Below are 72089 nucleotides of genomic sequence, written 5' to 3'. Positions count from 1 at the left end.
TCCTTGATGGGCCATGCTTTTTCAGACCAGATGGTATGCTATTGCTCCTTTTGGCCTTTGTATCCAGGTGCAGTTGGATGGATTGGGTCTGTTCTTGGATAACATTGCTGTATCCAATGGTCAGCCCATCCCACCATGGCTTCTTACAGTCCCCAATTGTCACCTATCTTTAAGTCATCTGAGAAACTTAGACACTCCTGATTGGAAATACTGTCTGCTATTTGCTGAACATTTTGCGAACCATCCTTCCATTGCTGTTTATACAGATGGTTTGAAATCAGGTGACTGTGTGGGCTCGGTGGTTGCGTGCAGAATCCCCTCTGCAGCTTCTGTGTTCACTGCTGAACTGTACGCCATTTCTTTTGCCCTGGATCACATAGAAGCTAAGCAGTACTCAAACTGCATAATTTATACTGACTCGCTTAGTTTTCTACTGGCCCTGGAATCGCTTCATGTTGGTTCATATCCTGTTCTCGCCATTATTCAAAACCGTCTGGCCCATTTCTCTTTAACATCTACTTCTATTCAGTTTTTCTGGATACTGGGCCATGTTGGTATTTACAGGAACAAGCTCACCGACACTGCAGATAAGTTTATCTGCTCTGGCACTATCACTGCTGTGCCTGTATTCAAGACTTGGCTCCATGCCAGCTGGCAGTTGACTTGGAGTAAGCAACGTGAAAACAAGCTTTTCCAAATAAAACCCTATATTGGACTTTGGCCATCTTGCTTCTGTAAGGATTGTAAAGAGGAATTTGTTCTAACTAGACTACACATTGGTCACAGTTTTTTAACTCATCGTTTTCTTTTATCTGGAAATGATGTACCAGTGTGTATTTTGTGTAAAACTCAGATCACAATAAACCACATTTTACTTCCTTGTCATTGTTACAATTCACAGTTTTTCTCTCAATGTTATAGACTAGAGGTAAACATTGGTTTTATGCTATTTATGTTTTTATTAAACTTTGTTTAAACTTAATTTCCTTTTATGAATTTTCCTGAATTTGCTTTTAACTTTTTACTGGATGTTTGGTGCAGATAGCCTAGCTGCTTTGTGCCATAAAACACTAAATCAACCAACCAACCAGTATATAAATTGTATGAAGAGGGTTTATTCCAAGCTTAAAGACATGAAGATAGGAATCTGGTATCATCAGCTGCTCTTGATTTATATCAAAAAGTATAAATATCATTAACATAAATGAGAATTAGAAATGGTCCAGGCACAAATTCCTGAGTCACAATTATTGTTATATTAATCCAATTAGACTGAAATCCTGTAAAAAACAAGTGTTTACTTCCTTTCACTCACTTAGCTAGTCACCAGTATAATTATTGTATTTATGTTGTACTTGGATTGAGGTGTTTTTTTTCACCAATCTTTTATGTGGCATATGATCAAAAGCTTTCTGAACATCCAACTAAATTAAATAACCTTGTTTATCCTCAGTAATATAAGTAGTAGTTTTCTCAAACAAGTGTGTATATTGGTAAGACACAGTTTTTCCCTTTGTAAAACTATGTTGGCCGTCTGTCAAGATTTTTTACTTCATCAGATGATCCAACAAAACATCAAACTCTGTGTCATGATTGAAGTAAGTATGAGAGTGGAAGCAAAGAAGAGCATGTTGTAATACAAGAACAGATTATTTGTATTAATAACATATAATTTATGAGATTACAAATAATTTTGGAATCTGTGACATTTAATAAGGTTTTGTAATATATCTTGAGTTGTAACTAAAAGTCCGTAATTTTAGAAATAATTTCACGATTTTTGTTTTATACTTACTTGATCTTCCATTTTCCATTGGATCACATCAATATCAATCCAGTTAAATCTCCATATAAATGATTGCAATCCAAGGTGTCTGTGTGTTTTCAAAGGGGTTTGAGTACCTTCAACTTCAACATATTTTGTAAATGTTTGGCAATCCATCAATCAGCCAGTTAAAATGAGCCTCACCATTTCAGTGTAGCGTAAATATCAAAACAAACAAGGCAGTCTCACTAAACATACATTATGTGAAAGTTCTCTATCTACTGAATTTAGATAATCCAATAATTGTAAAATGTCATTATAATGAATCATTATATCTGAGCCCACTAATATAAAAACACACCCAAGTCATAAACTAAAAGCATGGCAACTGTGAAAACTGACTCTAAACAACTAGTAACTTCATCTGAGAAGCATTCAACCAATTTGAATTGAAATAGAAAGTGCAGGAACAACAAAGGATTGAGAAATATGTCTGATGGGAAAATCCTGCAGTTGGACAAGTTTTTGGTTTTAATAGAGATATTCAGACAGTTGACATTACTAAGGCAGGCTTATTTAATTGAAATAGTCTAAAACTAAATCTTTAAACTAACAGGCATGTGAACACAAAATCATGACTATATGAGCATGTAAAGAAGAAAATGGTTTGAACCTGAAGAGCATACCATCTATATTTGAAATAAACTGGTAAGTATTGAAACTGAATGTCATTATTGTTAAGTGTCAGGTTCTGTATTTATTGTTCTTGCATTTAGTTGCCAAGATATTGTATATTTTTTTTGTGTCTTTAAAAATAATTCATTAACAGCTACTGTAAACACATTTCATTCAGATGTGCACTCCTATAACTAGAAGTTTAATGAATAAATATAATTTATCTTTTTCCTTCAATTAAACTCCTAAAATTACCACATTGGCCTGATGATAGGGTAATTTTGAATAGAAGGTGACCCCCTCCCTTCATTTTCAGAAACCATGGGAAAGAGAAACAAATTCAGTATCATTATGCCCTTTTATAAAGTTTCACAAAATGCTTTTCTTGTAGAATGTGTCCATTTTAGGAGTTTCAGTGTTTTGTTTCTGTCAGTGCCTCACATCATTTTCTAGATGCAGTACAGTTGTTTCTTTTTTTCCTGTCTTGCACCATCATAACTTTAAGATATAATAATTGAGCCACTGTGTTTTTCAGTACATGTTTAAAGCAAATGAGTTCAAGCATTAAAGAAATCAATATTTAATACATCAGTATAAAATTATAATTTTTTAAAACTGTAACCTATTTCCAACTCTAACACAGGTGTACTATGTATTTCTGTACAGGCTAACTAGACCCAGTTCTCATGTGACAAAATTTCAGCAGCATCATTTTAAAAAACAACAAGCAAACATGCTGAACTGAATAAAATGAGGAGGAAACATAACACTGATAAGTGTGGGATCAGCACTTCCAAATAAGCCTATCGTTTTTGTATTCAGTTGTTATTGATACAGGTTTATTTAGATCCAGTGTTATACAATATGAATAATTAGAAATTAATCACCAGGCTATTTTTTACCAGTATCACAGATATATTTCTGGATGATTAAGAGATATATCAAAAAATGATTTTGGTGCTACATATCCTTTTGATATCTTAGTAACAGAACAGCAAATGTCATTAAAATGTAATAAGCAACACAGATTGAGGTAATATGTTGTAATTTTTTTTTGACAAGCTGGCATTTACTATAAAACAAATACCTAAAATGAGAACTACAATTAAACTCTAGAAATGATTAAAATATGTAATGCATACAGTTCTTTTGCAACAAATATTTCTTAGATATCAAATATACTCATGATTATTGAGAAAGACAGACTTTGTGTTTGAAAAATGTTCAAATAGAATACAGAACACCTAAATTTAAATAATGCAATTGAAAGTTTTAGTTTAAATTTATAAAAACCATTTGATGATTTAGAGAAAACTATATGTTCACTATTTTGGATACATCTTGTCTTCTACCAAAGTAAGGCAATTGAAAACTTAAGAAGTTCCTTCTGAAATTTTGTCAGTTGGAATTATTACTAATTTTATTTCTCTCCTTCATCTGAAAATAATAATTTTGATCTAAGTAGCATCCTGATAACAGAAAGTTGTGAAAAATATGTGTATGTTTATGTATGTATACATTTACACATTTTAAATACAAGTCAAAATTGATTGATAGCCATTAAAGTGTATTAGTGAAATTGTAATCATGACGTTAGAAATTTGTTTACCTGTTTCATCCAACTAGAATTTCTAGGTAAGAGATGGGCACTGAAATAAATGTAATAAACCACAGCATATGATAGAAATAGTATTATACTTGCTGAAAAACACTGTGATATTAATGCAACATAGCTTTAACTAGTACTGTTATTTCCAGTTTGTTGTGGGTGTTAAAATTTTACCAGCAGTAAAAAACTAAAGGAAAAAAAGACTGTCGCAAGTTGTTTAGTGCATATAACTGAGCATAGAACAGTCCAATCAAACAGAAATTTAATTTCTTTGCTTACAACATGCTTCAAAGAAGCTAAAGTTCAATTTAAAAAAGACCATATCAGGAAGAGGAATTACTGTTTTAAAACATCAGCACCAAGATCAGAAACTTTAATGAAACTGTTACCACCAAAAGTGATACAGATGACAATGTTAGCACCAAGGCTAGAAGCATACTGAAACGTTTGGGCACTATTGTCAAAAAGGTTACCGATTGAAAAAAAAAAAAAAAGCATAATGAAAGGTATTTACTGATGAAAATGAAAGAAAAGATAGCAGTTTACTGATGAAAATTTTAAGAGAAAGAAAAATATTGATGAAAAATCAATTATCAAGGGATCAGTTAAATTTACCAAAGATTATGCTATCACAAATACTTTAATCTTGCTCATAAAAATTAATAACTCAAGAGTAAGAAACTTTATTTTCAAATTTATAAACAGAAACAGTAAAGGTATGGAAAATTTGTGTTTGAAGTTCCCAAACTTAATATCTTTAACAAAACCTATAAACAAAGATAATATAAATTTTATTCAGTGTTATACTGCTGTGAGTAATGTATCTACTTTTTATTTGCAAAAAACTTCTGAATAAATATAACAGCCTTAACTTCTTAAACCTGATCAAACACTGCCAGCATCCAGTCAAAAATTCTGATTTGGCCATAAGAAAGTGACAGCCTCCAGTAATGTTTGTCTCTTTTGCTAAAAATTAATCCAAACCATGTTATTATCCACCTTTTATAAATAGACCAGAAGGTTTACAAGATATGGTGATAACTATTAGGATGTTGTGAAAATATTTCTGGAAGAATTTAAAAAAAAAAATATGGGTTTACAGTAGTTTATCATTCAAAATATATTGTTTTTTCTTGTAAAGTAACTTACAGTCATGTTAATACTTAAATATTGGCATATGAAAAACATCTGAATTTCAGAAAGTGTCCAATGTTTATATCTTTTCAGTATAAACTAAGATTACAACTAACTCAGAGGAACACAAGGTAATGATAAAAATGTTGGGCCAGTGATATTAATATGTCATCTACTTCCATCTCTTACATTTTGAGGGCTTGCAACAAGATTATTCTCAATATCAATGTTTATCTTGACTACTTTTGTTTACTAGAAACAAAATACATATTTTAAAATGCGTTAATCTTTGTTCATATTAGTACTTTTGACATATTTCTTTAACAATACATTTCCCACACAGATATCTTGCAGGTACAAAATTGCAGCTTGCAAGGGATTGAATTTGGTAAATGAAAATTTGTAATATAATGATATTTTCTAACAATTTTAAGAGGGTTGGTACTTTGATATACAGGATTTTACACTGAAATTACCCACTACAGATGCACATGGAACTTGTATTTAACAGTACACAAAATCTGCTATCATTTTTTTACAGAAACAGGTCCAAAAAGACTAAAGTGAATAATTTTACTCTTATTTTTAAAGGGAAAGATTAAGATTGTCTAGGGAAATTTAGGTTAATTAGCATAAATGCACCTCGACCCTATTATATGAGTCATATCTTAGCTGGTCTGATGAACCATGGTATTAGGCAAATCTTCATCAGCATTGGATATGCCAAGTGTAGTGTGACTGACATATCATAATACAGATTTATAGACTTTATAATGTATTATATTCATTTTAAGACATGCATATGTAGTGTATATATATATATTTCTATGTCAAAATCTTAAATATCTAAAAACTATTTTATTTCAGTTGAGTTTTATTACATAGTATGATATCATTATATCAAGTGAAAGTCGAATATTCTTTTCAACAAGTTTCAGAAAAATAAAAAAATTACAACACACTTTTGTGTTTTATTGATTTTATTGTGTTAATTTGCCATTACATTAGTGTCAACTTATTAACAAAAATATGTTAAAAAGTAGTAGTCCATGGGCAGAGGCTCATGTATGAATGTACATAATTTTTAAAGTATTTGGAATATCATCTTAAAATTATGGATCAGCAATATCTCTAATGGAAACTGATTCTGATATAGTATGTACTTCTCTCACAAGATTAACTATTCTTGTTCAGTGCTGACATATGCAAACATTTTCTTTAAACATGACATAAGTGTTCTACTTCCAACTGTTGGAATTGTAAAATTCCATTGTATCTCGCATGCAAATTATCATGCATCACTTCTTAACCAATAGGAGTAGGCTGTGCTCACATGATGCATGTGATTCCATCTACACTCCTCAATTGAATTATCACATTTCATTTGGTGGCATTTGAGTTTGGATATGCTGTTTCATTTGCTTTAATGCTTCATATTCAACTTTGTTTTCCTCCCAAAGTGGTTATTTTTGACTTAGTTTGCTTTTCTTTAATCCAGTTTCTATAACAGTTAATTCTAGTTGCTTTAGTTCTTCACTTAACTTTGGGGAACTTTTTCTGTGCAATAAATCCCAGAATTTACATTACCACTTCAGACATTACAAAAGTGAAAAGCATTTTTTGTCAGACTTCAGGTGTGGGCATCCCAATGGTGGATTTATCTGCTTTTATACACTTAGAGATTGAATGTTGTGTGGAACCATCTTTATCCCTATACATCATCCAGGCCCTTTCTGAGATTGCTTTTTTTCTACCTCCAGAGTTTGCTGTTTCTTCCCAGTTCCACCTGAAGAGTCTCCTTGGCTTAACTTTGTTTTTATAGATTTTTTGTCTCAAGTTTGTGATATTTTATCCCTTTCACCTGTTTCTTGTTCATTTTGCCCTTCCTTATGGAATGAACAATCTTGCCAATCCTTTTTTGGTTCTCCTCTTCCCTGATATTTGAGTTCATGTTGATTTGTTTGTCTCACATTCACATGCTGCACCCCCAGAGAACTTCCGATCAGTGTGTCTTTTCTTACCAACATGCAGATTATCCATTTTTATATCAGTAGTTGTTGGGTTCCTTGCTATCTAGTTGAGGGGTGGCTCCCAAATCAAATATCAGTCTTTTCATACCCAATATTTTTGCCCTCTTATGGTATCTTTCTTTCCTTAGGGATTTTCTGTAGATACCTATGTCCATCTGCCCTCTATTTTAACCTGCATCTCATCTTTGGCTCTCACATTAAATACATGGTTTCTTTGTTGTTGGAAAGCTGTAAGTTGTTAAGCCATATAGGCTCATATCCAGTTACTCTCAACATATCTCGGGGGATTTATGCACCCCCATTTCTGAGATATTATGTCTTTGATACAGTCCTGGAAACTATTGAGCCTCAGGTAAAATCAGTTTACCAACAATCTAACTTATAAATATTGTAGCCTGTTTGTCTTAGTCAGAGTCTCATTTACCTCCAATTCCTGTTTTCCATCCTTCATTTTCCTAGCCCTTACCCATTACTTCTACTTGGGGTACTTCTTCTTACCACCTTCCTTGTTGCCAACAGAATTAGTGACTACTGAGTAAGTTGTAATCTGGTGGGGGATTGGCTATTCAAGTTTCTTCCTTATTACATCTCTTTGTCAATGGTCAGTGGGTGATTCAGGTTTTGTGAGAAGAATTTGTTGTTCAGTTTCTTTCCCACCTCCGGTTTCTTCTTTTCCCACTTTCTTCCCTCCTCCTCAAGATCCCATAACCAGCCAACCTCTGTCAGAAGCAGTTTGAGAAGTGCTCTTACAGTTGGCTGTCAAGACTGTTCCCTATTCTTTCAAGTATTTTTATTCCTACCTTTTTATTATCCCCAAGAAAAGTGGGGATTGACAGCCAGTAACCAATTTATCTTACTTCAACCACTTTATATTACTACCCAAATTTGTCTTGGAGCTTTTATCGCCCTGAGATGGGTGTTTTCTCTTGGAATGTGGATAACTTCAGGGTATGTCTCAAATGCTTACTTGCATTCACTGATCACCTCAGTCTTGTTCATATCTTTGGTTTGTCCATTCAGGGTGGTTTACAAATTTCAGATCCTCCCCTTTAGATTTGTCTCAACACTTTGTATTTGGTCAGATATTTCAGGCTCTTACAAATCCCCTCCATGCTCTGTGAGTGCAATTTCCTTGTTACATGGACAACTGGCTTCTGGCTAATTCTGGATAGGAAGTGGCCAATTGTACTTGGTAGCTCAGGTAGACTAGTTGATTAAATTGGAAAAGTCCTTCCTTTAACTCATTCAATATCTTATCTGTTTGGGGATTTTTTTTAGATGAATAACAATTGAGTACATCCTTTTTCCTTATGACTTGGTTCAATGGAACTTTTAGCTCACTATGCTCTCTCAAATCAGTTCTTCACTGCTCACTCACTAGGTTTTATCAGTTTTGGATATATAGTCTTTCTTGACATCATTGCCCCTTCTTGGTCATGCCCACATAAGAGCTCTTCAGTGGTTGCTTCTTGAGCAATGGGCCATTACTCAAGATCTTAATTTCACCCTAATTTCCCTTTCTTCTTCCCTGAGAGATGGTCTGCATTGGTGGGGGAATAAAGCTCATATGTTGGCAGGTGTACTGCTTCCTCCCATGTATCTGGATCTACATCTTTTCAAAGACACCTGCCTCCATTCATGGATGGGTCAATAACTAGAAAGCTTTTGGCCATTGGTCTGCAGACAAAAGTGCTTTGCATATCAGTGTTTTTGAACTTCAAGCTGTCCATCAGCTGTTGCATCATTTCTTTCTTCTCATCCAACATTCTTTAGTGATGGTCATTTGGACATTTCTACAGTAGTGACACACATTGCCCACCAAGGGGACAATCTAGAGTTCTATGTTTTCAAACATTTGATCTATTATACTGTGCACAAACACATCATATTTGCCTCATTTCATCTCATATGCTTGATGCTTTCAATCTGGTTGTGGATTGCCTATTGCACCTTTACTGGATATATTCCACAGACTGGGCATTAGATTCCCTCATTTTCAGGGAACTTTGCTGTCAGTGGGTTCTTCCCACAGGGATGCCTTTGCTACAGGCCCTAACACCAAGTTACATCTCTTTTGATCTCCAGTATCTCATCCACAGGCTCTGGTAGTAGATGCCTTTAGCCAGAATTGGTCAAAGAAGTATCTTTCTGTGTATTCACTCATCCAATTACTTCATTGGGTGATTTCTATTGTCCACTCCACTCCTCGTCAAATCCTCCTGATTGCTCCCTATTGGCCAGTTCAGTCTTTACTTCCAATGCTGCAATGACTGATCCTCTTCCCCTTTTGTTTCTATTTCATTTTCACCCTGCATCTTCACCCTTGGCTTTGTCCAGTCCTTGGTAAAACAGCTTGGTTTGACACAATGGGTCTCTTCCTTGTTTGCTAGTTCCATTCATCCATCTTTTATGGAGGTGTACCAGTGGATGTCCGTTCTCTGCAAAGAGGTTTTGGATTAGAGTGAACCAATCAGCATAGGTTCACATCGTTTATCTTCCTTCCTCAACACAGTTTTCCCCAACTGTGTTTTGAGTCACAGTAGTGATACATGGGATTGTTACAGTCTGTCCATGACTATCTCTTGTCCTCTCTATGTGCAAATGTTATTTCCATTTGGATTGTCCTGGCCTGTGCCACAGTTGGGGGAGTTGATTCTATGTGATAGACAACCTTTTGTTACTGGATGTCAAATTTCTTAATCAGTAGCTCAAAACTAATCAGAGTGGTTTGTAATCCCCAGATTTTGATTTTGGGGTGAAGATGGTATGATCCTCATTCTACACTTGCGTGGATATCATCCCCTGCAAGGAGGTTTTGGACATAATTGACTTACTGAATACAGTCCACCACACCCTAGCCATTCTACACCCAGGGGTGCATCTTTGTTCACCCACCTGTCTCACTGGGGCACTGAGTTAGGATATGTTTATCTGATTAGGATCACTATTCTTCCACTAAGATCTGCTTCTCTCATTTTCTGTTCTTATATCTTGTACATTTCACACATGGTCAAAAATATACTTGACTTGGAAGTGCATCAGTTCACTTCTTCTGATCTTTAGATCTGAATCTCTGAATTTCAGGGATATTCTTCAGATGCTTTTGGGGAGGTGCTTCTGCCATTCCATATCACCAGTTCCTCGTCCTTTTCAATGTGAAATTCTAGCAATCATTTCAAGAGAGAGCTAGGTATCATATTAAAAGCTATAATTTTCTTATACTTCAAATATATTGTCAGTAGGTACTTCCATTCCCACGTATCAGAATCTTGCAATTCTAATGGGGAGGGGATCAAAGGCTTGTGGCATGCAGAAATAAAAAGTGTGCATATAGAGGGTAACACTGAACAAAAATTACTAATCTTGTAAGATGAGGTAAGTACCTGTTGAAAATACATTTTCAGATTAGGAAAATTATAACTTTGAATAATTGTTGCTTCAATATTTCCTAAAATCACCAGTTTGTATGTAACTAATTTAATCATTACAATTATAAACATTGCTTTATAGTATGCACTAAAATATTTCCTGAACTGATAATTTAGTATATTAACTATTTTTTATTTTTAATCATTGAAGCAAAAGTTAGAGTGGCAAAGATCTAATGTTTACTGATCATCCAAGTAGTGAATAATGTAAATATTTATTATCCCAAAATGGTTTGGAATGCATCAGAAAGCACGTAGCCAGTCTCTCTGGCCTCCAAGCAACTGTGTTGTTCTGAGACCCTCTGGCCTGTGTGGGCTGGGACTGAGAACCAGCTAGAAGCTTCATGTGACATCTCATTCTTGATTTGTACTAACATATCACTTTTATGTTTTAACAAATCAAGTATTTATTTTTCTCTACTTATAGACTAGATAGGTACCACATGCATACACAAAAGCACATGTACTTCTTGAGTACAATTTTCATCAGCAGAATTCGTAAATGTATAGAAAAAAGTGTTGAAATTCTGTTTTGTCACATCCAGTGTTAATAGGTGTACATAACTCTCTAACTTGGTGGTATTATAAAAAGAGTAACATTTCTTACAACTGAAAGTTTATAACATTTCTTAATGTTGTCAAATTCTTTATATAAATTTCAGAAAGCAGAGGTGTCAACCTTTTTTATTTTGGTGGAATTTTTCTGATTTTTAACCATAGGTTATACCATCATTATTGTGGTCTAGATGTTCTAATTTAATATTTTTTCTTTGTTTTACATTTTGTGAGTTTGGTATCATACTAGCTGGAACATTTGTTATGCAGAAGTAAAATGAAACAGTGACACCATCAAGATCATATTCAAATAAGTGTTTGAACTTCATAACTGTCTTTAAATGTTTTCTTACTAAAAAAAAATAGTGGCTAGTCAGAAATCATGTTAATAGTTGGCCTACATAGAAGTTAGAACAGCCATGTTAGTTTGACAGGTAAAACATTGAAATGAAAGTCATCTAGTCATAAGCATATGTTCAGAAAAAAACATGAGGTGATGGGTATGCTTACTACCTAAACTATACTCATAAAGTATACTAAAGGTGAAAATAACAAATAAGAAACAATAACATATGGTACCCTAATGTGGAACTCTTGTCACTTGTAAGTGCTGCAGAAGGTTAAGTGTGAAAACACTGCTGACTGGATGTGAATCCAACCATCCAAAATAAAACTAAAATTATGCATTTTATCTCTTTTGCTCTGGAAATTTCAGCATCACTCGTGGTGTGAAGATAACTATAGAAATTAAGCCATTCCATTGTTCTGTTCAATTTCCAGTTTTTTTGGACTGTCATTCCTGTTTCACATCAGTTTATGACATTTCTGGAAAAATGCTTTTTGTAAACATGATGCATCAGGTTGATAACTAGACTTTTCATGAATTTTTATGAAACTTGCAGAGTTAAAATAAAAACACAAGTTTTTTTTCATAAATTAACAGTTTACAATGTTCATAGTAGTTATTGTGAAAAAAAACAACTTTGCCAGGTGTGTGCTATGTACATTTATGGTTTTTATTTATATAGTCAGCATGACATTTTTTTTTAGTTGTGGTGGAAAGAGCATTTTGTTAAGCACAAACTGCTCTTTTTATTGCTGACACCAAAAGAAATTAAACCAGTGCTGTACTTTTCTGTTTGTTGTTTGTAGCAATGTTGTGTCACTGCAAGTTTTAGAGGAGTCAGTTACTTAAGAGCTTTATAATAAAAATATGTCAGATTTATTTGTGTTTGTCATTTACTCATCTTCAGCAATTGGAAGTATTTTATCTTCATGGTTTAGAAAAGCCTGGGTTTGATAAACTGAAATAGTAAGGTCAAACATTAACTTTGGTTTGTGAAAATCGTCTTATTAACTGGTTTTGTGTGTTGGAAATGATTTTAATCATTAGTTTTGGAAAGTAACATTACTAACCTTCTGTTTTTAAAGGTGGTATTATTAATATTGTGTTTGTAGAAGTGATCTTATTGACTTTGTTTTAAAGATATCATTAACCTTTTGTTTGTGAAAAAAAAAGGTATTTGACCTTGTGTGTATTAATGTATTTGAGGAATTGATCTTGTTATTATACTTAGAAGATAAATGTAATGAAAGATGAACCCAGAAAACATACTGTGAGTACAGTGTCAGTTACTTGGAATCTACCACAATTATTTGTTAAATATCTAGACAATGGGGAGGACAAAAAGTTAATGTGAGGTAAATTATGTAATTGAAATTTAAAATATTTGTAATTTGCCATTAGTAGTAGGTAAATAATTTTGAAAGTTGCTAACTAAAAATAACTTTTCTAAAACGTTAAGAATTGTTGAACAAACAAATTTGTTTCTGATTAACTTGTTTGTAGTCATTTATTGAATCTTATCTGTTGTAAAATATTGACATAACCTAATAAAGAACTTGAGTGTTCTGTTACAAGAAAGTGGTGTTTGTGACTGCAGTGGTTGAACTTATACAGAATACCAGATATTTGATATAATAGAAAGCATAAAGAAAGTTTTAAAAGTTACACAGAGTTTCACCATTGAAGGTGTAAGTACTGCTTAATAGTGGGTGATTTGTATAATTGTCACATTGAATTTTATGAATGTTAACTGTGCTATTCTTAAATCAGCAGGAAGATGTGCATTTCCCAGATCCTCCTAGCCACTTTTCAGATCAGTGTTTGATGGAACGCCAAAGCTATTTTCTTCACAATAGAAGTAGGCGACAACATCGAGGCAATTATCGTGGACGATATTTTAAAAACACAGCAAGAAGAGAAATAAATAATGACCAGGTTTGTATTGTTTTTAATCTGAAATTCAAAATATAAATTTTCTGTTTTTTGCCTCTTTCAGTGACTCTGCAGTAAGCCTCTGGGCTTATAACACTAAAAACTGAATTTTGGTACATATGATGGTCCCAGCACAGATAGCCCATTGTGTAGCTCTTTGCTTACTGACAAAGAAATTGATATTGAAAAAACGCCTGGACCTGCTCATTTGTTGGAACAAATATATAGTTTTAAAAGAAATCCCTGAAACCATGAACAAAATATAGTAAAGAAAGCAAAGTAATGAATAAAAGCTTGTTTAAAAATACTTTTAAACTAAACAAAATACTGAATTATCTAAAATTTAAAATTCATTATTCTTGTTAAATATGAATGATAAGATAATGTGGTTAAGAAAATGTGTAACCTAGTTAGAAAATAAACAATACATTGACGCTTAATAAAGTTATATCCATTTCATGAATTATATCAGTTCAAGAAACACATTATGGCTTTGTAAAATACCATTTCAATCTATAGAATTGGAGTTCCTGGTTGAATTAAATAATTTTAGGCGCACCTTTACACATAATAATGGTTTTTATTTATAAATGCCGATGTTACTGTTTGAACTTTTCTAACAGCTTTCATGCATAATATAACAGAATTATGCTTTCTTTTAATATATTTTTGTAGGCTTAATTTCTTTATTATAAACTCTTTGACAGTTGATGAAAATTCTAAAAATATATCAAAGTTGATTATCTTTCAAATGTGGTTGGCTACCAAGCTTAACTTGTTTAGTTTGAGACTAAGCATATAATTGTAAATGTTCCGTATTTCTATAACTTGAAGCACATGATATAGTAATATATTACAAATTTCTTCATTTCTGTTGTATTGTTTTGAATTTCATACTTATTATTTGTTCTGAACATGAGCTAGTTTCACATAACTTATGGATAAGAGAATTATTAAATTGATGTTATTTCAAGTTTTCTTTTTTACTTGTTTGTTTTTTGAAAAAAATATCCATGGGTTCTGATAAGTAGCAGCTATGGAATATTGGTCTAAACATGTGACCATGTGAGAAGTCTGCAGTTTCCTTAGTTTTATGTTGTTATTATTGACTGTCTGAGATCAGCTCATTTAAGACTGTCTTACCTTTATTGGTTCATATGATACTGGACACACAACCTATGGCACTTTAATTTCAGTTTCTAGTACAGGAGGGTGTGCTACACAACCACTAACTAATGAATATGGATGATGATGAAAACTCATGAAAATGTATTTCATTGTGAGAATGAGGAGATAGTGGCTCAAAGCACTTTCTGGTTCATAATGAGTCAGATGAAGAAATGTCACATCCAGAGGCTATGCTCAGCACAAAGTGAACCTTTTCACTTCTGTAGCTTCAATACTTCAACATTTACACCCAATTTCTATGTATAGGTAGAAACAAGGTTTATTGTTCTGATTACTCATTCTTCCTTCAAGCTCCTTAAGGCACTTTCAGAGAAAGGAGAAACAAGGTTTATTGTTCTGATTACTCATTCTTCCTTCAAGCTCCTTAGGGCACTTTCAGAGAAAGGAGAAACAAGGTTTATTGTTCTGATTACTCATTCTTCCTTCAAGCTCCTTAGGGCACTTTCAGAGAAAGGAGAAACAAGGTTTATTGTTCTGATTACTCATTCTTCCTTCAAGCTCCTTAGGGCACTTTCAGAGAAAGGAGAAACAAGGTTTATTGTTCTGATTACTCATTCTTCCTTCAAGCTCCTTAGGGCACTTTCAGAGAAAGGAGAAACAAGGTTTATTGTTCTGATTACTCATTCTTCCTTCAAGCTCCTTAAGGCACTTTCAGAGAAAGGAGAAACAAGTTTATTGTTCTGATTACTCATTCTTCCTTCAAGCTCCTTAAGGCACTTTCAGAGAAAGGAGAAACAAGTTTTTCGAACTCTTAACAGAAGCCATGCTAACCTTGCACACGAATAGTCACAATTTCTCAGCCAGTTATATTTATTTGAGCTAGATGTTTATAAACAAGAATACATTTCAAAGTACAATTTTTCAACAGTTATTTTAAAATTGGTGAGATCAATTTCACAGACAATTAGTTAAACTGCTTTTAGTGTTTTCTTACTTAGAAACATATTAGTTAGATAGACAGTTGAATTGTATTTAGATTATACTTTTATATTTAAGTTAATTATGTGATATTTATGTTTTAAGATGAATATCTGAAAGGATTTACAATTTTTAAAAATATAAACCATTTTCTCCTCGGTTCACAAGGATTAGCATCTATGCCATGCTACTGATGGCTAGTTTCTCAGCCTATGATACTGTAATATTGGCCAGAAATGCCCATGGATGTGTGTTGCAGTGAAAATTAACAATGCCAAAAGACAGGAATGAAAAATATTAAATTGTATGTGAAAATGTAAAGACTTTCAGTTAACTAATATGAATAAAAGAAAATGCTTGAAGATTATTTGACAAAAATTGAAAGGTATGTCCATATTTTTTAAGCATTTTATTCCACTTTAAGCTGATGGTAAAAGACAGAATTAGGAATGTATTAGAGAGAATAGAAAATAAAATTTAAACAAATAAACAACTTTTGTTATTTATTTAAAAGATTCTAGAGGTTGTGTAAAAGAATACTATAAAACAGAAAAACATATTTTTATACTTAACATAAAAATTCACTTCATATTCTTATAATTCAAGAGTGAGTGTAAATAACTGGAATAAATAAAGAACAAATAGTGTTGGAAATACTTGATAAAAATAATCTCATTCTTGGTATACAAAATATTTGTACTTTTTTAACAAAATCTTACCAGATTTTATTAAGATATATCAAGAAAGCTTGGATTTATCAAATATGATGATACACTATGCATGAGCTATGCTCATTGGGTACTACACTATCTATATGGAGTTAACATACTCAGTATAGCTGATACTGATAGATATGCCTAGTGCATCGACAGTGCATGACTGAAGATGATAAGTGTTTCAAAACCCAATCAAATTGGCTTTCTAACTCTTGATATCTGAGCAAGTGAGTGATAATCTTTGAAACAAAAGTCAAACACTTCACAAGTCATTTAAGCTAAACAACTCTACAGAGAATAATTCAAGAGTCTTTATTAGACTTGTTTGAGTTTTAAAGATCTTTCTCATAAGCGTTGATGAAGTTGTAAGTATATGTTAATAAATACTATAGTGGCAGCATAAATAATTAATCCTAACTTACAAGAATTTTTAGCTTAAAATTTTGCATTCTGCAAAGCTAAGTCTGTAATTGTTTATTTTGTGAGAGCTTGAAATATAAAAAAAATGCTTGAGTTTGACAGTTTGCAATTAGAAGAACTTATGTCAGCCAAGTTAATGAAAGTAGCTTTGGAAAACAACTTGAGATAATTATGATGCAAGATGGGGTCTGTGACAATCCAATAGAGATAAAAGTATATGGTGATATAATATACATGTCAAAATAAATATGTATATAAATGTAAAATGAAGTTGTTCATGAATGTGGTATTACATAAATGAACCATTTACATGAGAAACACAATTATTAAGCTACGTGGCTGTCAGAATGATGAATTTAATCCCATTAACACTTTTCACATGTGATTGATCAAAGCAACTGACCTCTTAAGCATTAGAGTTACCATATTATAACTTTTAATACATTTTATGTATCTGCTCAAAATTTGGCAAGCCTTCAGTAAACATTACAAATCTCTTGTGCACAAAAAATCAGATTTTTAATGAAGTATTTTTAATGAAGATTTGTTTGTTAATGTTGAGTGCTCTAAGTGTAAAATGATTTTCATGTTAATATTAAAAATACTTCACCTGATAATTTTTGGATTTCATTTGTGTAGCCTTTACCACCTCTTAATAAATATCAAATGATTTTTTTGGTATATCTTGTGTTATTTTTCCACCTTAATTCTGTACATATTTGGTTGATTTGACCTACTTTGTAACCACCATAAGAAAATTAAATACATCTAAAATACCATTTTTCTTTCTCAGATGACTGCAGATTATAACAAGAACCTACACTTATTTATTCTAAATACCTGAAGACTCTTAACAGTATATATGTGTTTATGCTTAATTTTATTGTGCTATTATCATTTGAATCATGTTTAATTAATAATCTTGCCACATAAGTTATAAATCATTCAATTAATGCATAGCTTATGTTACCTTATTGAATTACATAATATACAAGTTGCTTGCAAACATACCTTGTGAAAAATGTTTTTTTATTTTCATTTTATTATTTAATCTAATAAGTTTTTAATTTTTACATTGTAGTTGTTTTTATAACAATAAATAAAAAAAACATGCATGAAAACAAGAAATATGTTATTGTCAGATAAGAAAGTGTGAATGTGAAAAAATTTTCTTGTGGTCATTCCTTGAATTTTCTACACTGTTTGGCATCATGTGATGTGAGTTAATAGTCTGTTTATCCTAAGCTTTTTTCTCTCCTTATGGGATATTTATTTTTACTGGAGTACTGAATAAGGTTTAAAATAAGTAGTAAAATTTAAAAGTAAACAGAATTACATAAAAAGGAAGCAGGTGATAAAAGGTTAGAAACTGAAGCTGTTAATATAAATTATTATACTTTTTTGTTAAAATCTGCAGTTCCAGAAAAAGCATTTTTGATTTTACCTCATATCTTTTCTTTCATTAAAGTTAGTGTTAGGGTAGAAAAAATGAAAGAATTTTAGATTTTACCAAAAAAACTTTTGTTATTTGTTTAGGAGGTTAAAGGGGTGATGCAAATTCAATATGAATATTGTAAAGTGAAAAGAAGTATTATTATTTCTAACATGAAAAATACCTTCAGCCTCAACTGACTCAGCAAAGGCTTTATAACTAGTAACACCATTACTAGTTGAGTGGTAGTAGGCATTGACACAGTGGTGGTCTGTAAATTAAGTTTGGCGCAGACATCCAAGAATGCATGTTTTCTGCATGTATTTTGCATGACGATATATGAATAACTATAAAAGTGTTGCTTGATCAAGGAAAATAGAGAATTGCTTTGTCTGTAAAGGTAAGTTTCTAATATGGTACATACATACCTCCTTTCACAAGATTAGCGGTTATCGTTCAGTGCTGCCATCTATAAGTTAACTTTTTATTTATGTTTTTGAGAAACATTTCATTCTTCCTCATTGAAATTTCATGATTCTAGCATGCCTCAAGCAAATTATCATGCATCATCTTTTCACTAATAGGAGCATAATATGCTCATAAACATGCAATCCTCTACACTCTGCTGAACTATCACTTTTTGTTTGGTAGTATTTGAGAATTCAGGAGTGCTTATATTTCTTTATTGCTGCAAGTGCAACTTTGTTTTCTTCTTGAAGTGCTTATAACCTTGATTTATTCAGTTTGATTATTATATTCACACTTATCATTTAATTCAAGTCACATTATTTCTGCACTTGAGTTCAGTGAAACCTTTCTGTACAGTGAATTTCAAAGTTAACTTTACAGCTTAGGGGGTTACACCAGCAGTTAGCATTTTCCCCAGGTTTCAGATGCAGGCAACCTGACAATGAATTTTTTTTTTTGTATATGTTGGGAGATTAAATATTACATGGTCCATCCTTTATCCTTATTCCCAACCTGAGGAGTTTCTTAGGGCTAATTTGGCCTTCATGGATTTTATGTCTCAGGTTTGTGATGTTTTACTTCTGTTACCTGTTTTTTATTCATCTCACTCTTCCTTCTTACATGAATTATTTTCCCAACATTTTTGGTTTTCCTCCCTACCCTGGTATTTGGGTATTTGCTGATCCAATGGCCTCACAGTAGTGCAAGGGAATTCATGTGTCATGCCCCTTGAGGATGTCTGATTATTTCACTCTTTCCTACTATAGTGCTATATATCCATTTTTAGATCAACAATTGTGAGGTTTCTTACATATTTTGTAGATGACTCCTGAATGTATGTTTGTCCTACATGTCAAATATCCTTGCTTACTTCTTACCCTTACCAAACTCTTATGGTATCCTTCTTCTAGACACCTTCCCTCTTAGACTCTCCACAGAAATCATGTGAAGCTTTATAGAGATACCCATGATCTTCTGTGTTTCATTTTAGCTCACATCTTGTCTTCAGTTTTCACATTACATACATAGTTTTTATGTTGTTGGGTCCATTCACTCTCAACTTTTCTTAGGGCTTATTTTTGGTTCCATATGTAAGACATTATTTAGTTGATATGATTCTGGATATTATCAAACTTTGGTTGACATTGGTCCACTAACATTTCCAGCCTTACAAATATTGTAGCCTGTTTGTCTCTGTTGTAACTTCGTATATCTCTAATTTTCTTTTTCCTCCCCAAGATTCCATGAACAACTAGCATTGGTAAGAAGTGGTTTAGCAATTGTTCATGCAGTATGCAATCAAACCTATTCCAAATTATTTCCAGGGATTTTGTTATTGCCTTTATGTTGTACCTGTTGACTTATAATCAATGTATCTTGCCTCAACTGCTTCATATCACTATCTACGTTTGTCATGGAGTCTTTTCTAACCCTGAAAAGGGTGTTTTCTCCAGATTTGTGAATGACATAAATCAATGTCTCTGGTGCCTACCTAAATATACTGATACCACCTCAGTTTCTTCCTTATCTTTAGTTTGTACATCTTGGGGTGATTCAACAATTTTGGGCCCTTCTCTCTTGGTTTTTCTTAGCACCTTGTATGTTTCATCTAATTGTCCAAACTTTTGCACATAATCTCCATGATCATGGACCATGATTTCATTATCACATGAAGCTAGCTTCTCCAAGCTCATTTAAAACAAGAACCCAATGCTTATACTCACCAGATACTTCTTTGGTGGCTCAGGTGGGCTTGTTGGTCAAATTGGAGTTCTCTTTCCTCAGACCCTCTAAATACCTTGTTCATTTGAGAGTCTTTTCTTGATGCAACTATCAGTCAACCACTGCCTTCTCATTCACAACTTAATTCAATGGAACTTTTGGTTCACCACTCCTTCTTACCTTGGTCACTTACTGTGCATGAGGTTCTATCACTTTTGGGAATGTAATCTTCCATGACATCACTGGCCCCTCTGTCATGCACTTATGAGATTCCTTTGGTGAGAGCTTAACAAATGATGGATCCTTGATTAGGATCCTTTTCCTTCACAATTCACTTTCTCCTTTCCTGCAAGATGTTCTGCATTGGTTATTGGACAAAGCCTATATGTTGGCAAGGGTACCTTTTCCTCCCCTGTGTCAGGATTTGCACCTTTTCACAGGTGTATTTTTTGGGATAGGAAGTATGGATCAATTATGAAGAAGCTTTGGGCCAATGGTCTGCAGACAAAAGTGCTTTCCATGTCACTGTTCTTGAAATTCACAGAACTTGTCACTAGATAATATTGGGTGTTATGTCATGTCCTTATTGCTCAACATTTTCTAGTGACAGTTTCTTTGGACATTTCTGTGATGGTGACACACATCTCTCACCAAGGAGGCACCCAGTCCAGATATCTAAGCTTTTGAATGTTAGATCTCTTATACTGGGGCCATGCCCATCACATTCACCTTGTTGGGTGTTTTCACTCATCTTTCATGCCTTGACATGATGTATCCTATGAATTGAGCATGATATCTGCTCATTTTCAGGGATCTTTGTCATCAGTTGAGTTGTCCCAACATGTAAGTCTAACTATGGGCCTCACCACAAACTTACCTCTCTTTTGGTAGCCTGTACCTCATCCACAGGCTCTGAAATTGGTCACACAAGTATATTTACATGTACCTATCCTTCTGATTACTTCATTAAGTGATTTCTCTTGTCCACTTCATTTCCTGTTGAGTCTTCCTGATTGCTTCTTTTTGGCTAGATCAGCTTTGGTTTCCAAGGTTACAGTAACTGCTTTTCTCCCTCCAATTTTCATCAACCTTGATCACCTGTTCTACATCCCAACCTTCACATTCTGCATCTTCATGACTGGCTTTTGTCCAGTTCTCATCAAGATGATCTGGTTTCACACATTGAATCACTTCCTTGTTAGCTAGTTCCATGTGACAAGCCTACCATTGCTCGTGTGGCATAAATACTCATCTGTGTCTTAGGTCTTCAAACATTTCAGATATTGAGTGGCCTTAATCCCATACCTTTCATTTTTACAATACCATAGGGTCTCTGCTTCCTCTGTTCTTACCATACTAATGTGTTCCTTCTGGATATGTCAAGATCCAAGGTTTTCTACCATTCCAGATTGGGACATTAGTGTGGTCTGATGTTCCATTACTTCACCTCTACTTAAATCACTTTCTTTGTATTCCATGTTTCATCTTTCCCTTAACACACATTTCCTTCTCTTAGCCTCTGGACATCAAAGGTGAAATTCATTTGCCATTGATGTCTCACATATTCTGTATTACTCCTACTTATCTTTATCTAGATCATTCCTTTTTCCTGAAAATTTTGTCAGCTCAGGAAAACTGTTCCTTCTTTTCCTTTCCATTTCCCATCCTTACCCTTGACTGTATCCTGATGGGTTTCTGTGTCCAGTTAGAGCTCTTTATTCTTATATAGCCTAAACTGCTATCTTCTTGAGTACATGTCTCTGACTGTTTGTCCTCTGGCAGTTCACCTTCTTTCATGATCTATCTTCACTAGATGAGTCTACCATTTGGTCAGATTAGCCTACTTTTCCTACCTTCTTCCTCCCAGGCTTTGTTTCAGCTGTTCCTCATCAGATCCAACACCTCAGTTTTCTCTTGCTTCTCTTTGTTGTTGTCCAGTATAGGAGGTTCTGCAATCTGGCATGTAGGCCATTTGAAGTATGTTCATCTCCCACACTCTCCATCATACTGCAGTTTTCTCTGTCAGGGTTTTGTCTACCATCTGTGGCTATTATGCAAACTTTGGTGCAACTCTAATTGATAAGTTGTTATACCTACTTTCTTTTTTTTCCACTTTTTATCACATGGATCCTGCTCCTTGGTAAATATTACCCATCAGGTATTATTTAAATCTGCACAGTTCGGCCATGTAGACTTGCGCTTTATCTCTCCATGGCTTTATGCACTCCCTGTGGAGATGGGATGTTCCACAAGATTGCTTTAAGGTGAATAACCTTGCAATATTTTATTTCATTAACATGCCCATTCAAATTGCACCACCCATGGACTACATGAGTAAACCAGAAGGGGATTACTGCCTGTCTCTGCCATGCTTAGAGTGAATAACTCAGTGTGGTCTGTCTGCTTTTCAAAATAAGGTTTCATGGTCTTCCATTGCACTGTCTCCAATGATGGCATTCCTTTTGACACTCCAATGCATTTTCACCCTCCTTCATACAGGTTTAGGGTTGCCAATATTACTCCCTCAATTTCCTTCATCTGTGTTGTGAGTCACAGCAGTGCTATGTGGGATTGTTCTAGTTTTATCCTTTGTGTAAAAATATGAGGCAATTGTGTAAATGGGTTAACCATGTGAAAGTAGGAAGCATAAGAGATTAACCTCTTTTATTTTGGATTCAGCTTGTGATGAGTATCTTTATTACATCATTAAAAATTATTTTTTTACAACTATTGTCCACCCATTACAAAAAGAAAAGCACTTTTATCTCTAATTTGTATGTAATATTTACCACTTGTCATGTTTTATGCTTGTTGATGCAGAATACAAAAAATAACTTGGATGTTTTGTTCACAGTGTTTATTATAATCACTGCTATATTCCACTGTTCTTATTTTATCCAAATTGAGAAAAACATTGTTACTAGATAACCATTTTGAGTATGATGTTTTGTGTATTTGTTTGTTTTTGAATTTCGTGCTAAGCTACAAGAGGGCTATCTGAGCTAGCTGTCCCTTATTTAGTAGTTTAAGACCAGAGGGAAGGCAGCTAGTCATCACCATTCACCACCAACTTTTGGTCTAATTTTTTACCAATGAATAATGGGATTGACCATCACATTATGACTGAAAGGGCAAGCATGTTTGGTGTGAAGGAGATTCGAGATTCGAATCCATGACCTTGGATTACAAGCCGAGTGCCTTAACCACTTGTTCATGGTGTTTTGTTTGATGTCCCACTGTAAAAGGTTTAGGTACTGTATAATTTGTGCACAGTATTTTTATTAGTTCTTAAAACACAGTTAATTCTTAATATAATTGGTATTTAAAGGTTTCTTTTTTTATTTGAATCTTGTAGGACCCTCTGTCAAATAGAGAAGAAACTAAAGTAGACCTCAACTTACAGATGATTGAAAAGAGAAAAAAGAATATAAATTTGGGAAAACTGCACATGAGCCAACTGACCAAAGGCTGGCTGGTCAGCTTAAAACTATGAGTGGTTATCATAGACGAGACGTGGAAACAAGTAGTCACAAGTAAGTTTTTAATCCGGATTGAAAGTTTTTTTTATGTTGCATCTCGATGTCTTTTCTTTGTAATTTTTTAATTGCTGATAAAATAAAAATATTAATTAATACCTAGGTTTATTATATGAAGTAAATAATGTTATATTACTATAAACTAAATCCAACAACTCATATTTTTCTAACATGACTGGGCAGCAAGAAGCTGAAGACAAATTATATGGTGTTTATTAAAAAATATCAATGAATGATAGTAAAGAATAGTGTATAATAATATGTAAACCACACTATATCTGCTATATCCAATGCTGACAAAGCATTTCATCCTATATGTGGGCTCTTCAGGTCAGCAGGGGTAAGACAGATATTGTAGTGGTTGAGATGCTATTCACATTAGAAAGTTACTTGACAACAACTGTTATAGTGTGAACTGGATTACAGTTCCTTGAAATTCATCAAGCAGAAGAAAAAGAAGTGTAGAATATCAGATACCTAATATTATTGAATATTTTGTAAGGAAATTAGGAAAAGGACTTTTTTTTAAAAAAACATTGTCTTAGAAGTCACTGAGTAGGCTCAATTGTAATTGAAATGAAATTACTTTTTGAGATAAGTAATTCATGAAGTAATCATAAATTTATGTTTCAGGTTAATGAATACTTCTAGTAGATCTTTAATTTTCACCATATAAAGGCTGTAAAATATAAAGGAAAATAGATTTCTGGTATCAGAAAGAAACGTAACAGTTCAAATAATAATTAGAACTTCCAACAAATTCTAGTGTAATAGCTTTATTACTCAGAATGTACCTAGAGTAATGAATGTGTTCATATAGATATCATTGTTTATGTACTGTAGGTTTACCAATGCAGAAAGAACAAGTAAATCAGATTCCCAAGAAAAAGGTTGGTCAACATACTGGTGTTCATTCAGAAATAAGTAATAATGGTGATGTAGTGGTTATAAAAATGATAATTTAAGTATTTAGTGTAATTTCTAAATTTTAGAAAAGATTAATTTCATTTTAACAATATAGCAAAAGTAAATAAATTATTGATTTGGTACATCAGAGCTCAAAGTATTTTTTAAGATAAATTGAAATAATATAAGAAATATCCCACTGTAGAAGACAGAAACACTGAAAAAAACAAAAAAGAGAGAGTTTGACACACACATGTATGTGAATGTTACATGATATTTATGTCCTTGCTAAAGGTAGCTTCTGAAAAAATATTGAATCTCTGAAAACTAAAGAAAGAAATATCTCCATTTGATATCTTACATGTTTTGTTGTAGGGAGTTTTTTTTTTTTTTTTACAAATGCAGATGTGTTCTTCAGAAACTGAAAGACATTTTGTTGTTTCATAATAAATGGTTATTTATAAATTAGCTTTATGGAGAAATTTTTGTTTATCCCAGAAAAAGTTTTTGTTTGATTTCATCTTTAATTTATGCATTTCATATTACATTTCCGAGTGAGATTGTCATTGATACAAAAACAGCTCTTTGTCTAATAGTATAAGATTGTAAATTGTTTGATCAACAGTAACACTTTATTTTTCTCATGCATAGTGACAATGTGATATGTGATTGGAAATTTTTAGAATATTCATTATCTTACCTGATTCATATTTGTGTACAGTCACAACCAAATTGTTCTTGTTTAGGAGAAAATTGGAGGTTACGGAGAAACAGAAGGTCTTGGCATGGAGGAACAGTAGTTGCAAATAGGAAAGAACAGAGGGGCACAGAAAGGGGTGAGTTTTTGTATGGTTCTTCTTTGTTATTCATAGAATGAATATTCTGAGGCTACATTAGTTCTGAACTTAAAAATCATTTTCAATATTAATTGAAAAACATTTTAAAAACCCATGATGTCTGCATGGTAGGTACTGGAAGCAGTATTAATTTATTAGCCCTGTTTATTCTTGTAGTGAAAATACTAAGACACTTAATCAACTTGCATAAAATTTGTTCAAAGTTTATAAATACTGTCTTGTATTTTAGGTTGTAAAGTGCTTAAAATTTGTTGTGAAACACTGTTTTCAGAAACAGTATGTGTGTGTGTGTACACACACACACAAATATAACTCATTAGACTTTTAGTTTTTATTCTTTAACTTGTTTGATATTCATTAATATATTTATTTTGATACTTTATTTTGCCAAGTGAGCAGTCAGTTTATGAAAAAGTATATAATGAACAAAATTCATATCTCTTTTGTTTCAGAGTAATAAAACACTTTGAATGTTTTCATGATGGTAAATCATAAAGATATTAAATTATTACTGGTTCATACAAATAAGTGAAAAATTTCTTTTCTTTACTTATACAGTGTAGAAATCCATAGCAAGAAGAAACTGAAATGTACATTAACTTGTATGTTATATGATATCTGTTTATAAATTTCTATATGTTACTGAATTTTACAAAAATTTACAGCCATACTTTATATAGGGTGATGGAATCCATACAGATCATACTTTCTAACCATTAGGTAGGCAACCAAGTTGGGGACCCAGAAGAGGAGGAAGAGGGTTCTTCAGACAAAGAGGATACTACTCTTCTTTTGGAAAATTCATGTTGGCCACAGATCCTGATATTGAAGACGAGAATGATGTGGCACCAACACGTAACAGGTCTGTAAGAGTAAATCAAGACATGACCATAACTGTGGAAGTGAAAAATGAACTAAGTACTACTGGTGTGAATGTTTCACAGATAACACCACCAAGAATTAGCTCAAAGTCTTCAGAACAGAGAATGCAAAAGAAACCTCCCAAAAAACCAGTCACCTATGTATCTACAAAACAAAAACCAGATTCTTCATTACATAATGAATCTAAGAAACCAGAAGGAGGCAAATGTTCTGTTGAAACAGAGTTATCAGATACGTTTAAAACGAAAATTAACTTAACAGAAAACCAGGACTCTAAGAGTTCTAGTTCATCTGCAACAGATCAAACAACTAATGGCAAGAATGCTGCTGTTAGTTCTAACCATAACTGTGTAAAATCAGAAAGCAATAATTTTATTTCACCAAAACAGAATGCCACAGATTTTAAAGATGACAGCACTACTGTGAAGTCAGGACTTGTAGAAACTGACAAAGCACCAGTAGAAGGTGAAAGCTGTAAAATCAAGATGAATATAAACTTATCTACCACAGAGAGTGAGGGGGATGACGAGGGGCATGATGACTCTTGGGAAGACATGACTAGTGGACCTGAGTCTCTGGAATTATCTGGTATAAGCTTCAATAAAGTAGAAGTAGATGATCATAGGCTCAAAAGCAAAGAAGAGCGGAGCTGTTGTACAAAAAAAGGCATTGAAGAAAATGTTAATACAATAGAAAAACCTTAGCTAGTTTGTTTTGTTATTAGTGGTACACACAGTTCTGTGAATAATGTTTTTTTTCATAAGGAATAATCACTTTCATTATTCTGTCAGCAAGAGTAATTTTAATTTTTTTGCAAAATGTAACAGTAACATTCTGTGATAAAAAAAAAGAAGTAATTTAACTAATCATCAATTATTCTACTATTTCAAAACTTGTCATTTTGGACAGGATTAATTTAGCAAACTAAATAGCTAGACATTATAATAAACCAGATAATGATGTTGCAACTTTTTTTTCATGATTTAATACAAAATTGGATCATTTACAAGTGTTTTTGTTGTTGTGTTTTTTTTTGTTTTGAATTATGGGCAAAGCTACTCAAGGGCTATATTTGCTAACTGCCCCTAATTTAGTAGAGTAAGACTAGAGGGAAGGCAGGTAGTCATCACCACCCACTACCAACTGTTGGGCTACTCTTTTACCAATGAATAGTGGGGTTGACCATCATTTTATAATGCCCCCTCAGCTGAAAGAGAGATCATGTTTGGTGCAATGAGGATTCGAACCTGTGGCTCTTAGATTACAAGTCGAACGCCTTAACCCACCTGACCATGCTGGGCCACTAATATTGTAACACCAGAGTTGTTTGAGATATCGACAGATTTAACAAGATAATCCTGTTTAGTTTCATCTCCATTGAAAATATGTTTAATTTTGCATTGTTGTAAATGACGTGGAATTGGTTTCTGAGTGTAACAATAGAAACTTCTTGTGATTAGTGAGCACTTATTTTTGCAGCTCTACTGTGTCAACTGTATAAAGCTACAAGAATGCATCTATTAATCACTATGATACCTTTGAAACAACAGGAGCCATGTTTGTTTTTCCACACACTAAAACAGCTCAATATTTTTAACACTGCATATTGCTGATTTTTGTCAGGAATTACACTGGTGCACTCCTTCCTTGGAGCACTGGATACACAATGTTTCCTGTACAAGATGAACTTTTTCTTTTCACTGTATCAGTAGTACTGCACAAATTTCAACTTCACTGTTTTAACAGTATAAATTGTACCACTAACTGTTACAAATTTGTCTAGCACAAAATATTTTCTATGATTCAGATGTTTGAAAAAAAAAAGGTATTTTTCTGTATTTCACCTATTGTATCCACTGAAGCCAGTGACACAAGTTAGGCGACTGAAGGTTTTATTAGATACTAATGATAAAACGGTTTCTCCTGCTTATCAAAACCGATTTATAAACAACTCTGACAGCTTTGCAGAAGTAAATTTGCATGCTTCCTAAAATGTTCCAAAGTAAGTTCAAACTCGTACAGTATTCTAATAAACAATCGTATATAATCCATATATTGTGCAAATTAAATCAAGACTTTCTTTCTCAATAATTTTACGAATTGGGTCAGTTGATCATAATGGGTGAGTTCTGTTTTATAATAGAAAAAAATTAAAAACGTTCCATGTATTGATTTTCAGTGGTTGATAAAAACAGTTTTCTAAAACTAAATCACTCTGACACTAAATAGACACAAAGAATGTAGCAATGATTCACTGATGTAAGATATTAATGACTGTGAATGCAAATTAAACAAAAGCTCAAATGCATCTTGCTGAAAACTACAATTAATAACATAAGCTTTAAACTAAAATTAGAAATGTTGCTATTGACAACTGCCTCTTTTATAACTAGAGAATAAGATATGTTTTCCCTGTGGCTTGCAGTAATTTTTGTCTCAGGGTCATGGGTTCAAATCCCTGTCCCACCAAACTTCCTTGCTGTTTTAGCTTATGGAGGCATTACAATGTTATGATCAATCCCACTATATATTGATGAAAGAGTAGCTCAAGAGCTGCCAGTGGCAGTGATAACTAACTGCCTTCTCTGTAGTCTTTCACTGCTAAATTATGTTTGGTTAACACAAATAATCAAAACAAACCAAACTAGTAATTGTTTATTTAGTTTGTTAATAAATGACCAGAGTATGAATGTGTCATTTTTAAAGAAAATTGACAATAGCAAAGATGTTTACTAAAAATGTGAGCTATTCTTGGATGTTAAGTTCAAATTTTAAAACCTAGACTTATAAAACTTGAACAGTATAGGGTTCAAGATTCATTAAAAGTTTGTGACATTGTGCTAAATGTGATTTAATATATGTAAAATTGATTGTTTTTTTTTTGCCATACAACAGAACACCTTTTAAAATGTTCATTCTGTTTACAGTCACAAATTGCAGTACAATAACAAGCATGATTTTGTTTGGGTTTTGCAGCTAATGGAGAACAGTGGCAGTAACCTCCTGCTTTAAATATATATTAGACACTGCTAGTATTTTATACTGAAGCTTATCAAAACTAAGAATATCAGTTTATTCTCTGTGGATAGTTGTTGTTTTTTGCATTTTTTTCTCACTAAAATCTAAGGTTTTATTAAATGTACAAGTTTCACATTATCCTTTTTACTTTATTTCATTTTACATTTGTTATTTTAACAGCAATATATTAGGTTATAATAACACTAGGTATGATACAGAATTGACACTGTTATAGCTTAAGGAATATTTTGTGTTTGGTTTAGTTGAAAACGAATATGTTGTTAAATACTGATACTCAATAGTTCAGTATTGTAGAAAATACAGTTTGTATTTATTTTTTTTTTTTTGTTATAGAAAATATGGTTTGTATTGTTTTATTTGTGAGCATTATAATATTTTAGTATAACAGATCACCACACATAATTAACCACTGCCTTTGTTATTGTCTGTGCACATAAGAAATGGCAGTATAAAACTTTTACATATGAATTTTGTTATATGTACTATGAATATAAGTTTAATTAATTAAATATATTTTTTAAAGATTTTTGTCTACCAACAGAAGAATTTAACATATGCCTATAAAGAAATTCTTTGAAACACATTACTTTATAAATTATAAAGTAATATAATTATACACGTAATTACACGTGTATGAATTATATCCATCATTGGTAAAATGGACAGTGTCCTGATTGGTCAAATTAATATATTTTGTGTTTTTCTTTAATTTTTCTTGTTGTTACTTTACTTACTTTATCAGAGTTGTGATTTTATCAATATACTAATATTTAAGTCAATACTAGGTATATTTTTATATATTTAAAGGAAAAGTGCTTCTTAGAAGATGACAAAACTATGCAAAGCTGTTGCACCACTTATTGCAAAGCAATCCTAAATTTTGTGGCAGAACCTCTCAAACTGCACTGACTGACTACTCTATTAGGGCCCCATCAACCTAGCATCATGACGTTTTGGCATAATCATAAGCAAGATTTGTTGTAACACAGGCTTCACAAGATAGCGAGAAGTATGGTGTTTGTAGTTTGATGAATGTCACACTCATGTTCATCACAGAAGTGCTCAACCATGTTGAAGTCTAGTGATTGTCTCGGTTAAGAATGATATCTGAATCTAACTGTATACCATTTGAATCAATTTTGGACAATGCTAGTGTTGTGGATTGTTTAATTGCAATCGGAGCTTTGCATGGTTGGCCTGAATTGCAACAACGCACGAGTACACACTGAATGTTGTTAAATCATATAAAGGAAACTAGAAAAGCTAAGCTTTCTCTCAAGAGGACTATTCCTACAGATATGCCAAGCCAAGTCTTTGAACAAGCAGTTAAAAAAGTATTTGATATACAGCACTTCTGCTGAATGAGAACCTGCTGTCATGACTTTAATAAAAAGTTAAAATGATTATTACATTTAGTCGCTGTCTTGCAGATCGAATATGAAGTAACCGCATTCCTGCATTTATTGGACTCGTAAATCTCTTAACACATCACATGATTAGTCTATTCTTTAATAGACTGTTTAAGCAGAATATTCATGAATAAGCTTGATTTAATAGACGGCAGCTGTCTGTTGTAGAAACACAAGCGTAAAGTACAACAGGCAGTTGCCGTCCATTTAACCAAGTTTCGTAACGTGATTAGGGTTTGCTATACGAAGACCTAATTTAGCTAGTTGTTGCAGAACTGTGTTCCAGATACCAAAGATTCAGTCGACAGTACGAAAGTTCTCCAAGCTTAAATACGTGGTGCCACAGTATTTCGTTCCAGTATTAACCTTTTAGTAAATATTTTTATAGATTTAGTAATTATAAATACTATAGAATATCTATAGAACATCACAGTATAAGATTTTACGATGTAAGTTTTAAATATTTGAGTTGTCTTGATTGCTTTTTTTTGTGATGTGATCACATAAATATGATGTACACCTAAAGCTGTAATGTATAAATTAAAAGTGACAGTTTGAGTATTTGATTGTAGGTGTTCACTATTCTTCTCAGACCGAAGCACTAGTTTTAAGTTCAGTCTTAACTTGTGCATGTTACATATTTCGCATAATTCATGTGCTATTGTATAAGATTTAAGATCTTTACGGTTGTTTTGGTTTGTTTTATGGCGCAAAGCAACTAGGCTATCTGCGGCAAGACCTTACGGAGACGCGAGTTAAAATTCCAGTTAACACTTTTACGTATCTAGCGAAACGATTTGATAGTTAAAGCACTTTAAAATTTGAAGTTTGATGAACGTCGAAATAGCTTTATAAATTGTTGAAAGATTTTATATAAAACAACCAATTCTGGAATTATGCTTTTCCAAATTTTTTTAAAAGGTGTATTGATGTTATAAAAAAGAAAAACGATAGTGTGTGTTTTTATTCGAAATAATACTAATACAATACAAATTTCTGAGTTAAGCCTAATACCATTAAATATATTAATAGTATATTTTTCTTAGTTGAAAGATCGTTTATTCCCACATCTGTATTTTTTTTAATATGCTGAAATGCGTAATTTGACATTATTATTTTTTTGTTTGTGAATAAGTAGAAATCTTTATGTTACGCGACATGCAAAAATTGCCATACCTTTACCACATTGATTTGAAATATGCTTCTAATTAATATTATCACAAATCACTGAAAACAGTCCATAGGGCGTACGTTGATGCTTAATATAGTTAGCGTTTCCGAAGTGTGAATTTCAAGGTTTATGGTTCGTGTTTTGTTGGTGCAAAAATATGCTCGTTACGTCAGAACCGTAAGTGTGTTATAAGAGTGACAATCTAATCCTACTATTAAGCCATGTAAGACGATGACGGTGTGTGCTGGTTATTGGCTTCTTTCCCTCTATACGCACCATTAGTTCAAAATTGGAGAGGGTAAGATGCATATAGCCTTTAGCGCGAAATTTCTAAAGTGTAAAAAAAGAACTGCTTTCAGCACGTAAATTTACTAATGCTTAGTGAGTGTATAACGTAGAAAAACGTGTGATAATAAGATATTGACTAGACTCTCTGCTTCATTATCAACCCTAGCATAAGAAAAGATACTGACTTTACTGTGTATTCAAACATTAACCTTAGATATGTATTTGAAAATCGTGCCTTTACAAAAACAAGAGGGAATCCTCAATACCCGCGGTACTTGAAATTCTTTTAGCCAGGATTAGAGTATATTAATCAATGAGGCTTTTTATATTATTATTAGCTATATTTTTGTGCGCCAACGTTATCAAGCGTGGGGCGTTTGAAATTTATTACTCATTAGAATCTCTAGAAGTCTACATTCAAATTCAAATTCTTTCAGGCATGATCAGAATAAATTAATGTTTGAGATCTTGGGCGTGGTCAAATACATAAATCAAAAGGGGTCTGACCTCTTGTAATTAGACCTCAAATCAGTTAAGAGATACCGAAGCTATGAGCTAAAGTTTGTACTTGAAAACTCGAAGCCACTTGATGAGCCGCTGCTGAAAATCAATTATTTGAAAATTAATATATTGCAACTTGATTTGTTCTGGGTGCAAAACAAATTAATAGACATAGATATTAATATAAAGCTAGGCGGTGTACTCCATAGTCGCTTCTTTTCGTTTATAGTGAAAGCAAGCGTTTTCTTGTATCACGAGTGTAGTAATTTTTACGTAAAATGTAAATCTTTAATATATGTTAAAGGTATTTTAATAGGTTGTGTAAAAGTTAGTTTGGCGCTATTTTGTCTTCTGATTTGGTGTGTTTTGAATTTCGCGCAAAACTACGCGAAGCTATCTGCGCTAGCTGTCCCTCATTTAGCAGTGTAAGACTAGAGGGAAGGCAGCTAGTCATCACCACCCACTGCCAACTCTTGAGCTACTCTTTACCAATGAATAGTGAGATTGACCGTAACATTATAACGCCCCCATGGCTAAAATGGCGAGCATGTTTGGTGTGACGGGGATTAGAACCCTCGACGTCTTCTTTCTGATGGGTAAATGTATTATCGGTTCATGTGATCCACATGGTTAAATAGTTAATTACATCTGAAAATTGGTGTTAATGTTTTTCGTGTTAATTTTGATTCAGATTTAATGTTATAAAGAAGTAAAAAAGTTAAGAACAAACAATTAATTGTTAAAAGTGTTCTTGCTGTTTATGTATATACAAGTTTCTCATAATTGATTTTTTTTGCTAGCAAATTTCAGGAAACCGATTTCCTTCGAACTAGTTTTTCTTCAATGGGCATCCGGGTTAAGGGTGGCCAGAGTGTGGATCTGAGATTTTGTAGTTCGTGTCCCTTTACCAGCAAAATAAACTTTGTACTTCATAACCATAGGTGTGTGATATGATGACAGTCAAGTCCAACTAGGTAATTAACGCATATAGCCTTCATTTAGCTTTGCGTGAAATTCAACGAACAAACAAGCAATCAACATCATCAATTGTTTTCAGTCTTATACCATACTACGACAATTGTTTTCGTAATAACTGATAGTGGGTTTGCTTATTAACTGGTTTTCGTCTTGTTTATCTGTTCAAAATTAGAGATGGTTAACGTAGTCGATCCATGTTTAATTTTGAGCAAACTTACAAAAACCTGCCCAAGCTAGATTGTTAGCAAACACAACATAAATAGTCTAAAGTGTTTAGGTTTTTTTTTTTTTTCTATTTCTGTTGCCTCGTGAACTTCAAGGAGGTTTCATTGGTGAATGTTTTATGTTTCCTCTGTGTAAATGATCCTTGTTACAAGATCAGCGCTCCGCTAGTACAGCGGTAATTCGATGGACCTACAACGCTAAAATAAGGGGTTCGATTCCCCTCGGTGGGCTCAGCAGATAGCCTGATGTGGCTTTACTATAAGAAAAACACATACAAGATCAGATACACGATTTAGAGATGATGGAGGAACCCCAACGTAAATATTCGTTTGAAACATAAAAGCTCTGTGCCACCTGAAAAATACCTATAAAATATATCAGAGACTAGGCTAAGAATTGGTAGTGGATTTGGTGACTAGCTGCTTGCTGTGTTACGTGCAACATTTATTGCAAGAGGATCGTTGGTTTATTATGACACGTGTATCAGCTGCTGGTGGGAAAGTTTATTATAAGAACAATGATGTTCTATTCTATCATGTCTGTATTAGCTATTGGGGGGGTAGATTTATTATAAGAACAATGATGTTCTACTCTATTATGTCTGTACTAACTATTGGGGTAGGTTTATTATAAGAACAATGATGTTCTATTCTGTCTGTATTAGCTATTGGGGGGTAGGTTTATTATAAGAACAATGATGTTCTATTCTGTCTGTATTAGCTATTGGGGGTAGGTTTATTATAAGAACAATGATGTTCTATTCTATTATGTCTGTATTAGCTATTGGGGGGTAGGTTTATTATAAGAAAAGTGATATTCTCTTCCGTCGCATCTGTATTAGAATTTATAGTAAGTTTTATTATAAAAGGAGTGATTTTCTCTCGCATCTTTATCGGCTATTGGTGGAATGGTTTATTGTAAGATGATTAGTGGTCTGTTTTGTCAGATCTGTATCAATTATTGGTGGCAAGTTTAATGAAAATAAATAAGTTTAGGCTGTAATGAACAACGAAGTTAAGTATTGCTTGTCACCTTATCAAAATAGGCCATACCATAGCAGCAAAACATATCATTCCGATTATTCACAATGTACGTTGTCCCAGTGATAAATTAACGGACTTTTAATGCTAAAATATGATGTTCGATTTCCCGCAGTTGACAGAGTGCAGATGTCCTGCGGTTTAACTTTGTACAGTGAAAACATGTTTTTTGTTAAGTAGAGTAAGTCTGTTGCAGTAGAGAAGTTATATATTTAACATAAAGCAGACACAAACTTCAAACATTAATTCTATTATTTATTTATGTTTAGACAGTGATAAATATTTTTGTTTATAGAAATAAATAGTTTTTTTTTGTTTTGTTTTTACAACGCATTATTAACATTTAATAATATACTGCCGGAAAACAGTCATTTGCTCCCGTGACTTGTTAATTGAAATCAAACATACAAACGCAATGGGATATTTTGCATTCTCTAATAAACCTTAACAATTTACATTCAGAAAACTTTACGTGTTGCATACACAGTCACTGAAACTAATTGAACCATGTGAAGTTTTTGGTAATTCACTCATCATCCTAGATCATATACAATATATGTACATATGTCTGCACCAAATATGCATGAGTGAAACAATTACAAAAATTATATCTTATGACAGTGAATATAATGACTAAAAGTGAAACATGAATGATTAATCCGCATTGGTTATATAACTTGGAATTAGACATTTCAGTTATTTAACGTTTACCAAAGTTCTATCATACTTCGAAAGAGCGTTGGCACTGATAGTCATTCTGGTTCAGTAATTTGGTCTTTTAAGATAATTTGAATTTTTGTATTACCTCGTATAATACGAATTTTGCTTAGACGAAGTCAATTAACGACTAGCAGTGAACAAGTATTGTATTTCAAACATTTGCCATCTGTGACTTGGAAGAAGGATCATCCAGACTTGATAGACCAAAGTTGAACACGTTTGACGGGAAACCCCTATCATTTTTTAAGCCTTTTCGAAACTCTCCAGCGGAATTTAGTGGTCTAGCACCAATGGATATCATGTGACTGCTCATTTCATCGGAAGATTCTGGACTGGTCCTGCCCTTTGGTGAAGACAGATCTTGATAAAGCAACAAAATATATAATTTATATTATATTAATATATTTATGAGATTCGGTTGTTGCTTTCCAAAAATAAAGAAAACTACCAAAATAAAAAGGAACAATATTCAATACGATAGGTAAAAGATAAGACTTTTAAAGCAACCGATGCTAAGTAGTAGATTACAGTTTATACAGAATTTCCTAACAGTTTATCTCTTTTAGAGATATATACTATTGTATTCAAATGTCATATTTCAGGGAACTTCAAAGGATTATGTCTGTACGAAAATGAATGTTCAACAACATATTGCCAAGCATATATTTTGGTACAATGCATTGTTGTGACTTCTTTCTACATGAATAAAAGCTGCTACAGTGCTGGACTCTTTACGCGTGTAGTGTTTGTTTTTGAATTTCGCGCAAAACTATACGAGGGCTATCTGTGCTACTCGTCCCTAATTTAGCAGTATAAGACTAGAGGGAAGGCAACCAGTCATTACCACCCATCGCCAACTCTTTTACCCAAGAATAGTGGGATTGACCGTAACTTTATAACGCCCCCATGGCTAAAAGGGTGAGCATATTTGGTATGACTGGGATTCTAACCCACAATCCTCAGGTTACGAGTCGAGTGCCTTAACCAACTGGCTGTGCTGGGTCCGTGTATAGTGACTTACAAATGAACAGCTATTAGCACTAAACATTCCTATTAAGAAAATAATGTTAATTGTAATAACCACTAGTAACTATCTGTTTTCTATGTCTATTTACCTTTAGAATACTGTTATAGCCTCAAGAGTTCTACATAGTAGAAAATTGCAAAAAAATATATACACTTCTGTTACCCAGCTTCTGCCCAAATAATGATAGTTCTTATTGAGAAGTTGGATTGCCTGCCGAAATAAAATAATATTTGAGCATTATTTAAAATATATTTTATTTATTTATAAATAATTGTTTGTTTGTTTTTTGAAGTTCGCACAAAGCTACTCGAGGGCTATCTGTGCTAGCCGTCCCTAATTTAGCAGTATAATACTAGAGAGGAGGCAGCTAGTCACTACCGCCCACCGCCAGCTCTTGGGCGACTCTTTTACCAACGACTAATGGGATTTACCATTACATTATAACGCCCCCACGGCTGAAAGGGCGAACATGTTTGGTGCGACCGGGATTCGAAATCGAACCCGCGACCCTCAGATTACGAGTCGAACGCCTTAACCCACCTGGCCATGCCGGGCCATTTATAAGTATTACATTGAATGGTATTGGGCAATTAAGATACAAAGAAAATACAATGTGATTGTGAGCATATACAAAGTACCGTCTTTTTTGGTGTATAAGTCGCACTGTTTTTTTTTAAAAAAAAGGTCTCACCCCCTACCCTCCTGCGTTCTGTACACCGAAGGTCAAAAATGGTATGCCTCCCTAGGCATACCGTGCCTTGTACAGCAAGGACTAGAAACTAGCGTGATCACCCTTTACACTTCCCTTGGTCTGTTTTCTTTCTCTCATAGGCTAAAGAAAATGGATTATTATGGGAATAGCAAGAGACATTGTTCCGTTAGGGGGACCTTTCTTTAACTTAAATTTGACATTGTACCAATAATACTAGAGTTATATCCATAAAGAACACAATACAAACATATAAGTTTGGAAAGCAATAGTAATTGTGAGCACAAAACTCTATATGAGCAGCTAACGCGAGCTCAAAATATGAAAAGAGTTTATATACCAAGATGGCTGCCAAGCGAAGCTCGCTGGCATCACCCGTCAACACTGAGTGAAATGGGGGCGCGCGCTCTAGTATATATCTCTGTGGCTTCAGGTCTGAGCGAACATAAACAAACTTACGCTGCCTCCTTTCTTACATCCTCTTTGGATGATGCCATCTTTTGGCTAATGATGTAATATGAAGCATTTAGAATACAAAGGGCAAACCATAGCAACCAGAAGGTGAGCGTGCTGATTGGCGGAAATTAGGGTGGGAGGCACATCACAACCTCTCATTGGCTCGGCGGGTTCATCCTTTGTATTGTGAAAAGCTGGGGACACACTAAGCCTGAGGTGACTAAAAATCATTGTTTTAGGGAATATAAAAAAAATATCAAGTGGAACACCATGTCAAAGTAAAATCGACATTGCTGCAATACACAATTTAAGCTAGATGTTATAAAATATGCAAAGAAACATGTTTATACAGCAGCTGAAAAAGGTTTTGGGCTACCACCAACTGATAAAAATGATTGGTACTTGGCTTAAACAAGATCATTTACAGTCAGCTTGGAGCAGTAAATACAAATTCAGAGGTAAGAAAGTGAAATGTCCAGACACTGAATAAGAATTGTATTCTTGGGTAACAGAATAGAGAAGTCAAGACACTGAAAAAAAAAGATAATTTTCAAAGGAGAACAGATAGTTCAGGAAAAAAATTATGATAATTTTGCTGGTCACACATCTTGGTGTTACAGATTCATGAAACGTAAATCCTAGTAATGCGAATAAGAACCAAAATAGCACAGAGGATGCCAGAAGAGTTTGAAAATAAGATGTCAGAATTTCATACATATGTAATCAACACATTTTAGCTGTCTCAAATTGGATAAGGTATCACTAACTGTTGATGTTCCAAGTATAAAAACAAGTGACCATGAGAAAACCCATTACACAGTAGTATTATCATGCCATGCCGATGGCTCAAAGCTTCCACCGATACTGATACTTAAAAGAAAGACCTTGCCAAAAGAAAAGTTGCGAAGTGGCATTCTTGTTCATGTCCATCCAAAGGAATGGATGAAGATGGGATGAAGTTGTAGCTAGAAAAAGTGTGGGCTGAATGTCCAGATGGATTACTGAAAGCCTTGGCTTTGCTTGTATGGGATTCTTTTAGAACACATAAGACTGATGCAGTTAAGAAAAAATTGCCCAAATGAATACCCAACTGGCTGTCATACCTGGTAGGCTAACAAGCCAATTACAGCCACTGGATGTATCTACCAGTAAGTGCTTCAACTGGCAGAAGGAAGAGACTAAGCATTTCAATTGTGTGTGAGCGGGTGAAAAGCTCATGGATCAGTTAGGACTGAAATTGTAATAAAGGCATTTAAGAAATGTGGCATAAGCAGTCCTCTTAATGGTAATGAAGATGGCATCCTGTTTGAGGAAAGTGATGACTCAGGTGAGAGTGAATTTTCAGAACTTGATTTCAGTGAATGCAGTGATGCACAAGATTTTAAAGGTTTTTATAATGAATGAATAATGTATATGCATTTAATATATGGAACAACCTTGTTTTATTTCCTTTTTAATACTGCTTTTAAAGACTTTGATGGGGTTTATGGCGAGTAAGCAGTTGTTTTTGTTTGTTGTTGTTTCCTTAGTGTTTAAAAGTACCAAACCTTTTTTCTTCCCCAAAGTGTGGAAACTATAATAAAGGTATTTAAAAAATGTGATGTGAACAATTGCCTTAATGGCACGAAAGATGATGTGGTTTGAGGACAAATGAGAGTGAACTTTCAGAACTTGTTTTCAGTGATGCAAAATGAAATTTTGAAAGTTTTCGTGATGAATAAACAATGTTTTAATGTACATGTATGAAACAACCATATTTTATTTTACCATGGACACTACTTTTGAAGTATTCTAAAAATAATAAAAGATTATTCTGATGTTGAATAAATAAATAAATGATAACTGTGAAAAATAGTTTTTGTCCTGAAGATAGCCTTGAAAATAGAGGTGCGTCTTACACACCGAAAAATACCGCAGATTATGTGACACGTACTTGGCCTAAAACTATTTACACGTGATTTTAAAAGTATTTGCGGAACAACAATGAGATATGAAGAAATATAGACCTAAAGATATATCATAATAAATATGTGAAACACAATTACGGGGCTTGTAGACCTGAAATATAATATCATAAATAATATTTGCAATTTGATTAAGTAAAAATTAATTCATCTCGTTTTCATATCAATATTCTTAACCCTTACTTTGTAAACAAGTATGTGGTTCCTCGCTGTTTTCCCTACGAAGAGTTGACATCTTCTGGGTTTCTCGAGAACGACGTTTTGTAAGACAAGAATTCTTACACATGCAACAAGCCATTAGGAATGATAGGATCAAGGAAACTCCTGCTGCACAGCCGATGATTAATTCCATTTTCGAACATCCTGTAAGAAAAATTTAAAAAATGAAGTTACTATAAGCAGCCTATAATAATTTTGTACCCTAAGGTTAAAAGAAAACGCCAACAGTAGAATAAAAAAAAGTTTGATAGTTTTACTACCGATTTCGAAATATTTTATTACATCATTAAAATAAAAACATAAAGATAACGACTACCGACTAATAATGATTATACATATGTTAATAAAAAGTATTCATTCTTTCGATTATTGTAAGCGTAAGTTTACACCATGAGCTCCATTTACTGTGCCTCCTGCAGAGACGGAATCTCAAATATAATACTGAAATAAACGAAAAGAATGTGCAGTGTGATTGGAAGTGTTAACAAAATTGTCTGACCTTTGTTTTGTTTTGGAATTTCGCACAAAGCTACTCGAGGGCTATCTGTGCTAGCCGTCCCTAATTTAGCAGTGTAAGACTAGAGGGAAGGCAGCTAGTCATCACCACCCACCGCCAACTCTTGGGCTACTCTTTTACCAACGAATAGTGGGATTGACCGTCACATTATACACCCCTACGGCTGGGAGGGCGAGCATGTTTAGCGCGACGCGGGCGCGAACCCACGACCCTCGGATTACGAGTCGCACGCCTTACGCGCTTGGCCATGCCAGGCCCTAAATGAAATACAAAAGGTCAAATTAAAATAAGAAATACTGAAATGTAATAATAGTTGCGTCATTTCACCTGACCGACCTGGATTTTTCTGTAAGTTCGTTTTTAGAGGTGGTATAACATCATGAGTGTCCACTATTATGTCTTTACTGACCGACTCTCCGTCTTTAGACTCACTGTAACACTTAACCTGCAATTAAATCAGTAATAAAATACTATGAAGAATGAAATTAAGTTTTGAATGTAGAAAGATGAAAAATAATTACTTATCATAAAGCACTTGTAAGCCAGAATCATTATTTGTATTAACTGTATAGTCCTATTGCACATTATTTGCAAATAATAGCCAAAAATTTAAAAATCTAAAATTATAATCCAGTTTACAACATGAGAATAACATTCAACTACTTTGACACTTTTTTACTTAAAAATATTTTATTTTCGGAAACGCTGTTTTTGTATGTTTGAATAAACCACTTAATTTACATTTAGTATTAATGAATGACTATACCGATCTTAATATTTGTAATGATTTCTTCAATCATTTTAACATATAACTAACCTGTACAGAATATAACGCCTCTGGCCACAGGGTTAGCTTGACAACGTTTTCGGCTGTGTACAAGTGTCCAGTAATCTCCACTGAACCATCTAGAACTTTCCATGTGACTTCGTACTTGGTAGCGCCTATTTGCCGAAGAGCTGGCCACGTGACGATAGCTTCAACACCAAGGAGGTTAGGATTGTAATCTATGGAAAGTAAGGTAGGGCTCCATGTATTGACGCCTTCTTCGTTTGCTTTTAAAATAGAGCGTGTTGACTTCAAAGTAGTATCTGCTTCGTCTCTAGCTTTAAGCTTCTTGTGGTTTGAAAAGTGTGGAATTAGTTGCTCTGAGAGAACCCCATTCGACGTAATGGCAATAATCTTAACTTCAGAAACTTGACTGAACCAGCCGGTTTTGATTTGTGTTGTCGTTTTTACAGTCTAGACGAAAGAAGAGTTTAATATATTTGAAATTACAGATGACCTAATACGTATTTTGAATATGTTATTCTCAATTTATGAAGTCCCATCTAATGCTGAACCAGCTCATTTTTGTTGAGAACTTAAAAACATCCGTATTACCCTGAGGGTTTTAAAGTAATGTTTTCTTGTGATGACGAGAAACCCACTTGTTAAGAAATTTATATGCAAAAACGGCTCGTTTGGGCTGAGAAAACACTTTACATAGAAGAGCGAACAACGTTTCGACCTTCTTCGGTCATCGTCAGGTTCACAAAGAAAGAATGTAGAAAAGAACAACTAACCCCTAATTTTGTAAAGGTAAAACTTTCAAAAAATTTTAATACATACACAAACATTATTCAAAATTTACAGAAAAAACTACTGAAAGCCATGTTGAACACAAAATATAAAGAACTACATGACTTACAAAAACAAAAAATGAATCTAGACCATCAACTGGCATGCTGCATTAAACCAGAGATTTACGGACTTATACAACGAAACATAAACCAAATCAATACTAAAAACGACAGAGACAAAAGATCTGCCACAACAAAAAACTAGAAAAACTAAGATGCAAACAACAGAAAAGACACCAAAACGACAAACCGTTGACTAACCTCATAATTAACAGATCCGACCGTCAATTAAACACAGACGAGATACATCTACTTAACAAAGGACTCAACTTCGCTATAGCACCTAGGCACATTCCAACCATAGAAATCAAAACATGTTTAGAAGACCTAGCCAGGAGACTTGTGATACTTTCTACAGAGAACAAAAACAAGGAAACAACCAAAACAACCAACAGAAGAAGACAACTTAGATAATTTTATTGACATCCAACAGCCAACCTTCCCAGGTAAAATTACAAATTTATATTTTCCAGAAACACCTAAAAACAACATCTTAAACGATTTTTTCAAAGAATTTTCTCACAAAACCATCAACATAATTTCACAAAACAGAAAACTGAAAAACAACCTTACAAAAATAGACATTAATTGCATAAAAACCTAAAACAAGACAAAAACATAAAATTCTAAAAGCAGATAAAGGTAACGCTATAGTCATAATGAACACGAATGAATACATCCAAAATGAATAACATCCTATCAGACACGAACAAATTTAAACCTATACACACAAATCCAACAAAGACACACGAGACGCAACTGAACAAATTACTACTACAAATGAAAAAAGCCAACACAATTTCACAAACACTTTATTCCTACCTACGTAAAACCGACTCACGCACACCACAAATATACGGCATCCCCAAACCTCATAAACCAGATTGTCCATTACGACCAATAATGTCCACATATGAATCGTTTAATTACAACCTTGGTAAATACATAGCATGGGCATTCTCCAAATATGTAACATCAGCCAGCTCATTTATCAAAGACTCTTTTAATTTCAAGTCTAATCTAAATCAACTTAATCATAAAGCCTTAATGGCCAGTTTCGATGTTATATCCCTCTTTACAGAAGTTCCAACCACTGAAGCCTGCAAGATAGCCTTAGAACTCTATATCCGAGACCCTAACCCAACTATAGAAATTCCCAGTAACCAGTTAGCAACCCTCATAGAATTCACCACGATAAAGACAAACTTCATGTTCAACAACCAAAACTATATACAAACAAACGGCCTAAGCATGGGCAACCCAGTATCACCAGTTCTAGCCAATATTTTTATGACACAAGTTGAAACACAAGCAATTAACACAGCATTACATCCACCACTATACTGGTATAGATATGTAGATGACACGGTTGCGGGATTCAAATCTACAGAACACATACTTAATTTTTCAATCACATTAACTCTATACATCCCAACATCAACTTCACATGTGAACAGGAAGAAAACAATCAAATATCATTTCTTAACCTCAAAATTACAAGAACTGATACACAATTTCAAACAGAAATCCACCGAAAAAAAATCACCCATACTGGACTATACATTCCTTGGGACTCAGCACATGAAACAAAACAAAAACTCAACATACTAAGAAACCAAATAAACACAGCCATAAAACTATGCTCACCAGATAAAATTAACGATGAATTAGACAAAATAAAACAATACTTCATCAACATCAATAAGTTTCCTCCACAAACCGTAGAAAACATTATACGCACACACCTAGACAGAAAGCAAAATCAACCAACTAAAGTAAATACAGCTCACGAATCAAAAACCACGAAACCATATACTGCTGTATACCATATATTCCCGACATCAGCAAACAAATAACCAACATTTGGCAAAAATTAGTAACAAAATATGACATTCCAATTAATACCAAATTTATTCAAAAACCCGGCACAAAACTGAGGTCTATACTATGTAAAAACTACACTGACAAACACCACACCAACATTATTTATAAAATACAATGTGATAACTGCCACGACTTCTATATTGGAGAAACAAGTAGAAAAATGGAAACCAGATTCAAAGAACATAAAAAGTCACCTTCACACGTTTTCGAACACTGCAAGTCAAATAAACACAACATAACCATAGAAAACACTCAAATACTAAATAAAGAAACAAACGTAAAATTAAAGAAGCCTTACTTATACAACAACTTAAACCCAAAATAAACCAATATAAAGGAACGCCTTTATACCTATATTAATATAATAAATAAAATTATATATTCAAACATCTAATACCGCCCTCTACATTTCGACACACAGTTACACAACCCCTTTCAAACATGTGGTCAGCTTCCGGTCAGTTACCTCTTTCTTTGTGAACCTGACGATGACCGAAGAAGGTCGAAACGTTGTTCGCTCTTCTATGTAAAGTGTTTTCTCAGCCCAAACGAGCCGTTTTTGCATATAATGTTTTCTTGTTTTTACATAGTACAAACCTACACTACACTCTTTCACCGTGAGAAATCGAACCCCAGATTTTAGCGTTGTAATTTAAAGTATTATTCAAAATATGAAAAGGTTCAATAATCCTTCCTGACGAAAAATCTTGTTAAAAACTTACTTTTTCGGAAAGATATTATGTATAAAACTGGAGTCAAACGTGTAAATTAGATACGGATTAAAACGAACGATTCATTCCTTTACTTTCTGTTTGTGTGACTTAAAAAAAAAAGATAAAGAACATAGGCAAGTTAGTTACAGCCCAGCTTATTTCTTTGTTATAAAAACATAATAAGTGTTGTTTAGTTTTATAAACATTTTCTTCCTGAATAAGAAATAACTAATCATTAATATATCCAAACAAATTAGACTACACATTTTAAATATTTGATAAATACACAGAAAAAAAACTTTATATAGATGTCGCCTTGCATACAATTACAAAGATTTCTTTCACACCTGATGCACCACTTCCCAGCTTTTTCTTAGATTTTCTCTCATCATCATAACATATATGATATGTCCTGGGTTGTACGGTTTCAAAGAAACTGGAGCAGACCAAGTGAAGTTTATATAGTCAGTTTTAGGTTCCATCTTAACGCGAACTGTATGCGGAAAGGACCATCTTTGGGCTGAGGGTGACACGAAGTTATCTGGGATAGGGACATAAACTTGTTATTACAGAAATTGCATGCAAATGTTTTTATCTTTATTGCTTTTTGTGAATCAAAAGTTGCAATATGTAAGCCTGTTTTTATATTACCTTTATCAAAGTGCATTTTGCCCATTATGAATATCTCTCCGAGTTCCGAAACAAAAACCAATCTACGTCAAGCTTGTAACCTTTTACTGAAATCAATACTATTGTTGAAATAGTGCACTTAACTCGAAAAGCGTTTTTCCAAGTGTTTCAGATTTTGAAACACCTCATAAAGTGCTTATATATAAATGCATATTTTAAAACTGCATTGTTATTTAATTTTATAAACAAACAACAGTTTTATCGTTATCTCTGATTCTAAAAATCGTTAATACAGAGAAACAAACAATAAAATGCTTACGGTTACTTCCTTCAAGATGAAATTCACAAGCTTTCTGACAGCCTAGAAACTAGAAAAAATAAGCACAATTCTATAAAAACGTCAAAAATGATAACTTACTTAATTTTAGGAAACTGCAGACTTACGATTCGTTTGTTTTTTGTTGTTGTTTTTTTCCTATAGCAAAGCCACCTCGAGCTATTTACTGTATCCATCAAAGGGAATCAAACCTGTGATTTTAGCGTTGTAAATCTGTAGACTCTGTCGTTCTAATGACAGACATCATTCATTTATCGTTGATTATTTGTTATATTCGTTTGTTTTTGTAGAGTAATATTTCGCACGTTTTTCTTTGAAGCAACATGAACTGTCGTTGTGCCGAACTAGATCCTCTTCGGGATCTGAGATGATCAGGTTTAATGCTTCCACCTTGTTGCAATAGTATTTTAGTAGAATTGTTCAAAGCTGAGCATTCTATAAATGATCATTTATTACAAAAACTCTATCAGGACCATGTCCATTTATGCGCAACGTTTAGCATTTGCACTGGTATACACTTTGCTTCATTTAGTGTATTATCAGTCTCACATATCACAAACAGTCCTATATAATCTGTTGTTTATTCATTTTGTAATGTATATGGTATATATTTACATAAATGCTCGTTTCAATGTATAACGGCCTGGTATGGCCAGGTGGTTAAGGCACTCGACTCGTAATCCGAGAGTCGTGGGTTCGAATCCCCATCACAATAAACATGCTCGCCCTTTCAGTCGTGGGGGCGTTATAATTTTACGGTTAATCCCACTATTCTTTGGTAAAAAGTATCCCAAGAGTTGGCGGTGGGTAGTGATGACTAGTCTTACACTGCTAAATTAAGGACGGCTAGCGCAACTAGCCCTCGTGTAGCTTTGCGCGAAATACAAACCAAACCAATACATAACATGTATACTACACAAATGATATGGTAAGTCTAGTAGAAGGTTGCTGACTCCTATACTTATAGTAAGTATTTAGGGGTGAGAGATATTTAGGCTCATGTCCATCATGGATTATATAGCAATCAAGTGAGCGTAATAATTCATTTTTATGCAATTTATCCGCGTAAGTGTATGATCCGTTTACAAGTCTGTCACCACCCAACACCAACTCTTGGACTACTCTTTACCAACAAATAGTGAGATCGACCTTTAAATCATAACGTCCCCAGGACAAACAAGTTCGATGACGTGATCTGAATGCACGCCCACAAATAGATTGAGAGTCAGCGCCCTGACCACCAGGTCTACCGCTCAAGAAGATTGATATTACTTTGTACCTTTCACCAACCACTAACACAGCTTTTAGTAATTTAATAACCTTTAATAACATTCCCTGTTTCTCATATAGTTTATTTTACTTAGACGAACATGTTTCTTAAATAAGTCTTTACAGGGTAAATCAAAACTGAGTCAGTATTCGGTTTTATAGCAATATTACTGCATGAAACGGGTTAAATATAAACTCAGATCTAAAATAATACATCTAAATTAGATATTCTCATATTGTTTCTTTTACTAGACTTTTAACACATATTTTCCTATAACTCAGAGCACATTTTAAACAGGAAGGCTATGGTGTTTAGAATAGCGTCGACTCAACATGGCCGTTCGAACAACGAATTATCTGTAATTACGTTTAGAACTTTCAAGTAAGTTTAAACCCCCTCCTATTTCCCCTCTCGGTACCCCATTCTCTCCCTCCTTTCTTTCACCTGTATAATTTAACATTCTTCCTCTCCGTTATTTATCGATTACTGTGCGTAAGGTTAATTGCAGGGTTGGTACCAAAGGCACCACATCATAAAATTTAAACTTAACCTTGAAATTAAAACGCTGGCTTTGTTCCGTTTTTTTTCTACACAAATTGTGTTCTGTAAGTAATTATAACTGCTTGTAATCACATTATTTATATTCTCTGGCCAACTTAATACAGTAAAATGACAAAAAAAAAACTGATAGGTACATAAATATATACAGGGATAACATCGACAAATATAGAATTTCTACAAAAAATAAAATTAAAACACACAAAACATCATCTAACTGTTCTACGTGTTATTAAAATACTTACACAAATATCAGAGACACCGCACATCGAACCCCAAACATCAAAATTTCTGTGTAGCAATTCACATGTTTCCCAACACTAAAGAGAAAACAACAACTTTTAACGTTATTATAAACATTTAATGTTATAAGTATCTCGGTAATTTTCACAAATAGTTCATAATGATACCAATAATGCTCTACTGGCACATATCCGGATAATTTACTTATCTTACTGTTTCAGTCAATAATTATGATAAAATTACAATTTTTTATCGCTCAGTTATTTTCTTTGGAAATAACTTGATAAACTTTACGAAGCAACTAATATATTAGTATTAGTATTAAATCTACACTGATATACTTACTAAGACGCGAATTCCCTGTATATAAATACGTTTTATTTCAGAACATCTTTAAATATTCATAAAATATTATTTCACCTGTTCAGGAAGAAGTGTAAACACAATCTGGCTTCGTTTTGAGCAATTTACACAGACAAAATATTCTAACATCTACACCTTAATAATAATTTGTGATATAACAGAGCGTTGAAAGCCAGCAGTTCTTATTGGAACAACTTGTTTTGTTTGACACTTTTATTATTTCTCTTGTTACCGTCTACACATTTCTCATATTGAGATTTAGTGCAACAGCGTAAGTTTATAATTTTTTCTTATGTTATTACCTGGAATATCTATATACAACACATTCGTTTAATCTCAGATATCATTACATGGGATATAAGTATATAACAACTTCGCTTCACCTCAGATATCGTTACATGGAATTTAAATGCATAAAAACTTCGTTTAACCTCAGATATCGTTACATGGGATATAAGTGTATAACAACTTTGCTTAACCTCAGATATCGTTACATGGGATATAAGTGTATAACAACTTTGCTTAACCTCAGATATCGTTACATGGGATATAAGTGTATAACAACTTCGCTTAACCTCAGATATCGTTACATGGGATATAAGTGTATAACAACTTCGCTTAACCTCAGATATCGTTACATGGGATATAAGTGTATTAAAACTTTGCTTAATCTCAGATATCGTTATATGGGATATAAGTATGTAACAACTTCGCTTAACCTCAGATATCGTTATATGGGATATAAGTATATAACAACTTTGCTTAACCTCTGATATCGTTATATGGGATATAAGTATATAACAACTTCGCTTAACCTCAGATATCGTTACATGGGATATAAGTGTATTAAAACTTTGCTTAATCTCAGATATCGTTATATGGGATATAAGTATATAACAACTTCGCTTAACCTCAGATATCGTTATATGGGATATAAGTATATAACAACTTTGCTTAACCTCATATATCGTTATATGGGATATAAGTATATAACAACTTCGCTTAACCTCAGATATCGTTACATGGGATATAAGTATATAACAACTTCGCTTAACCTCAGATATCGTTATATGGGATATAAGTGTATAACAACTTTGCTTAACCTCAGATATCGTTATATGGGATATAAATATATAACAACTTTGCTTAACCTCAGATATCGTTATATGGGATATAAGTGTATAACAACTTCGCTTAACCTCAGATATCGTTACATGGGATATAAGTATATAACAACTTCGCTTAACCTCAGATATCGTTATATGGGATATAAGTGTATAACAACTTTGCTTAACCTCAGATATCGTTATATGGGATATAAGTGTATAACAACTTCGCTTAACCTCAGATATCGTTACATGGGATATAAGTGTATAACAACTTTGCTTAATCCCTCACGTTATTATGTAGAACACAAATATACAACAGGTTCGTTTAATTCAGCATGTTATTACATGGAACACAGATGTATAACTTGATCCCACATGCTACGACACTTATGACACCTTTGCTCAGTCTCTTGTGTTATTTCATGAAATATGGGTGTATTAAAACTTCACTCAATACCGAATATTATTATTTGAAACACAAATAACAAATGTTGAAAAAGAATTTTCACTGGAGGATATGAAAATAATTTCAACCAGATGCATTACACAAGAAAGTTGAGTTCGAAACAAAATATTGTGCTTCAAAAACCTAAATAATTAAATACAAATCAAAATGCAATGTACACATACACACACGTATATAAAACGTACAGGAAATGTACGTCGAAACTGAGGCGCCAATAATTTATTTCCTTACGAAACATTGGTACGAAATACGTAACATTCATTGTGGAGTTATTTTTATTACACGCAATTTGTTAACAACATTAAACACTCCACGAGGTGTATTAAGATTTTTATATATATAATTTTTTCAGTTTAGGAAAAAACTACAACAATCAACATTAACTAGTGCGATTAAGCATTCTTCCGTGTAAGTTGTATAAACACAATATTGTAATAATTATATAAACATGAAACTTTTGAATACTACTAATGTTTAACTTTTGGTACAAGTACGCACGTGCTTACCATTTTGCAGTCTGGTGTTTCATTGTGGGATTTTTGTGGCTCTTCTCTTTGATCAAACTAAAGGAAATTAAATATATTTAAATTTTAGCATAAACCAAAGGTTGCTGAAGGAATATTTATATTATATTTTTATTACATATCGTCATGATTGTTTAACTTAGTCGAAGTATCAACTATGACCGCTTGCCGTAAAAATAATTTTAATATTTCATCTAAATAAACATTACTGAATTATTTAGTTATTAGCCTTCTAACATGTGTTTTTCACGCCTGACAATACGTTAACATATGAATGATATTGTTTTCAATGTATAGTAACACGTTTTTAGATACTTTTTATGTACGCTCAGTATATGAATTCATACGTAATTAACCATCTCGAAAAATTTACGTATTATTATTACGATGAAATGTTAAACCTATTAAAGCGAAAGTTTATTTGAAAAAGAGGGAGAGAAAAACTCAACAAAAGATCAGGCTTTAAGTACAGTAATAAGTTTATTTGAAAAAACTTCATTCAGAGAGAAAAAATCTTTGCCCCTTATTTAAACATACCGTTCTCATCATGTTACATTGTTATGTACATATTATAAAAGTTTGAGAATGTATTAATATCAAACTGGTCGCATACCTGGTCGAGACAGTTGGCTTGACACTGTACAGTTTTTATTTGGGTTTTAAGCGTGATGGAACTAGGAGAGGTCGCTTCGATAAATTGAAGACTCAGTAATAGCACTGCAGGTAAGACATCAGAAGACACAAACATGTTGATTTTTCACAGAATACCGCTCAGAAAAACAAACTAAAACAAAATGTACGTGCTGCGGCCAGTTAACGAAAACGTTGGATTACTTTTGAAGCTTTCTGAATGAGATAACTGAGCAGACTCAAACTTTCGTTCAATCTCCTTTGAACTTGTAAGCATTGCGACTCCAGCCTGTCTTTTAAATCAAAACCGCTTCGATAACTTATTTCCTTTTCAACTGGTACCAGTGGCCTAATGACGCAGACAACCACTAATATTCCTTTGGACAATGTCCGACAATCCGCCCACTAGGGTGATTTCCCCTCCCTTTGTAACAGTACACTAGAGAATGCGTACGCAGGTGCCACGCCGCCACACTATTCATCAAGTGAGTAACGATCTGTGTGACAGATGAGTTACGGGGAATCAGGTTTCATTTTCCGTTTCTAACGACATAGATGATCATTTCCCTGCTTACCGTAAAGAACTCCCGCGAGAGGGAGCTAAAAGATGCACGCAGCTTCTGACGTCCTAGAAAGCACAACAGTGGGAGTTCGCTAGCGAGGTACTAGCATCACCTGAATACGAGGTCAGCAGAAATTATACTGAAAAAGGCCTGGGGATACGGTAAAATTTGGCGTCAATGCTTTATACATAAAAGCAAGTTTTCCGCCAGCCACCTGGTGACGCCTGTGGATGTTCAATACCTTGAAAGCTTACTTCAAAAAATAATTTTTTTGGGGGGCCGTTTCTAAAGTTATTTCTTTAAGATGTCTACAAGTATAAATAAACAAGGTAGATTTTCTCTTTGAAAATCGTAGTGTTTTATAGCCTCATATTTAATGTGTCTTGATTTCCAAATTCGGCACTAGTTTTTATGTTGTTTTTTTTCCAAGCTCGGTTGTAAAATTTACAAGTAGCCATGGCAATATGTAAAACATGTCTTCAATAATAACTTTCGAGAAGAATGAAAGATGCACTTAGAACGAAATCAGACATTGACCTGACTATCACTATTGTTAATTAAATACATTTTTTATGTGTTTCTATTTATACAGATTAGAATATTGTTCCATCAGTTGGGAACCACGCTGTTAACCATATTTTCGGCCATAAACTCAATAATATCATAAGATGTTCTTCGACCAGCTTACGAGATTCAGGTCAATCCTAAATGTAAAATCTAAAATACCAGTGTAATTTATAAATGAAAGCAAAATTAAATATATAATAAATTATACCTCACTTAGGTAAATAAACAAACAAGTTCTTGTGTTGAACAATCGTCTTATCAGTACAGTTTTTTGAAAATGTAAACTTGTTCTCCTTAGGACATAATTTTACCAATATTCGTTTATTATTATTATAGTAGCATTTATAAAACTTTTACTTTGTAGAAGCAGCTTTAAACGTGTATATAATGTGTAACTGGTTGTATTTCTATACAAATTATTAATGCAATTACAGACACACATTTCAAACTTTTAGATGGGTATTTATTCAGTGATGAGGCCTAAAAATGTAGAAACAAGTTTTTCATATGTTATGTAAGTATCTTGGCGAATCTCTATATTTTTATTATTTGTTTGTTTTTGAAGTTTGCACAAAGCTACACAAGAGCTATCCGCGCTAGCCGTCCCTAATTTAGTAGCGTAAGACTAGAGGGGAGGCAGCTAGTCATCACCATCCACCGCGAACTATTGGGTTACTCTTTTACCAACGAATAATGAGATTGACCGTCACATTATAATTACCCCACGGCTGAATGGGCGAGCATGTTTGATGTGCCGAGGATTCGAACCTGTGACCCTCAGATTACGTGTTATACCGACTTGTATGGTATCATTTTCAAAGACATAAGCTTGAGACTTTTATTGGAACAAATTCACATCACTACACTGTTTGTTACCGATTATTGAATAAATGTTCTTAAAATATTCCGGAGAACGATTTGAAAACCTTTTAAATTGGATAAATATATTAATGGAGTAAAAAGTTGTATATCTTTAACATTACTATAAATAGAGTTTAGTGGTTTGTTTGAATTTCCTTACAAAGCTACTTGAGGGCTATCTGCGCTAGCCCTCCCTAATTTACTAGCGAAAGACTAGATTAAAGGCAGCTAGCTAATCGTAAATGAGGGGCGATCGTATTTGGTGGGACAGGATTCGAATTCATGACCCTCATACTGCGAGTTAAGCGCCTTAACCACCTGGACATGCTGGACTAGAGGTTAGTGATAAGGCTTACGAGATATATCTGTATATAATGCAACTAACATTATTACATAATTATTATAATTCCACGCAATATTTTGATGTTTATTACATGAGTAAGCTATATTGTAAATTTATTGTTATTTTTAAACTCATAGCAACAGGATTCCATAGGGAAAATAGTAGCCGTATGTTTAAATACTTTATAAGTCAATAATAAAGAAATATTATATTAATTATTTGACTTTTGCAATACAAAAAAGACGTACTACATAGTATTGTTTATCGTTTAGGATTAAATGAAAGAGAATCATTAAGCCACAGAAATCTATGTTATCAGTATTTTTCAAGCTTTACTTTGAAGTGCAGCTGAAATTTTTATAACTGTAAAGAAGAAACGGAAAATCTCGCGTTTCATGATATTTTGATATGTGTAGTGCATATATTTTAGTTACGTCATATTATTTTAAATCGAACGCAATAACGAGTATGCAAAAACACTTACTGGTGATCAATGAATGGAATCAGCATATTTAGGTCCGTATTGTGATGTGGGTTAGGTATTGAATTCGTTTATATTGTACACTTTTGTGATGATTCAATTCTGTAGATACATGCTGGATGGTCCCTAACGTGTTACTCTAAAAGCGTTGATAGGCGGTGTACGCGCAACTGAGCGTGCAGTGATTCTTGTTCTTTCTACTATTCCTATTAGCTGGCTTTAATTTGGCGTGACAAATTAGATATCTAGTTTCTTATTGTAGTTGGCATTCAATGTCTCCTTCTAGGTACACGTTGAGGAATGATGGCCACAAATTAGAAAAATGGATGAAATGTTTGAAGATAATATTCCGATTTTACGCAGAAAAAGTCAAAGCTTTATGTTCTTGTGTGTGGTTTTCTGTTTTAAACGCAAACCTTGGCGGCATTTTTGTAACACAGTTTCGCCACTTTTTCAAAAATGAATGAACGTCAAAAGATCACCTTTCATCAAGAAATTGGCTCCACAGGAAGCGTTCTGTTCCAAAGCAGGATATTTCTCATTGCCAACATTTCGTTGTCAACTATTGCTAAAAGATATTACACAAAAAACAGCAAGTCAAAGGGAACTTTAAATAAAAACTAGATGAATAGCACACACACACATATATTGCATCTTTCATTAAACAAAGTTACGTCTAATGAATATCAGCCACCACCATATTAATGGACGAGAAAACAGTTTTCTGCCGCCTATTAATTGTTAAATTTCATAATGAGTAAGTGGAATGGATAGCAATTGAAGATAAAAGATGCAATATTTTTGAAATGTTGGAGTCTACACTTTTGTTTTCTAGAATGGGCAGATGCCGTTCATTCCAATTTATTCATTATAAATAGTCTATCTAAACAATACAATAAAGAATCTTTATAACTCGGCTCTGATTTAGGTATAAACTTTAAAAGTATAGCGTCTTTATTTTACTAATGTTGACTTCGAAAACTGCATAAATATGTATTAACTATCTATCAACATTTTCTCCTTCAGGGATCGTGAGGAACTTTGTTAACATGTTTTGTTTTATGATATTCAAGTCAGGGTTCATTTTTTATTCATCACCCTCAAACTTTTTAACTTCACGTTTTCAGCTTCTTTAGTAATGTTAACATATTTTTATTTCATAATACGTCCTACATCTGTATGTGTATGTAAAAATGTTCTAAATTTTTTTTTAATATAGTGGTCTGCTGGTTAGCGCATTCGATCTGCAACCTCATGGTCTCGGTATCGAATTCCTTCACCAAACGAGATCGCTCGTTCAATGATGGTCAATCCCATTATATGTAAAAACAGCTGGTTTGGGTTGAGAAATATTTATGTGGAGAAGCGAACAACAACAAAAAATTCTCAACCCAAACCAGCTGTTTTTACATGTATATTTCTCTACAAGTGGGTTTTCTCGTCATCACTGGTCAATCCCATTATTTATTGCTAAAAAGGCAGCCAAAATCTGGTATTGCTACTTGCTTTTCCTCAACAAAATTAGGGACGACTCAGATAACCGTCGTAACTTTGCACGAAATTCGACAAATGTACAAACATAATTTTTTCTTTTACTTTAACCTTGACACACTGACGCATTTCTAATACAGGAATAAATAAATTTTACATCGCTCTAGAAAAAGACATTCTATTCCGAGAGCTAAAAAACAAAAGTTTATATTTTGTGGGGGCTTAAGGATCTACAAAATATTTTGTGTTGTGAGAGTGTGTTTGTTGATATTGTTAAACAATATGACGGTTGAAAAACACAGAATATTTTATTTACAAGTTTCAAACTTTTTGGAATACGCGTGTTTCATTTTCATCGAGATCTGAAAATAGTATTTACATAGATATTTATTAACTACTACTATTGTTGTAGAAGAATAAATAAAAACTGTACAAAACATTTAAAAACTAGTTGAATTTTAAGTGTCTCTAAGTCGTCACGAGTACGGTGATCTTTATCTATGAATATATATTTTTTAATGTAGTATTAAGTGTCTGAAGATTCAGTGGTAGTGATGGAGAAACTGGTAGATGAAATATTGTGGCCTGTAGTTTTAAGACACTAAAGAATGGATGAGTGGTTGGTTTTAATTAATGGACTGCCGATGTTGCCAAGACTACGTAATCGTAAATAAACTTAAAATAAACTAGTTTTCTTAGCGCGTTTTATAATGTATGTCATCTCAATTTGCTAATAGTTGAAATTTCGCTGAATAAAATGTTTAGACAATAACAGAAATGCTCTATACGTTTTACTTTTTTATTACCTCTTTTTAATTAACGTAACTTAGATATAACAACACGCACACCTTTAAGCAAAAGAAAATCGTTAAACAACGTTACATCTTTACAAGCAGCTAAAAATTAGGAGTAGGTTCCAAAAGACACACTCCATTTTAATCTAATAAAGACAAATGTGTTTAGAAGCAATATCGAGATTTTCGCTAAGTATACCTTTGAAACTAACTTCCTGAATCATTTGCGTTTCAAAAAAGTACCAGCTACATTACATCCTGAAGCTATTTCTTCAGGGTATAGCATAGTCATACTGAAAATCTGTTTGTTTTCACTAGCCGTCCATAATGTAGCTTTGAAATACTAGAGGCAAAACAGCTAGTCATCACCCCCTGGGCTACTCTTTCACCAACAAAATAGTGGTTTCGATCGAAACATTACAACACCATCCCGACTGAAAAGAGCGAGCATGTTTGGTTGGACGGGGAGTCGACCCGCGACCTCCAACCGGTTCGAACCACCTGGCCGTGCCGGCATATACTAAAAATATTGCCGCTATTACGAAAATTTATTTTATTCTCAAGCGAAGAAATCCAATAATTCGAACAAATCAGTTGAGCTATGCAAAGGTTCACTTACAAAATCATTCGAATTATTGTTTGTTTGTTTTTTATTCCATGATTTATACAAGTTTTGACTATACTTGATTACTTAGCATTTATTATTTTTCTTATTTTTTAATCCTAGCATATTGTTTAAATGAATGAAACGGAAGTGAAAATATTTTCCTTGTTCGTATATGAAGTAGTATATTCAGGTCTATTTCCCGCAATGGAAATAACAAAATCATTTCCAGTGAGTGAGTAACGATCAACAAGTGTAGATTGAAGTAAAGTTCACTTCACTCCAATTAAAATCAACCCGATGTTTTACTTACACGGCTTTAACAGAACCGTCTATTTGTCTGTTTCCTGAGAATATATAAAAAGCATAAGGCAAGGAGTTCATTCCAAGTTTTACATGTTCTCAGGTTACCTGTGGCTACAGATCTTGACGAGAGAAATGCAAGTTTCTGTCACAAATTATTGGCAGCGGCGTGAAACAACATTTTCAGCATCATTATTTTTTTAAATTGGGACGCAGAACGAAACACAGACAGCGAGAAACACCAATACTGATGGTAAAACTAACCGCCCTCTAATTTGAAGGAAGATGCGTGATAAGATTTCGGTTCCGGTTTCTAATTTACACAGATTATTTAAACGAAAATCACCTTTAATGGAAGAACTTGATGTGTAGTGTGTCATGTCAACAACCTAATGAAGCCAAGCTCCTAATATACATATATATCTAGGGCTGAATCTAACATATCTCTTGGAAAGAGACATACATTTTGTTTAATTCGGTTTTATGGATGTACATAATATTCCCATGATTCAAAATAGTCACACAGCAATATGAAATTCCAATAGGAAGACCAAAGTTACAACATTTGTACAACAATAGAATTTGGATTTACTATAAACTGATGGAAAAATCTAAACGTTTCTCAGAATGAAAGACAAAGAATGGCGACTTCTTGCTATTCGAGAAGATATTGTTGATAAACTTTATTATTATTAGCAGTGATATTTCTTTACTGATCTACATTTTAAAAATAAATAATTAAAAATCATACAAAGAGATAAATATAAAATTCATTCAGTAGAAGGCATGATTTTCATCTTTTTTTTAAGATGGTAAATCCATCTTCAAATATTTTCAAATTCCTCACTTTGTTTTCGTTTTATCGGGATTGGTGGCTACAATTAGCCCCAAACCTCCAGTTCTTTTAACACTGAATGGACACAACAAATTCTGATTGTAACACTGGTGTAGTAGGTGAATGACCTGAATAATTCACTGATTTTCTTCTATTCACTTCTTTCACTTAAGGTTAGGGAAGAAGAAGGCGTAGAACCTAAGCAGCTAGCTACACAATAGAAAATTCTCGTGACGCTCCCGGGCACTGTGAAAGCTGTGACAACAACACAACATGGGCGATAATTGTACGTGTGATAACCAGGTATCTTAACTGAAACGGTGCGTTTCAATGGGTGATTGTCGAGTGAGTGATTGAGTTTCTGAAACGAACAAATGCAAGATTGCTACCGTTGGTATTGTGTTTAAATTTTCAGTACGTCTAGCAGGAGCCGAAAGCATCAACCCAAACAAAAATATTTTTCGGTCACTGACAGACAGACATAGGCACATCTAAAAGAGGCCAGGTTTTATTTCAGTCCCTCGTTTTCAACTAAACACAGTTATTTGAATTTTATAAAATGAATTTATTATAGCAGAAAAATACAAAGAAATTAAATACAAGATTTAAAACAGAACTATATCTCGTACAATTCACATATTTGTCAGGAGTCTATTTTTATAATATAATAATTTTAAAATAATGGTTGTTAGTATACATAATTATCTATGAAGTATTTTTCAGGATAATATACACAGATACAGAATCTTCATTAGTACGATACACACAGGTACAAGTCTGCCAGCAGAACGCATATATATATATATATATACACACACACTGTTTGACAGTAAAAATACCAGAGATATGGATCTGTTAACACGATACACAGTTATACCGTCGTTCACAAGTTTACTCTGCACTAATAATTGAAAGTCTTACTGTCATAAATCTGTTAATTAGGAGTCTGTCAGTGTAATGTTTATTACATGTACTAGTCCGTTACTTTCATGTGTACGGTTACATTAAATACACCCTTGTGTAAATTAATTGAAACAAATGATCATTTTACAATATTTTCAGCATGGCGGCCGATGTAGGCTCGCCGGACCCGCTGATTTCCTTTAATAGTTATTTTTTCACACTGACAGCGTCATTAGCTGTGTTTTGCGGTACGGTCGATCTATTTTTGGGATACATGACGAAATTTTGAGGAATTTTACGTCATTCGAAATTGCGTTAGAAGGGCAAGGAGACCAGTCAAAAACAACTTCTTACCAACTCAATGAAGAAAAAAACGGTATCAATGCGGTCTGAAATACAAGAACTGGACGCAAGAACAATGGAGGAAGGTGTTATTCAGTGACGATACTCATTTCTTCGTACAAAGACGTCTGCGTGTTCGCAGATCTCCAGGTGAGAAACTTCGAGAATCTCACATCAATCAGTTCGTAAGACATCCCTTGAAGAAGATGTTTTGGGGCATTTTCAGCTACTATGGCGTCTGAGGCTTATACATCGTAGAAGGTGTGATGTGAGGACCACAGTACATCGAAGTTTTGCAGAGAAGAGTCGTTCCAGAGTTGAAAAAGAGATTTTCAGATGGATCTGGCATTTTTCAGCAAGATCTGGCTCCATGCCACACATCGAAACTTGTGAAGAATTTTATGACTACGACGCGAATAAAGGTGCTGGACTGGCATGGAAACTCTCCGGACTTAAATCCTATTGAAAATCTTTGGGCAGTTTGTAAACAAAGACTTGGGGAAAAGACTGTACTACAAAAGATAAGCTAATTGAGGCCATAATTGAGGTGTGGTACCGCGATCCAAAAATTAGTTAGGATTGCAGTCAACTCGTGGACTCGATACCAAAGCGGATTAATGATCTTCTGAAAGATAAAGGCGGTCATATCATGTATTAATTTGTGAATAATATTTGGATTCTCAGAAATAAAACGCAAGAAATTGAAAGAAATCGCAATTTTCCGTCTTGTTTCAATTAATTTGCACGAGTTTGTTATTGCAATGTTCATAGATTAGTTTCGTGTACACAGTTACAGTTAAAAAAGTTACGAGTCTATCAGTGTAATGTTTATTATTTGTACTCGCCTGTTACTTTCATGTGTATAGTTGCACTAAATAATTTACGAGTCTGTTGTTGTAATGTTTGTAAATTAGTTTCAAATACGCAGTTACAGTAAAAAGTTACGAGTCTGTCATTATAATATTTATAGATTAGTTTCATGTGCACAGCTACGCAAAATAATTTACGAGTCTGTCAGTGTAATGTTCGTAGATACTGGCTTGTTTAATGAGCACAGTTGCATTACTGTAACATGTAAACTGCTCCATCAAAAGTTTCTGGATACTTATGGAACGTTAACCTGGCTCACCCAACATGCTCGTCAAAGCATTTCAGTAATTATAAAAACAACTATAAAAGCTAACATCCCCCATTGAATGCGGTATGTCTTCTGTCTTCTCCATCTCATTCAATGAGATCCTCAAAATGTAGTGCATTCAAATATAAGTATGATATAAACTTAAAACCTATAAGTTCTTCACACGGTATCAACTTGAGACATCTTTACATGAAAGATGTATTGGAATATACTAAATTTTTAAGTCCTGACAAAACTGTACATGTTGTTTTAGGGCAAATAAAGTCTATAATTTTTGAGGAGATGCATGCAATTTCATGCATTGTTTAAATCAACACGCATTTAATAAAAATGTTTTGTAATATTTACGTATGAAGATCACGCATGGCTCATGGTTCAGAGATTCCTATTACATGTATTATGGGTCAGGGGTGGATACAGGATGTTTTGGTTGGGAAGGTATGATCGACTAAGTAACAGTGACTTAAACCCGACCCCAAGTAAACTTTTCCTTGTTACTGCAAAGTAAATTTCATGGAATTAATTTAGAAACAAAGAAAAGAAACATATATGACTATGAATTCTCATTTATTAATTTTATTCTAAAATATCAAGTTACAAGCAATCGTACATCACTATCGCACTATAAAGTCACTAGGTCTGAGGTCAATTTAGTGATGATGAGACAGTAGCTCCTTGTTCCTGGAGAAATCCCACTCAGTAGAGTAGTCTACGGAATCAAAAATATTCTAACTGAGGTGATCAGTACTTTATATTTCTGATTTCCCATTAACCTGCACAATTTTGGCATGGCCAGTTGGGGATGCATCCCCTCCGTATCCATCCTTGTTGTGGGTTTGTTTGTGTTTTTAATACCTACCACATGAGCTAGCTCGGGATCCTGTGTGGATCCAACAAATGAGCCACTTCAAAGAGATTTAGGTTGTTTTGATTAAACAAAAAGAAGGTACTTGACACTATTTTCGAAGCCTAGGTCAATGGACCAAACATGAGATCATAAGAGTCAATATGAAGAAGTTAACTTTAAAATTTTCTTTTTTTTTCGCGCAAAGATACACGAGGGCTATCTGCGCTAGCCGTCCCTAATTTAGCAGTGTAAGACTAGAGGGAAGGCAGCTAGTCATCACTACCCATCGCCAACTGTTGGACTACTCTTTTACCAACGAATAGTTGGGATTGGCCGTCACTTTATAACGCCCCCACGGCTGAAAGGGTGAGCATATTTGGTGTGATGGGTTTTCGAACCTGCGCACTCGGATTATGAGTCGAGTGTCTTAACCACTTAGCCATACCAAGCCTACTTATACTTTCGACATTTCTACTTTCAAAATGCAAAGTTGATATTTTTTTCAAGGACAGTTAATTTATTTGTATAGTTTCAACAGAATTCGTAATTTCAGTCTTATCAGTCCAAAAACTGGTCTTATATTTAGGTAGATGCGAGAAAGAAGTCAAAACAAATAAATAAAACCGTAACTAATTTGAACATGAAAACATCTCCCAAAACAGATATTCGTAAGCTTGGGTATATTATACGGCACAAAGTTTCGGTTCTAATGATACCAAATACAACCTTGTACGATTTCTTTTGAATAGTCCTTATATTTTAAGATCCAATTACCGTTTTATATATATATATATTTGAATTTCGGGCAAAGCTACTCGATGGCTATCTGCGCCAGTCGTCCCTAATTTAGCAGTGTAAGACTAGAGGGAAAGCAGCTAGTATTGATCACCCACCGCCAACTCTTGGGCTACTCTTTTCCAAAGAAAAGTGGAATTGAACGTCACATTATAACGCCCCCACGGCTGGGATGGCGAGCTTGTTTGGTGCGACAGTGATTAGAACCCGCGACCCTCGGATTACGGGTCGAACGCCTTAACACGCTTGGCCATACCAGACCCCGTTGTATATATATATATATATCACAGTTTGGTATGGTACCTGCCAATGCTCATTGCACTGAGAAAAATGATGCTGACTGTTCCTTAGATTCGAATATTCATGTTTCACTATTAACCTCCAAGTAAACCCCCATACTTATCAAAACTACCATGTTGTATCTTTTTTGGTGGACGATAAACAAATGTTTAAAGGCTAAAAATGAACTTTTAACGAATTTTGTTTTTCCACAACGTGCAGTGCCATCTGTAATACAAAAAATATTCTATGTTTTATTTATATTTTATTATATAGTTTATAAATCACTTTAGTTGTTTAAACTAATTCATAAACGGCTATTTAATAACAAAATACCTTTTCATAAATGTTGCTAAATAATTCTTTTATAAATAGTTATACATTATTTCAAGAACACTGTAATATCTATTTTGCTTATTGTCATTAACAAATTTAGATTTTCATTCCTCAAGTAGAAACGACTTGTGCTTCAGAAGAAATAATATAGAGTTTTTGTTTGGTGTGTATTTTTCTGCAGTAAACAATTTTAAAAAGAATAACATTAACTGTTATTTGCTTGTTTTGATTTCGCGTAAAACTACTCGAATGTTATCTCCAGCCCTAATTTTGAAGCGATAGTTTGTTGTTTTTGTTTTTTGAATTTCGCTCAATGCTACTTGAGGGCTATCTGTGTTAGCCGTCCCTAATTTAGTAGTGTAAGACTAGAGGGAAGGCAACTAGTCATCACCATCCACCACCAACTCTTAGGCTACTCTTTTACTAACGAATAGTGGGATTGACCGTAACATTGTAACGCCCACCACGGCTGAAGCGATAGACTAGAAGGAAAGTAACTAACTATTCAACACGACTCAATGCCAACTCTTGTGCAACTTTTGACAGATGAAACATGCAACTAGATCCTTCGTTACTATAACGTACTAAAGGTCCCCAAGTGCAAAACGAAGTTTTGTTTTTGAAGTTAGTAGAACACGAACTTAAGGAACCTAAAATCCACAATCCCTCCCGCATTGATATGATTTTTTTTTCAAAGAACTCTTGGCAATTAATATATCTATACTTGCAAAAGAACATTTTCAAAATAGCTTTTAATCGACAGTTGTGTGATATTATTATGGAAGAAGTTGAACACGTCATATCAAATATATGTTTTTTTCGACAGCGCTGCTAAGACATGTTTATTTCTCAGCTCAGCCCTCTCCCCATAAAACCTGTTGAAAACAGTTGTGGGCCCTATTTAACAAATCACGTTTTCATTTTCAACATAACTTAATTCTTTAGTGATAACTACGATTAAAGTAAAGTTAAACTTGTAATTTGTGCAATTTTTGGTTAACCGATCGAATAATTGAATATACGCGAAATAATACTGAGCTAGATGCTTCGCTAATTTATCAATCACTAAATGAACTAAAAGCTGAAACTAACTCACTGCTTCATTGAGTCTGTAATTTGCAATATATTCTTGTTTTTAAATAATTTACATATTCTAAGTCCACTGAATCTACCTTTATGCGTTTACTTAATATTAACTGCAGCAAACATCTAGATCAAGAGAAGAAAAGAAATGTAGCTTACAACAGTCAGTTTTATAATCTAGTGACCTACGTATTATTTTTCTGTGATTATTATTATTATTATTTCTATTATTAGTGATTAAAATGTCTACGAAAGTAACGATCTAGATTGGTACCAGTTATATGAGTCAGTGTGAATTTATTAAAAATACCGACATTATTTAAGAAAGACAGAGTCAATATGTGATGGGGATAACACTTTAATATCATAAACCACATTGGTGGTTTATAATAGGAATTGCAAGGAGTTGAATGGAACCCTAATAAAGCGAACATTCGGGTAATAAAGTCAAAAATCAGTACAACATGTAAATACTCAATGCTTTGTACAATATACAATCAGTGTCTTTATGGAACCAAGTTAAGCCAACCACCATATTACGTATGAAGGGAAGCAATAAAAATAAACACATATAATACTAAATTTTATTACACTCTTATGTAATAAAACTTTGAATAACCTTAAACTTGTAATCTAGATTTCGAAGTTAAATAAATGTCAATATGTATCCAATTTATGACACTTTCCAAAAAGACAGATACACAGTTCTCTATCTTAATACAAATATATTTTAATATGTAAACAATAATACAATTTATAATAATGGATATTACAAATAATGATTTATATACAAAAGTTTTAAAAACAATATTGAGTCTTTTGTATGGTATGGAACTGGATATCTTATCGAGGGTTCACGATCAGCAAATTAATTATATAAGTGCAATTCTCTTAACGAGGAGGTAGCTAGCCCTTCACTTATCACATGTCGAGTTTTTAACCGCTGAGGTTATATAATATCTTCATAAAAATATTAATGTTCGCTGTGTATCCTCTGAAGTTAAATGGTTTGTAATGTTCGAAATCTATAAATATTCCTGGTCGGTATATCTGAAATTCCCGAATTCATTCATTCATTTATTCACCATTAGATTCCATCAAGGAGCATAGGGCCGCAATCGCTTGCGGATTCTTCAACAGGTATTTAAGTGAGTAGGTTGTTAGCCCACTGCACCGAGCCGTCCCTAATTTAGTAGTGTAAGACTAGAGGGAAGGCAGCTAGTCATCACCACCCACCGCCAACTCTTAGGCTACTCTTTTACCAACGAATAGTGGGATTGACCGTAACATTATAACGCCCCCACGGCTGAAAGGGCGAGAATGTTTGGCGCGACGCGGGCACGAACCCGCGACCCTCGGATTAAGAGTCGCACGCCTTACGCGCTTGGTCATGCCGGACCGAAATTCCCGAATAATAAACGTTAATTGCATTTACAGATTCCGAGATTTATAGTACTAGTATACCAGCTAAACCAAACCAAAAATGTACACTGTCTCTTGGCGCATCTTGTTGGTTACATTTATAAGCAGGAAGACAGTTTTTAAAAAATTTAGGCTGCTAAACAATACTGATGATACACTAGAGTTTACGTACACGCATATATTGTTGATTCTTAAACTAAAGAATCTTCTACAACCTTAGTGAATAGGCAGGAATTTTCCACTACAGATTTAGAAATATAAGTTATGTACATGTATAATGATATGTAACATAAGTAACGGATCTCGAACGAGTCTCCGATTTATTATATTACGTGCGTTACGTATTACGATTTCAAACAGCTGGAAAATTTGAGTTGAATTTAGTAATTATTTGAATTTTGATATGTATTATGTTTTCCAAACAAGATTGATACACATTATCTTCTTTCTTAATACAAATATATTTTAATATACGCATAACAATTCAATTTATAATAATGGTTATTACATATAGTTTTTACAAATATTGGTTTATATGTAAGTTTTACAAACTTACAGACAATACTGAGTCTAAAATCCAGTCCAGAACTGAATATTTTATCAACGATCCATCCAGATCCACGACGAGCAAATTAATTCTGACTTGATACTGTTTCACCTTGGTTAAGCTGGCTAGCTTGATTGGCCTTATGTCGCTGAATTTTTACCAAAGAAGGTATTTAATATTCTGGTAGCAATATTAATGTCCAAAGTTAATTTACTGAAGCTGAACGGTTTGTAATGTTCGAAATCTATAAATGTTTCTGGTCAAATTCCGTAGTTTTCCGATTAATAAGCGTTAATCACAAGTATAACTTCCGAGACTTATATTACATTGACTGTAGTTGGCCAATAATAATAATTGTCTCTTGGAACATTGATTGATATAGTTTTAGGCGAGATTCTCGAATGCTCAACAATGTTCGAAAACACGCTAATACTTCCGTAAAACAAATATTGGTGATCCTTACTCTTAAGAAACTTTTACAAATTTAGGAAAAGGGCGGAACTTAAGCCATAAACATCCAACAATATATGATTATTTCAGTTTGATGCATGTGTCTATTGCCATTTTTAACTAAAGTTATATATATACACTGATAACAATACGTTGTCAAATAATTATACAACATCAATAATCATGACAACATATAACACAATTAATACAAATAAACCTTATGAGAGTAAAATCACATAGCATATGGAAGTGCTTAAATGCAAATATGATATTTTTGGTTTAACATTTAATGATCACACGACTGAAACGTCCTTTGAAAGCTAGGGTAGGTTTTAAAGGTGTAACAGGAATTTTCCTATTAGGTTTTTCCAGCCAATCAACATGTACGACAAGTTTTACAAACTGAGAAACATCTTGATATATTTGTGACAAAAAAAAATGTCTCATAATTTTGTCACACGTCTTGTTGACTCCTAATTAACCTTCCATGGTAAGTTCATGGGCAATTTTTCAATATGTCAGAACGATATGCTTTTAAACAAGTAACTTGATAAACTACAGCCTGGTTCTCTGAAGCTGGTACATTTGGTGGTTTCAATTTTACCATAAGTATACTTTTTGAAGAAGTAGCAATTTGGAACTTTTCCAGTTCATTCTTTAGGGTGCATATTTAAATTGTGATGATATCTTCGACTTCTTTTATTGTTCAGCGATCAGTTTACTTCTCGCAAACGGAGCTTCACCAGATGAACCATATTCCTCATTCTCATTATTGTCACTCGCCAAAGAATTATTAGTAGAACAATTATTCACAAGATTCTCATTGGATCCAAAAAAGGCCGAGGAAATATATAATGTTGTCCTCTGGACGCGTGTCTATTATCTCTTTTTGGCTGTAGTCACAGCACACGAGGGAAACACATTTGAATTCTGCTCAACAACAGCATCATCCTTAGATGAAACAGAAATTGGCTCATTAACCATTTTGAATTCAGCAATAACATTTTCACTAGCCAAATCGTTTCTCAACAATAATGATATACCCTTAACTGGTAAAGTAGGTTTTATTCCAACCACATCTGGTCCTGAAACTATGTCTGATGTTAAATAAATGTTAAGAAAAGGAACATTAATAAAGCCAACCTTAAATACTTTAGCAACAACAGACTCATCACTGGCAGAACTGGAATCTAAAGGCAGTATACCTTCTAACAATAATGACTGAGTCACTCCAGTATCACGTGAAATACGTATCGGTATAGGATTAGCAGTGTCATTTGTTAAAGACACATAAAAAACAGACACAAAAGGTATAAATTCCTTCCTAACTACATCAGCATTTTTATCAGTTGCCATATCAACAGCATCGGGTGATCTGGTGAAACTATGTCCATGGTAGACAGAAACGCACTAGTTGTTGTCTCCTTTTCTTTCTTTTTTCAAACTCCAACAACAATCAGATATAAGATGACCAGTTTTTTCTACAAAAATGGCAGACAGACCTTAATGATTTTGAAGAAGTTTTCCTGACAGTCAGAAGATTCTGAATTAAAGGAGCCAGATTTTTAAAAGAATCCTCAACTTTAGTGGATTGAACATGTACAGATAGATATCTGCTGAGATGACAGGAATTTCATTTTATGAAAAGTGGTTTTATAAGTTTAATAATCGAAAAGAGAAACTGCTTCTTGTAATGTTTCAACTTTTTATTTATCCAAATAAGTTTTGAGGTTGTTACGTGTACAGTATTTAAATTTCTCAATTAGACATATTTTTTTTAATTGTCAAATCTATTGGCAATATGCATAGAATTACACCGTCTATCAAAATAATTTTCTTTTTCGTGAGCAAATTCCATATAAGATTGACTATCTTGCGATAACCTCGAAACTTTTGGCGATGAGCCTCCATTAATAACTTGTATGCTTTGAGAATAACTGATTTAACCTTATCATAATTCGCACAGTCTTCTGAAGAGAAAGAGGCATAAGCTTCTTGTGCTTTCCAGTTAAAACACTTTATAATGACCATGGTTTGGGCAACCTTCTCAAAATTTTGGAAGTATCAATCAACTTCATTTTCATTGAATGGTAATACTTTAACGTATCGATTAAATTCAAAGTTGTCATTTTGACTTGGTTGATCAAACATAGGTCTAATTTTCATTTCTTCCAGCCTAATTGCTTTTTCGTTTTATTGTTAGCTTGCTCTTTCTCGTCTTCAATATGAGCTTGTTCGGCCTCGAACTCAATTTGTTTGAGTTTTTAGCTGGATCTCCAATTTATTTTTCTCACTCAATTCCGATTGGCTAGTGGGAACACTAGAACATTCCTCTAATGCTTTCTCAGACAACAAATGATTATCAACTAGTACTTCAATAATATGCTTTTTCAGTCTTAGTCTATATTTCTAAAACTTTGGCAATTTCGAGTGATTCACTTTTGCTACATCTTTCCAGTTGTTCAAGGAAGTGTGAGTCAAGAAAATCTTGATAATCAGACATGATCAAATCTTGTTGGTAGTAAATGTAAGTTGATTTATGGTTTGAATTTGAATTTAGATCAAATTTTGTCTCTGATTCAGATCCCAGACGAGTCCCAAATTTATAATGTGATATATTACAATTTCAAATAGCTTAAAATTCAGTTAAACTCTAATTTCGATTCATAAGTTAAATGAATGTCGATATACATTCAATTTATGATATTTGCCAACAAAATTGATACACACAGTTTCGTATTAAAAACGAATAAAATATCCAGTTTCAGACCAGACAGAAGGCTCAATATTATTTGTAAAACTTTTATATATAAATCATTATTTGTAATAACTATTTGTAGTAATCATTATTATAATTTGTATTAAAAGTTCACGATGAGAGAATTGATTTTGATAGTTGATACAATTCACTTAACGGGTGCTATCTTGCTCTTTACTGATCACACGTCTGGTTTTTCAACGAGGAAATTAATAAGATGCATTCGTAAATATGCTAATGTCTGATGTGAATCCGCTGAAATTGAATGGTTTACATTGATCTAAATCTAAATATTCCTGGCCAAGTATCTTAAGTTCTCGATTAATGAGTGTTAATTACAGTTATAGCTTCCAAGGTTAATAGTTTAGTAACTGTAGCAAATCAATAATATATACGGTGTCTCGATTCGTTGCTTTGGCTACATTTATAATCGAAAGGAAATTATTTAGAAATTTCAACCTGCACAACAATACTGAGATGAACTAGTGTTTACTTACATACATATATTGTTGATTCTTACACTCGAGAATCTTCTGCAGCTTCAGTTAGTAGGTGGGAATTTGGCAATACAAATTTAAAAAGTATAAATTATACACATTTCTAAATTAAATTTAACTAAAACAAACATCAATATTAGAATAGATATATAAAAGTAAATACGTCACAAAACACATCCCTAAAATAATTATTTTAAAATATACTAAGGTTTACTCAAACTCAAAGATTTACTTTAGTTGTATATGTTTCATTAGAAAATACTATTTTTCTACTGGTAAAGTTTTAAATACACTTCGTGGGGTTTGTTTTAATCTGTTCATGTATTTGCCCATTGCTATGCACTACGTATAGAGAATTTAATTATATAAAAGCTATAAATGCTTAGCATATTTTCAAAAAATCTCCGTGACAAAATTCAGTTGCAGCTTAACGTTTTAGATCTCGAAATAATGCGAATAAATAGTCACTCGCTATAGTAAATCATCATGAACTATATCAGTCAGTTACCAGCTATCTTAAACCTGTCACGGCTTGGTGCTTAAGGCGTTTGACGCGTAATCTGAGGGTCGTGGTTTCGAATCCCCGTCACACCAAACACGTTCGCCCTTTCAGCCGTGGGGGCGCTACAATGTGCGGTCAATCTTACTATTCATTGGCAAAAGAGTAGCCCAAGAGTTGGCAGTGGGTGGTAATGACTTGCTGCCTTCCCTCTGGTAACTGTTAAATTAGGGACGGCTAGCACAGATAGCCCTCGTGTAAATTTGCGCGAAATTCCAAACAAACCAATAAACGAGCTATCTTTATTATATTACAATATATAAAATTTGCTACTATATCAAGTAATCAGTTGCCCATAGTCGAAAGGGCATTGGGAATTGAAAATCCTGCAAATAGGGATCGTAAAAAATAAGCAAACAAGGCTGAAAATACTATAGACATTATTTTCTCAAACTACAAACCCCTGATTTGGCTCCATGCCGTTACCTAACATTTCATTTAATGAAGTCAAAATAGGGATTTGTAGTTTAAATAAATAACATCTACAGTATCTTCAGCCTTGTTTACATATTTTTTTACGATCACAATTTGCAGGTTTTGAAATTCCAAATTAAAAAGTAATTAAAAGTAAAACGACATCAAAGTTTGGTTATAAAGTCACATATTTCTAACAAATGCATGAAAATTACATCATAAACTACAGTTATGCTATTGGTCATAGCAAGACTTTTTTTTTGTAGTTTATGTTGAACCGAAGATAGCTGTTTATATGAATATAACATAATGTTCTCTCAATTATCCCTTAAACAGCAGGCATGTTGTAGGTAGCGGCAAGAAGTATATCAAGTGTAGAGGACTGTCCAAACGTTGGGTATAATAAATGAAAAGCTTTTCTTCCGAACTTGTAGTCGTGATTCCTTTAATGCTTGCTGACCTCTTCCAGTCCACACTTAAACATCTAAATTTTAATAACTATTTTAAGAGCAAGATCACTAAAAATTTGTTTGCACATATTCACGCTATTCGCGTAAATCAAAGTTAATATTCCGATGTTATTGAGGAAGACTTTTAGGCCTACTGACATAATGCTCAAATGTTGTTTTTCATAAAGTAATGTTAAGAGAAGTTAGCAAATCAAAAGAATAAACTTTGTATAGATCTTCATCTTAAACTAAATGTTATGTTTCCCGAATGTATAATTTTGTAAAAAAAATTCTTTGCCGATTAAGTAGCCTTCCACACGACGGAAATTTGTATTGTGGGAAAGAGAGCAAAGTAGTGTTAACTGTGTTCGCTACTCTAATGTTCTATTCACTAGGGAACATCAGCTTTTACGGCAGACAAATATTTCTATTTTGTTCACTGTTGTACTCTCTGTAGCTCTGGTTGTGTTTCTTTTCAATGATGTTTTACAAGTTGTTGTAATTCAGTCAGCAGACTTCACAACCAACTCCTTCACTGTTGTAATATTGGTAAGTTCTATATGTATATGCACAATGTATACATTAGGATCTACCTAAAAGTAATATATTTCAGTTTTTACTCTCAGGCCTAATTCTAAGAGTAAGCGCATTGATCTTTTAATTTTCCCCAACGTAATTAATTCACGAAACATACCGTATTTAGCTTAAATTAAAGACATTATAGGCATAGCATTATTTTAAACAGTTGTTCTCTATATGCGTGTTTGTGTTGTTGTTGTTTTTTGGGTAGGGGTCAGTAAAAATTTTCTTTTTTTTTTTCTTTTTAAAGCTTAGTTTACTGTTTCATTATTGACCATGTATATCACGGTTTAAATAAGATGGAGGGGGCATTACATAGAAAAATGGTGGCAGTACCTAAAACGTTTGAGAAACACCGACTTAGATGTCGGCTCTATTAAATAACTGGTTTAATGTAAACACTAAAATGTAATCGTTAAGACGAGTTTTGTTTTGTTTTTCTCCAAGATCTTTTAATGTTTGAGACAGTTGTTCTTCACAAGCTATTGGTTAGGTTCAATGAACTGATATTCTAACCTTAATTTCAACCAAAACGCGACTGTCATTGTCTGTTTAATATTAAATGTACCAACATCAACATTTGTTGTTATCACGAATTGTTTTGACTTAGTTTATGAAATAAGAATATCAACTTAACAAGTAGTTTTAGAACTTGTTTGA

At 33.5% G+C, this 72089-nt stretch overlaps 2 protein-coding genes across 6 annotated transcripts in view; one reads left to right on the top strand and one right to left on the bottom strand.

Moving 5' to 3' along the window:
* Positions 1-31525, top strand: part of LOC143229607 (uncharacterized) — a 43344-nt gene extending 11819 nt beyond the window's left edge. For 2 of the 3 annotated variants that reach the window (XM_076462173.1, XM_076462174.1), the window contains exons 3-7: positions 13313-13477; positions 23694-23871; positions 24718-24764; positions 25527-25616; positions 26358-31525. In XM_076462173.1, the coding sequence (XP_076318288.1) occupies positions 23828-23871; positions 24718-24764; positions 25527-25616; positions 26358-27223 (1047 nt within the window). In that variant the 5' untranslated portion in view covers positions 13313-13477; positions 23694-23827 and the 3' untranslated portion in view covers positions 27224-31525. The remainder of the gene's footprint in view (positions 1-13312; positions 13478-23693; positions 23872-24717; positions 24765-25526; positions 25617-26357) is intronic. The other variant, XM_076462175.1, reaches the window with a different exon arrangement.
* A 3905-nt stretch (positions 31526-35430) lies between these two features.
* Positions 35431-51838, bottom strand: LOC143229606 (uncharacterized). Of its 3 annotated transcripts, none has more exons than XM_076462170.1 (9): positions 51173-51837; positions 50542-50598; positions 48100-48174; positions 46009-46057; positions 45407-45600; positions 41600-42022; positions 41110-41227; positions 40230-40409; positions 35431-36250 (listed from the first exon to the last, which is right to left on the bottom strand). In XM_076462170.1, exons 1-9 carry the CDS (start codon positions 51305-51307, stop codon positions 36042-36044), a joined length of 1440 nt encoding a protein of 479 aa, XP_076318285.1. In that variant the 5' UTR covers positions 51308-51837; the 3' UTR covers positions 35431-36041. The 3 variants fall into 3 exon arrangements, with proteins under 3 accessions (XP_076318285.1, XP_076318286.1, XP_076318287.1); XM_076462171.1 differs by having other exon boundaries at positions 41119-41227; XM_076462172.1 differs by having other exon boundaries at positions 36058-36233; positions 51173-51838.
* Positions 51839-72089: the final 20251 nt, after the last annotated feature.

Source organism: Tachypleus tridentatus, chromosome 10, assembly GCF_004210375.1.
Source record: "Tachypleus tridentatus isolate NWPU-2018 chromosome 10, ASM421037v1, whole genome shotgun sequence".
Taxonomy (NCBI): domain Eukaryota; kingdom Metazoa; phylum Arthropoda; class Merostomata; order Xiphosura; family Limulidae; genus Tachypleus; species Tachypleus tridentatus.
Note: the sequence above shows the minus strand (reverse complement) of the source record. Positions and strands in the feature narration are given on the sequence as shown.

What these genes read in the sequence shown, in the direction of transcription:
- LOC143229606 (XM_076462170.1), bottom strand. Translation starts at nt 51,307, where the DNA reads ATGTTTGTGTCTTCTGATGTCTTACCTGCAGTGCTATTACTGAGTCTT. An exon ending in TCATCTTGAAGGAAGTAACC is followed by an intron (nt 45,601 to 46,008) that starts GTAAGCATTTTA and finishes TCCCTATCCCAG; the next exon opens with ATAACTTCGTGTCACCCTCA. An exon ending in GCTGGGAAGTGGTGCATCAG is followed by an intron (nt 42,023 to 45,406) that starts GTGTGAAAGAAA and finishes TCTTTCGTCTAG; the next exon opens with ACTGTAAAAACGACAACACA.